General features: G+C 42.8%; 1 long non-coding RNA gene across 1 annotated transcript; it reads left to right on the forward strand.

Annotated features, from left to right (window-relative positions):
* The first annotated feature begins 26,801 nt into the window (after positions 1-26,801).
* On the forward strand, positions 26,802-56,245 carry LOC129560462 (uncharacterized). The gene is made up of 3 exons (XR_008686771.2): positions 26,802-26,876; positions 33,018-33,086; positions 54,152-56,245. It is a non-coding gene; the product is annotated as an uncharacterized LOC129560462 (long non-coding RNA).
* The last annotated feature ends 15,844 nt before the right edge of the window (positions 56,246-72,089 follow it).

The raw sequence follows: 72,089 nt of genomic DNA on the forward strand, positions 1-72,089 counted from the left end.
GGAAGCCCAAGAAGACCGGAGTGGGTAGCCCCCGACCATGCGGTTGGTGATCGCATTCACTGAGAAATGACACACAGGAAAGACAGGATTGTAAGAGGAGGGGATATGCTTGGTTAAGCAAGAAGGGGCTGTGGGACTTTAAGACACAGGATTCTCATAGGCAGTTGGATATAAGTGTTAGGGGCTATGAAGAGACCATAAGGGAAGAGATACAGACTTGGCCATAACTAGAAAGGAGACCTAGATGTGTTGAGAATTAATGGAGAGCTTGATGGAGCTTCCGGTGGGACAGCTGAGGATAGTAAACAGATCCACACACACATAATTAAGATTCCAGACAGGATGTCACCTGCACTCTTCCTCACAGGTACTCGTATTTTGATAAGGCACCAAACAAACAGAAATTTTAAAGCCAGTCATTTCTGCTTCTAATGAATCCAAGGCAAATACCGCTGCCACATAGAGGTTCTAATCAGCACGAGAGAACTAGTGTTGCCATAGTACTTTGACATTATGTCAGTCACATCAAAACCTTGTGATGTCTTGAACCTATGTGATCTAATCACAGGGAAATAAGTGATTTCCAGTAGGCTTGTAAAATATTGAAATAGACTAAGGGATTCCCCTGTACACCTTGAAGGAATCATCAAGTAGTGGACAGAGCATGGATGTAAGACTCTACCAAAACTGGGGGAGTATGTTAGCTCTAACCATTTCTATCTAGGCTACATTCATGTCTCAGCTCCACTCCCTTATGGGGAAAATGTACCTCATGGCACTGCTGTGAGAAATAGGAGATGACACATTTAAACCATAGGGACAGTGCCAGGCATGTAGGAGAACCATAATTCTTCATCTCATTTGGTTAACAGGAAACTTAAGCCCTGGGAAAGTGGGGATCATCTTACAGATGCTTCCTGTGTGAAGGCTCCATTCTCATGGAGTTTTCTAGACCAGAAACAAAAGAACCTTAATGAAAAATTTTAAAAATAAAGAAATGAAGAGAAGAGCTGATACACTGTGGCTTCCCTTGTAGCTCAGCTGGTAAAGAATCTACCTGCAATGCAGGAGACCCCAGTTTGATTCCTAGGTCGGGAAGATCCCCAGAGGAGGGCATGGCAACCCACTCCAGTATTCTTGCCTGGAAAATCTTGATGGACAGAGGAGCCTGGCGGGCTACAGTCCATGGGGTCACAAGAGTCAGATGTGACTGAATGACTAAGCACAGCTGGTACATTGCACAACTACGTGGAATGCGCTCATCTGTATTGCAAACAGTTGCTCCTGGAGTTGCACAGTGTGTAACCTCTGTAACTGGATATCGGCCTCTTTGGGAGACACTTCTTACAGTGTCTTCTCAATAACAGCTATTTTCTTTGAAACTGGGAAGAGATGGAGTCACCACTGTGGTCTGTCTTTTGTTGTCCTTTGTTGAAGTCCTACTTCCCAAGGCCTCTTTGAGTCTGACTTTGCCTACTCGCCACCACACACGTAGTGCCTTTCTCTTTCTCATTTTTGGTGCATTATGTTCCCTTTTCCTGGAAAACTCTTTCCGTGGTTTGGGTTCCAGGTGATCTCATCTTTTAAGACCTGGCTCAACTCTTACCTCCTCTGGTTGCCTTCCCCACAAGCTCCAGGTGATATTAAGGATTCTCATTTCTGTGCTGCCGTGAGAGTTTGGACTTACCTTTGTCATTGACTTTTGGGATGAAGCCTGTCCTAGGAGGCTCAGTATGATCATTGGTGATCAATGACCACCTTTTCAGCTGCATTTCTAGATATTTCCCTCCAATGATATACCCAGAATCAATGCTTTCTATTCATGTTGATTGGGGCATTGGGCTTAATTTGAGCCAGGAGGAGAATGACTTACTGTGAACTGGGGCTATTCCTGGAGAGAATTTCACGTGATCCTGCCCATGGGTATACAGTACTCACACCCTTTCTTAGCCCTGTCATATGCTTCATGTTTTAAAATCTTTTGTCGCATGTGGCTACTTCAATTAGCATTGACATATATACACTACCATCAGACAGCTAGTGGGAAGCTGCTGTATAGCACAGGGAGCTCAGCTCAGTGCTCTGAGATGACCTAGAGGGGTGGGATGGGAAGACTGGGAGGAAGGCTCAGGAGGGAGGGAATCTATGGACACAGAGAGCTGATTCACGGTGTTGTACAGCAGAAACTAACGCAACATTGTAAAGCAATTATCCTCCAATTAAAAAAGTCTCTTTAAAACATTGAAATTAAAAGCTGAAAATTATAGCCCACTCTCACTTTTGAATATTAATGTAAAAATCCTAAATCAAGCATTAGAAAACAATCAAGCCCCAATTTAAAAAAATTGGGTTGTTCAGTTGCACTACTCACATTTCAAGGGCTCGATAGTTGTACGTGGCTAGTGGCTGCTGCACCGTATTGGACAGCGTGGATAGAGGAACCTTTCTCCACAGCAGAAAGTTCTATGGGACAGTACTGCTATAGACTGCAAATGTTTGGCGGGAAAACTATCTTAGAATTTTGTTCCCCAAAATATTTTCCCAAGACTAGCAATGACTGTATTGCCTGGTTGCTTGTTAAAAATGCAGCATCTCAGACATATTATGTCAGAGCTACTGACATAGACTCTGTATTGTAACGTGATTCTGGGTGACCTGCAACAGAAGGTTGAGAATCATTGCTGCAAAAATAAGTGATTTCAGCCACCTCACTTTGGATGTTTTCAGGGTAGTCAACTGCACCTTGAAATCTGAGGAACCTTAAAAACTGAGTATCTGGGTCTCGATCCCAGAGTTTTGATGCAATGGTTCTGGAGGGTAGCCTTGGTACTGGGAGTTTTAAAAGATCCCCAAGTGATTCTAAGGTGCACCCAGGGTTGAACACCACTGCTTTAGAAACAAGGCAAGAAGGCTCAGAGATGGTGATGGGCATAGATCTCTAGCTATGGGCTCACTTATGTTCCTGACTCCAGGGCTGGAGCTCACTGGCCTTGTCCTCATCAGATGGATTCTACAGGAGCACTCTGGGCAGATCGAGCTTTTCTTGTCATTGTTGTTTTGGTATTTTTCTCTTTCTCCTCTTAAAATAATCACCCTGATATCTCCAAGTGAAGGTAACATAAGCACTGCCTTATTTTTGTTTTCTTTGTAGTATTAAAAAAAATTTTTTTTAAACAGGGCATAATTTACAATGTTGTGTTAGTTTCATATGCACAGCAAAGTGAATCTATTAAATGTATATCCACTCTTATTAGCTTCTTTTCCCATACAGGCTGGTGCTACATTATAATTGCTTGTTAATATCAAACTGATGGCTGGTGGATTTGTCATCTGCAGAGGCTTTGCCTTTAAGGGCTAGTGCCTGGCATGTAAGTCTTGCAACACTCCTGATGGAGATCGATACTCTATCATGGAAGCCACTGGATGGCAGACACTGTGGGGGTCTCACCTCCTGCCTTTAGGCACATTGGCTCTGCAATGGACTCAGGTCAGATTCGGGAGGGCTGTGGGTGAGGGAGCCGCTAATGAGCCCACAGGAGCCCCATGCCTCCGTGCACAGGGGCACAGCTGTGCAGCCATTACCGTGCTCAGTGAGAGGGCCTGCAGGCCTTCTCGTCCTGTCCAGAGGACCACATCCGCCACGGTGGGCAGCCTGAACTTTCCTACAAGAGACTGCTGGGAGGCAAAAAAGAAAACAGAGAATTCACAAACACTCCCCATTCCCTCTGAAAATCCTCTTCTTCCCTCTCCGAACTTATTCCACGTGAAGAGTGGAGGGAAGATTAGCAGAATATTGATAATGATAATAACCTAACTTTAGAGCAGTTTGTGCCAGAGAGCCTGCTGAATTCCTTTATTCACTTTCCCGTTTAATTCTCACAGCGATGCTCTAAGCTGGAGCTTGATTTTACAGATGAGGAAGCTTGATATCAGAGAGGTTATGTGACTTGTTCAAAATAGCATCGGCAAGTGGATTTGAACCAAGGTCTGTCACTCAGCAATGCCCATGCCCTTCACAGCCATGCAGTTTCCTCTCCCAAAGCATGTATGTGCAGGCTCCCAGGATTTTCCTGTGGCAGAGAAATCTCCTGGGAGGCCAGCCTTGTAATGAGTATGCACATTTCACTGTAACATTCCTATTTAACTTTTTAAAAAATTGGGCACAATATATAAACATACATTGCACCAATCTTAAGAACACTACTGATGATTTTTTTTTTTGCAAATGTATATTCCAGTGTAACCATAAATCAGTTTAAGATACAGAGCATTTCCATCATCCCAGAAACTTTTCCCACCAATTAGTTAGTGTTAGTGCTAGTTGCTCAGGCATGCCCAACTCTTTGCGACCCCATGGACTGTAGCCTGTCAGGCTCTGCTGTCCATGGCATTCTCCAGGCAAGAATACTGGAGTGGGTAGCCGTTCCCTTCTTCAGGAGATCTTCCCAACCCAGGGATCGAACCTGGGTCTCCTGCATTGCAGGCAGATTCTTTTACCATCTGAGCCACTAGATAGTAACTAATAATATAGTTTTCATAAACATAGATTAGCTTGCACAGTCTTGAGCTTCATATACATCAAATCATACAGTATACTTTCTAAGTCTGATTTCTTTTGCTTGATTTAATTTTGAGAGCCACCCATGTTGGAGGAAGCATCAGAAGTTTATCCCCTTTTCTGCATCAAGAATATAGTATTTTACTGTGTAGATACATCAAAACTTGTTTTCCACTATTCTATTGAGCATTTGGGTTGGTTCTGCATTAAACTGTAAATTTCCATAGGACAAGACAGATTTTATCTGTTCACCGCTTTACTTCATCATGTTGTTTGCACAGTATCTCTTTTAGGGTTTAAAAAATATCTGTTATGGAAGGACTTGCTGAGTGAGAGTCTAGAGTCTTCTTTTCAATATTTGTATTTTTATTGAATGTTTTATTTTTATTGAAGCATAGTTGATTTACAATGTCACGTTAGTTTCAGGTGTGCAGCCCAATGATCTGAATATATATATGCATATATATTATGTATATTAAGAATATGTAAGAATTCTTTTTCAGGTTCTTTTCACTTATAGGATATTGCAAACTATTGAGAGTGTAGTTTCCTGTCCTTATTGGTTATCTGTTTTACATATAGTAGTGTGTATATGGATACCAGCCTCTTCTTAACTTACCCCTCCCCCCTTTCCCCATTAGTAGCCACATGTTTGTTTTCTATGTCTATGAATCTCTTTGTGTTTTATGAATAAGTTCATTTGCATCATAACAAAGGATCTGAAACCAAAACTTAAGAGCTGTATACAAGTAGTTCCTCAAAGAGGTTGTCTCAGTCTGTTCTGGCTGTTGTAAGAGAACACCAGAGACTAGATGGCTTATACCTCACAGAAGTTTATTCCTTACATTTCTGGAGGCTGGGAAGTCTAAGATCAGGTTCGGTGTTTGATGAGGGTCAGCTTCCTGCTTCATGGACAGCTGTCTTGTCACTGAGCCCTCACATGGCCCAAGGGGTAAGGGAGGTCTCTGGGGTCTCCTCTGTAAGGGCACTAATCCATTCACGGAGGCTCTACATCATTACCTAGTCACCTCTGAAAGGCCCCCACCTCCTAAAACCACTAGAAGCAAATGCTTTATGGATGTTCTTATTTCATCTTCATAGACCTCCTGGAGGATAAAAAAATTTCTCTGATTCTCAGCGAGGTAAAGCAATCTTCCCTGAGTCACACAGCTGGGATTAAGAACTCATTAAAGTTCAAAGCCTTTGACTGCGTGGATCACAATAAACTGTGGAACATTCTGAAAGAGATGGGAATCCCAGACCACCTGACCTGCCTCTTGAGAAACCTGTATGCAGGTCAGGAAGCAACAGTTAGAACCGGTCATGGAACAACAGACTGGTTCCAAATAGGAAAAGGTGTACGTCAAGGTTGTATATTGTCACCTTGCTTATTTAACTTATATGCAGAGCACATCATGAGGAACGCTGGGCTGGAAGAAGCACAAGCTGGAATCAAGATTGCTGGGAGAAATATCAATAACCTCAGATATGCAGATGACACTATCCTTATGGCAGAAAGTGAAGAGGAACTCAAAAGCCTCTTGATGAAAGTGAAAGAGGAGAGTGAAAAGGTTGGCTTGAAGCTCAACATTCAGAAAACAAAGATCATGGCATCTGGTCCCATCACTTCATGGGAAATAGATGGAAAAACAGTGGAAACAGTGTCAGACTTTGTTTTCTTGGGCTCCAAAATCACTGCAGATGCTGATTGCAGCCATGAAATTAAAAGACGCTTGCTCCTTGGAAGGAAAGTTATGACCAACCTTGATAGTATATTAAAAAGCAGAGACATTACTTTGCCGACCAAGGTCCGTCTAGTCAAGGCAATGGTTTTTCCTGTGGTCATGTATGGATGTGAGAGTTGGACTGTGAAGAAAGCTGATCGCCGAAGAATTGATGCTTTTGAACTGTGGTGTTGGAGAAGACTCTTGAGAGTCCCTTATACTGCAAGGAGATCCAACCAGTCCATTCTAAAGGAGATCAATCCTGGATGTTCATTGGAGGGACTGATGCTAAAGCTGAAACTCCAATACTTTGGCCACCTCATGAGACGAGTTGACTCACTGGAAAAGACTCTGATGCTGGGAAAGGTTGGGGGCAGGAGGAGAAGGGGACGACAGAGAATGAGATGGCTGGATGGCATCACCGACTCTGTGGACATGGGTTTAAGTGTACTCCGGGAGTTGGTGATGGACAGGGAGGCCTGGCGTGCTGTGATTCATGGGGTCGCGGAGAGTCGGACACGACTGAGCGACTGAACTGAACTGAACTGAACTGAAAGTTGCAATGGGAAGCTGTTAAAATGCACAGGGAGCTCAGCTCGGTGCTCTGTGCTGACTTTGAGGATGGGATGAGGGTGGTGGGAGGGAAATTCAAGAAGGAAGGGAACATATGTAGACACATAGTGGATTTACTTTGTTGTACAGCAGAAGCTAACACGACACAGTAAAGCAATTATAGTCCAACAAAAATAAAGCTGCATTTGTCTGATTCAAAAGCTCTTTGGCTCTTTTGGCCCAACCTTGCCAGAGGACATGGGACTATAGCCATCCTCGTGGACACTGTGTACTGAAGGCTAAGGTAGGATCTGCCAGCCTGGGAGGGGTGATGGACATTCCAGGCAGAGCAGTTTCAGACTGTGGAAGTCAAAGAAGCCAGGAAGTATGGAATCTTTGGGAAATGACTTTCTGGTCTTTCTCTGTGGTTGGAGACTAGAGTCTGTTGGCGAGGGGTATAGGGAGGGGAGGGGAGAGCTGGAAAGAAGAGGAGAGACGAAGAAAACTATGCTTCTGCTGCTGCTAAGTCGCTTCAGTCGTGTCCAACTCTGTGAGACCCCATGTACTGCAGCCTACCAGGCTCCTCCATCCATTGGATTTTCCAGGCAAGAGTACTGGAGTGGGGTGCCATTGCCTTCTCCGAGAAAATTATGCAGACCGTCTATTTGCAAAGGGCTTTGCATCTGCCATGATATCCTTGTGCTAAGCAGACTCCAGTCTCAGGATTTTTATTTGTTTTGTTTTGATAGTTAATTTACTATACATTTCTCCTAATAGTTAACATACCAGTGAATATCATGATCACCAGAAGGTCAATGAGGCAAGAATTCAGTGCAATAGAAGGAAAGGTACCCTGGATTTGATTTCATAGGATGTAGCCTTGTTTCTCGGAGAAGGCAATGGCAAGCCACTCCAGTACTCTTGCCTAGAAAATCCCATGGATGGAGGAGCCTGGTAGGCTGCAGTCCGTGGGGTCGCTAAGGGTCGGACACGACTGAACGACTTCACTTTTCACTTTCAAACATTGGAGAAGGAAATGGCAACCCACTCCAGTGTTCTTGCCTGGAGAATCCCAGGGACGGGGGAGCCTGGTGGGCTTCCGTCTATGGGGTCACACAGAGTCGGACACAACTGAAGTGACTTAGCAGCAGCAGCAGCAGCAGCCTTGTTTCTTGACCCATGGTTTAGACCTGAGTGAACTTTGGACTACAATTTAACCCCGTGGTGGTTTCATTTCATCATTTGTAAAGTGGAAACAAGCTTCAGTCCTATTAACACAGTCAGGGTTTCAAATAGCATCATAGATAGGAATCTGCCCTGCAAACTAAAAAGTGTTGGAGCAACAGCATTCCCAGCCTTTGGCATAGCGGTAGCTGATGGTGTCAAAGGCAATGAACTTCTCCTTGGCTGGATTTCTACCAGAAGAAGAATACAAATGGCTTTGTGTTTCATCATATTTTTTTGTTGCAACTGTTTTGTAAAAGTTCTCCTTTGCTTCTCGGGCCAGTGTTCGATTGCCTTGCGCATTCTTTGAAGGAGGCCCAGCCCGGGAGTCCCTCTGGTCCTTGTACAGTGGAGTCACTTGAGGTGGAGAGAGAATGCGAGCTTGTATGTGCCTCTCCCTGTCCTGTGAGGGAGGTGTGAGACGCTCGCCCTGACACACTGGCTCCTGGGTCGGGAGACTGAGGCTCAGAGATGAAGTGACGTACACACACATGGCGAGCATGTCCCAGAGCCAGGCGCCAGCCCAAGGTTTGAATGCCTCTTCTTTTCACTGGTTTATGTTGCCTTCAATAAAAGCTCCTCTGAGTAAATAGGTAGGACTGTCAGTTAAGTTCAAGCCAGAGTTGAGGCGGAAGTACGCCCAAGGGTGATGAATGCCTTGTCGGACACTTTGCTGTGGCTTTTACCAGTCAGCCGCCAGAAGAAAACCCACCCAGAGCCAGCTGAAATCAGCCTGGGCTGCAATGAGCCAACACCTTTTAGGGTGAGAAAGCCTCTGTTGTTGGCTCCAGCTGACATCAAGAGAACAAGTCAGGAATGAGGAACCAGGAAACCTCTGGGAGAAGATTTTGCCACCTGGACCGTTTCCTGGAATATAATAGTTAAATAAGACAAGCCCTGAGAACTCTTATAGATCTGTGTGTGTGCGTGTGTGTATCGTTTTAAAGGATGCCTATTCAAGCATATCAGACTCAAGACTTAAGCGAAAGATGCCTTCAGTTTTGGGGAGACCATCCTCGTGGACAGCAGCCATCTCCTCTCTTGGAGGCATCTACAGGCAGCACACCTGTCCAGCAGGAATACTCTGTCAAGATGCATTAGTGTCATCTGGAAGAGTGCTGCCTGTGGCTCCCTCCCCAGATTAGAAAGAGGGAAGCTGAACCCCTCCAGGATATCTTGGGAATGACATTTAAAAATCCACAGCTGTCCTGGATGGTCCCGGAGCCTGAGCGCATTTGGAGCACATGTTATTTATGTCAGCAATCTCTGTCAGTGCTACATCTGGGGATGAAGAATCAAACCCCGACAAATTTAATTAAGGCTCATCACGTAGATGAAATTGAGATGCTAGACGAGGCAATCTGTAATGGTTAGAAAATGCCTTTCTAAGTCCTACCTAATGCATTGGCTTCTTGGCATCTCCCAGAAAACACTCTCACCAGATACGCCCCAGAGAGAGGGCACCTTTTAGAGGTTCAGGGACCACATAAAGCTTGGTGATGAATGTTTTCCTCAGGGCGATTATGGTTCTTTAGTCTAATAGCTCCCCTATTCATACCATATTAAGGTCTTAATAAGAACTGAAAAGGTGCTGGTAGCTTTAAAAGCTGACGCAAATGCAAGGGCTCTGTAGAAAACATAATATCCCTGGGAAAATAGACAGTATAAAACCATAAACAAAACACAGCTCACCAATGCATTGATAAAAGCCAAACTGGTATTACAGCCTGCTGAGAAAGAAGGCTCATTCCTGGTAGGGACACTTGTATATTTTGGGGGTAGGTTGGAAACCAGGAGAGTGAGAATGCCTTCTTGTTGGGACTTGTGGTAGAACCTATGTAGGGCATGCCAAGCCCTTCCTCTCATTAACTATTTGACTCTTCCTACAGGCTCAAACATATTACCTGAGCAGTTGCGAAATGAGAAGAGTTGTGGGACAAAGAACACATTGTTAACTTGCAGAGTTGCACAGTTATTGCCTGGAGCACCAGGTTAAAGGAAACTGAACTGGAGGATTGGCTGGTTCTGTCAGTGTACACAGCTCAGGCTAAGGCCCTGATCCTGAGAAACTTGCTGGGTTCCTGCCCTTTGATTCAGAGAAAGCAGCCTTCCAGCTGGGGCAGACTCCCTCCCCCACAGAAAATAAAATAAAGTCAATAGCACATAAAAATTCTTTGTACTTTTTTCAGAGCCTTTCATCTGCTGAGCTCAAAGGACCATGCAGGTATTAACTCTGGCTACACCCCTTAGTGGTAGGTGGAGAGTTTTCTTGTCCTTCTGTTTTATGGATGGGGACCTGAGATATGTAGAGGTTAAACAGTTTGACCAGGGTCACACAGTTGGTTTGGGGTGGAGCTGGGAAGAGAAATCAGGTTTTCTAATTTTTAGTCTAGTGCCCCCTGCAGACTATATTGAGAGATGCAGTTGGTAAAAAAAAAAAAAAAAGGGAAAGGTAGAAATGGAATCACACATTAAGATCACACACACACACAAACTGAAATTAATTTTGCCAATGTCCTCATTTCTCACATGAGGAGATGAGGCTTGGGAAGTTTCTTGTGATACTCCAAGGTCAAACATTTAGCTCGTCATAGAGCAGAGTTTAGAATCTGGGCTCTTAACTTCCAATCTAAGGTGGTTTCCACTTTATTGTGCTATGGTTTCTTTATTTATGTCACCTTTGCAAACTTAGAGTTGTTGTTGTTGTTTGGTTGCTAAGTCGTATCTAACTCTTTGTGATCTCATGGTCACAATAGCTTAGCAGGCCCCCCTGTCCTCCACTTTCTCCCAGAGTTTGCTGAGATTCATATCCATTGAGTCAATGATGCTATCTAACCATCTCATCCTCTGCTGCCCCCTTCTCCTTTTGCCTTCAGTCTTTTCCCATGAGTTGGCTGTTTGAATCAGAACTTTAGAGTACCTAGCAATTTAATTGGTATTCGAGAACTTTTGATGGTGATTTGATAGTCTCATACTAGTTATCACCTTCCCGATGCCTTTGTATTCATTTTTTAGACCCAGAACATCTGAGAAGCTCTATGTGATCACCTCCACACGGCTCTACCGTCTGCCTTTTGAACCCCAGGTGCGCCCTGGCATCACGTCCTACTCTGGTTGTCTCTGCCTCTCCCCTTGATCTCCAGCCTCCACCGGCTATGTTCCTACAATGCTTCATATCTAACTCTGCCACAGCGTGTGAGTCATTGGTCATGGCCCATGATGCACTTGTCTCTCCCCAGCAGACCTTTTATACGCACTGAATCATAGAACCTTGCAGCAAGTTTGAGTTGCCAATTCAAACTCCTTTTTAAGAAATAGAGAGGTACAATAATTTTACTGCTGGTGAGTCACTTAGAAGCCAAGTCTTTTACACTACACTACAATTTTGTGCTCTTTCTACCTCACCTGGCCGCCTCTTCTGAGGGCACCAACCATGTGGTTTTCCTTCTTTCTTTCTTTTTTTTCTCTCCCACCTCGACAGGGATATGTACAATGATCACTGATGAAATTCTGATTGCTCTGAAAGGAAACGGATCAAAACACAACACCTGATACTACTGATCATGAACCACGGCTTTTGTTGTGTCCGCCTCCTATGTCTACACATGTGGGTGAATGTGTGTGTCCCGTACATCTGCAAAACTTCTCAACTAGTCAAATTATATCTTTGAACCCCTGCTTTCATGGCAAACCATGGAAGGGGCACAGACAGTGATTATATCGGGGGACGTGGATATGGAAGTGTCTTAGTCATTTGGGAAGATTTTCCCAACCATTCCTTCTCTCATAAATTATAATATGGCCTCTAAAGTCTTCTTTAGTTGAGAATCACAGGGAGGAGGTATACACTGACTGCTGCAACAAATAGAATCCAGTACACAGAGGCTCACACTTGCTAGACTTCTATCTAGTATTCAACATAACAGTTCTGGAGATGGGTGAACATGTTGTCAGGATGAGGCATCCCAGATGGCACTAGTGGTAAAGAACCTGCCTGCCAATGCAGGAGATGTAAGATGTGTGAGTTCAATCCCTGGGTTGGGAAGATCCCCTGGAGAAGGCCATGGCAACCAACTACAGTGTTCTGCCTGGAAAATTCGATGGACAGGGGAGCCTGGCAGGCTATGGTCCATGGGGTTGCAAAGAGCTGGACTCAACTGAATTGATTTAGCAGGCACTGGTCCATGTAGTTATTGAGGGACAGACTCACAGAACTCTGCATTCTTAACACTTGCGTCCATGGTTGCCATGTTAGTCCCCATTCCAGTCAATCACAAAAGGGAAAAGAGCTTGGAAAAGCATGCATTGGAGATTGTTACAGGCTAGACTTGGAAGTCTTATTGTATTGGACTGAAAGTCACAAGACCACATCTTAACTATAAGGGAAACTGGAAAATGCAATTCAACTGTGTGCCCAGGAACAGATGAATTAATTTACTCTGGACTCAGATCACTCTGCTGTGAGCACCTTTTTCATTCATCCATTTGTTCATTCATTTGCTCATAAGCTTAACAACTGTTAATTGAGAGTCAGTCATGTATTAGGTATGAGAGTCACTAGACAACAGGCAGAAGCAGACAAAAGACCTGTGTTCAGGGAGTTTACAGGCTAATATAGAAAACAGATATAATTCCAGTAGTCATGCAGATCAGTGTACACGTACATTTTTGATGAGGGCTAATTTTGAAAGTAAGGCATATGGTGCTTATGAGAGCTTATAGTAGAGACTCATGGCTTAGCTTGGGTGGTCAAGGCTGACTTCCCTGAGACATGGATTCTGAACTAAGAATAGGAGTTAACCAATCAGTTGAAGTGTTGAAGTCAGGAAAGAAGCTTTCATTGCCAGTCCATAAAACTGTGTCAATGCATAAAGCAACTGCTATACTAGGTAGGGAGCTTCCCTGGTGGCTCAGATGGTAAACAATCCACCTGCTAATGCAGGAGACCCAGGTTCAATCCCTGGGTCAGGAAGATCCCCTAAAGAAGGAAATGGCAACCCACTCCAGTGTTCTTGACTGGAGAATCCCATGGACAAGAGGAGCCTGGTGGGCTTCAGTCTATGGGGTCATAAAGAGTTGGACACGACTGAGCAATTAACGTACACACACACACACTAGGTAGGTGAAGAGAGATGCTTACAAACATATGGCTTAATTCAGCCAAGCAACTAGTATATCTTGAATGAAACCAATTGCCTATTTCTAGTCAACTGGTGGCTTTGACAGTGACCGGTGGTGAAGCCTTCCGGGTCTAGGTGATTGGCTTGAGCCAGGAGTGGATGAACAATCTGATACTTTGCACAAGTGTGCTGCCAAGGGACCCCTTTGGGCTTAGCTTCTGCTCCCTCTCCAGGGATAATGCTTGGCTGGGGTGGTCAAGAGACTTGGGTGTGCTAAGATTAATTAAATATACATCACTGCCTGGTTTCAGGCTGTTCTGCTACCTGAATTAATATTCAAAATCTTTCGCTTGCTCTTCTTATGCACATGTTTTTGCCATGATGATGACATTTTGGTTGTGTCAATATTCACTGAATTGTACTACGCTGTGTGTCATGGCATGTCAGGACAATATCCTACAATAACAGGGTTCAAAGAACTGGCACAATATGAGGGAAACATAAGCCTGAGAAAAAGGGAGAGGGGAACAAAGTCATTTATTTGTAGGATAATGAGCAGGTTGTACATTTTTCTCTTTGGAAGTTGCTGACTTCCCAGGGCTAACACCCCACAGGTAGCAGAGTCCTGGGTACTCTTTGAAATGAGAGGTGATCCCATCATGACTATAAGTTGATCTATATATTATATTTAAAGATGTGTCCTGCCAAGAGACTAATGAGATATGACACCATTTCTCCCCCTATTCCTTATTAGGGAAACAGATAAACCAACAATGATTCCATAATATGATATAAGTTATGGTCCATCTGTATACAAAAGGTGAGTGGGTGGGAGAGGAAAGAGCTGTCTGGGACACGCTTGTGTGTGTGCATGTGTCTAGGTTTGTCTTAGGCAAGACTTCACAGAGAAGACACCATGGAAACCTGGTCTTGAAGGATGGATGAGAATTTGATGGAGGCGGGCTGGAGGATTTGCAGGCAAAGTGAACACTGTAAGAGAGAGCAGAGCTGTGAGAGGCCAGGGCGTGTTTGGGAACAAGAAGTCTTAGTGTGGCTGTGGATTCAGACAATGGCTGGTGTAGAGTATGTGTGCGCTCAGTCGCATCCGACTCTTTGCGACTCCGTGGACTGTAGCCCCCCACGCTCCTCTGTCCATGGGATCTTCCAGGCAGGAATACTGGGGTGGGTTGCCATTTCCTACTCCAGGGGATCTTCTTGCTCCAGAAATCAAACCCTGGGATTTATTACCACTGAGCCACCTGGGAAGCCCTGGTGTAGAGTAGGTGCTTCCTGTTTTTAAGGGAATCAGTGAAAAGATAAATGGATGGCCTCAGTGGTAGGGGTGGTTAAACTTTGTGACTGTCTGGGTATGCATGGCCAAGGAGGATGATTTTTATTAATATCTTGTGAGCAATGGAAACCCACTGTACTTTTTGAATAAGGATAAAATATTATAGGATTATTGGATCAAAAAACATTACAACCATATTCTTGCAACTGTATGGAGGGTGCAATAGAGGTGATTAGCTTCACAAAGGTCCAGGCAAGAGAGACAGTGAGGATTAAGAGGAGGGTGAGGATCTGAGATTCACCTGTAGGAAGAAGTCAAAGGAGCGGAATAAATACAGAGGATAAAGGAAGTCGCAATCAGACTTTGATCTCATTAGGCAGTGGTTTGTAAAGTATGACCCAGAGCATTTAACATTTGACCTTGTGTCTTACAGTTGTACCCAGGGGAAGTAAAAATTTAGACCTTTTCCGTGTGTCACCACTTATCTGTCAAATAGGAAACCTTAATTGGATACTAAATTTTAGACAGGAGCAAAGTCACTATTTAGAAAATACCAAGAGATCGTGTGTGCTTAAGGTTACCATACTTCAGAAATACATTTTGGCAGAAGTAGCGGGACAAGGAGTCTAGGGAAATAAAACTCTTTTTACTAAAACTCATTCAGTGCTGGAGTTTATTCACAGGACAGTGAAATGCCTATGAAGAGAAATAGGGATCACTCTCTTACAGATCTTATTCCACTAAACTAGTTTGGCTTTTGACAGTGGCTAGGAAAGGGCTAATACTGGGGGTGGAGGCAGGGCATATGGAATCAGAGGCATCTCCATCTATCATCCATGGTCCATTGATCTTATATTTTTATTATCTCCATGATTTCTTTTTTTTTTTGAATTGGTAGTTACAAGTAGCAGAAGGAAATTGGAGCCCATGCAGTTTTTGCCTCACAGGTTTAAGCTTTGACTTTATTTATGCCTCAAAATTTCTATTTAGCAGATAATTGTTGCCTTACGCTCTGTTTCAAAAAATGTCCTGGCGTTGAAATTAGACTCTACCCTTGGTTGTGCAGCTCTGATTCTTGTTGACAGTCTTGAGCCCTTCCCAGAGCAGGTCAAACTTCCGTGTGTGGAGTCGTTCGCTCTTTTCCCTCTTTGCTGTTGTAAGGCTTTTGGAACCAGTGTCCCATTTCTTACCACCTCCTCATCATTGCTCCTTTAACCCCTGGGCTAAGTCAAGCCATCAACCACAAGGAAGACCAGATTGCAGGGGAAAGAATCTGAGCTTTGGGTCAGCAGCCTTATTCTGTCCATTGGCAGCAAAATGATGTTGAGAAATTATTTAACCATCATGGCCCCAGTAAAATGGGACTAAAAATCAACTTCCTCTAAAGTTTGTTGTGATGTACTGGCCACATAGTGAATGCTCAGTAAATGCTGGCTATTTTCAGTTCTATAATTACAAGGACTTCAGGTGAGAGAGAGAGCCCTGGGGGTAGGGACAGGTGGAGAGAGTATTTTCACTAAAGTTGAAGAGGAATTAAACTTACGTCTTGAAGGATGAGAAGATTTGACAGGGTAGAGCTGGTTCCTTGACTGGGACTGACACTTGAGAGCCTCTTCCTGGACTGAGGGCTGGGGGCACCATGTATTCAGAGGTACCAGGCAGAGATCTGTCCTCTTCTGGGATGTGATTTCCATGGTCACTGCCGTGAAGTTCAGAATGTGGGGTTCTCCAGAAGAGGCTTGGGGAGGCTGGGCTGCAGTCTGTCTCCATCTCCACTGCCTCTTTCTTCTCCCAACACATGTCTTCTCTCAATGGGTTCAAACACAAAACTCTTGGACCTTAAAACATGGGTGTGATTTATTAGTTTGTCTTCGCCATGCCTTTGAGTTGCTGAGTTAGAGTCGCCTAAACGATCCTCTTTCCTCTCTTCCTCTTTTCTTCCTTCCCTCACTTTCTGCTTTCCTTTTTCCCTCTTGGTCTTTCTGGACAGTGAACTTTAATACAATGAGCCACACTGGCTTTGAATTCCACTTGAGTAAGTTTAAATTCCAACTCTCCCATAGAAGCGTGTGTCATGTTTCCAAACATGAGTTTCCTCCTCTGTAAAATAAATAATTATACTTACATCATAGAAATCTCAGGAAGATTAAATGCACTCATGTATGTCATGTATTAGCATTTCTGGCCTTGAATAAAAGCTTAATTAATATCTCCCTTAGTTATTACTCAAAAGGCATTTGTTGAAAATTATGCAAATCTATCTATATATTTATATATGTGTATGTACATATACAGACATATACAAATTATATAAATATGTATAAATGCAATTAGGAAGATATAGGAGAAGAGTTGTGGCTATAGGAGAAGACCATTGAAATCCCCAAGCAACAGGCTCTAGCAAATGGAACCTCAAGTGTTTGTTCACTCTCTATCCTCACCACACAGTAAGAAATGCCATACTGATACTGCTTCTTTTAAAACCACTACTGATGATGATCCGTGGCCACAAGCACCCTAAAGCATTGCCTGAATCTTCCTTCTGCTTCTCCTTACCACTGCAAAGCCCCTCACAGTGTCTGCAGCAAGGGAAGCTTAACACAGATTTCCCCAACTGCATGTACTGAGACAGAAACAAGTAAGTGTCAAATTGTGCAAGGCTTTGTTTAGTCATCTCAGTTAGAAGGCCAAGATCAGAGCACTGCCTTCAAATTCTCCAGCATTTGCCAGTAAAACTCAATCAAAGCTCCCCCAACCTGCCCAATGCCTATGGTGGTCCAGTGGGACCATAACCAATAAAGTCTTTTAGCCACATGAATGGTGGGTCCAAGCAAAATCACCACTGAAGAATAATCTATCTGTATTGAGTATGAATTACTTTATAGTAAGAAATGAGATATACTCCATAAGTAGGAATACCTTGCCTGTCTTATTCACTGTTGGACAGCACAGCCCTTGACACTTGATGGCTGTCAATAAATACTAGTGAATCAATGAAAAGATCAATGCGTGGCTATAGGAAAAGGAACTGGCTTAACAAGAACTGCTAAACTTTATGGAATGTTTGTGTGCCAGAAGCTTTAATATGCATTAATTTATTTAATCCAAACAAAAAGAAATTATGGTTTTATTTGATTTTGTTTGTTTGTTCTTGTTGTTTATTATGGTTAGTTTTGGCCACGCTGTACAACTTGGCAGGATTTTAGTTCCCCAACCAGGGATGGAACCTGTGACTCTTGCATTGGAAGCACGAAATCTTACCTACTGGACCACCAGAGAAGTCCCTAGTAGGCTTTATTTCTATTTCCATTTTCAAGATGACAAAACTAAAGCTTGGAAAAGTTAAATCCCAAGGCCAAGACCATACAACCAGTTCTGTTGCTTTTCATTATCATAATATACAGTCTTAAATGCTTATTTTGGCCTTTCACCAAATAGTAACAGAAAAACATTCAACTTTGGCATTTCTATTTAGCATAAAACTCATTAAATAGTCCAGTGGTTCCATAATCAGGGTTTCATATTCCATTGGACTCTGCCTCAGTTTATCCATTTGGAAGCAGAAATGATGACACCTGCCTTTTCTCTGGGAGGTTATGAGATTTAATTAGGGATATGGCTATTAAATGCTTTGAAGTTAGAAAGTGCTTATTAATATCAGGGCTCATGATTATGTTTCCAAATAGGACATCCTTGTCTTTAAAGCCAGTTGCCTGGGATGAGCCTCAAGGTTCCCCTTAGGGAACGGTAAAGGGAACATTCACGTTGGATGCCTAATTCAGCCCATATGGTTTTGCAGTGATTCCATAAGTGAGGAGGAGAGCAAATAATCCCATCTCTTTAACTTTCAAGTGTGGGAACATTAGAGTTTGCTCCTTAATGATTATAACATTCAGGAATGTTGGCACCTTTTCTTCCTGACTTCACGTTATGAAACCCAGGGAGTGTTGAGTAACAGGATGTACATTCATGCCATTTTCAGTTTCTTTGGGGGTTCATTTTGGGAAACCTCTCTTCAAGCAAGAGCTTCAGTGGTTAGACACAGAACAGCCCTTTAACCTCAGGGCTGTTGCTTCCAATGTGGTGTAAAGGTCCTGGTGTGTGGAGTAAGAGTTGGATCTTGTTCCTCATCAGTTAGGAGCCATTGTTTGCAAATGTGCTCCCGATGGAAAAGGATTAGATCCCAGACAGTAGGGAACATTACGTTCGTATTGCAAAATTTTGGTACGATCTGGTCTTGAGGCTGATGGGGATTTGATAAAGAATTCTTCTTGGCTGAAAGTAACATCACTGGGCTTAGCATATTACCATAGCCTACCCCACCCCCATTCACACTGCAAGGCAAGATTTAGAGAAACCCTTCTGGCTCTGCTGGAGTGGCCTCCGGGCTGGAGGAAGACCACAGGACTCTGATCAGAAATCTGATTTTGCCTCCCTTATGCATTACCTAGGGCAGGTTGCTTTAATTCTGTAGCTTAAGTTTTCTCATGGGAAAGTCGGGACCATAATTCTTGATTCTCTTTATCACCCAGGATACTGTGATTATCAAATCAATCTATCTTGGGATTTCCCTGGTGGTCCAGTGGTTAAGCTGTCACACTGCCACTGCAGAAGGTGTGGTTTTGATCCCTGGTCAGGAAACTAAGATCTCATGTGCCACATGAAAAAGTAAAAAATAAAATCGACTATTAAAAAAAATCAATCTTTGTCTATCTCTAGCTACTACCCTATTTGTTGATATACAGTAGAGAGACTGATAGATTGATAGAAATATAGGAATATAGAGAAATAAAAAGCAGGCTAGCATGATGGCCATGACAGAGGTTCTAATTCTGCATGGCCCTGGGAAAGTTACTTAACTATTGTCTCAATTGCTTCCTCTGGAAAGAGATAAAAATGACAATATCCACCTCAGAGTGTTATGAATATTAAATGAGATGGTTTATCTTGAAGCACTTAGTTCAAAACCTGGCACATTGCAAGCTCTTACTAAATACTAGTTCATGGTCAACAACTTCATTGTTAAGAGAATGATTAGAAAATTATAAAAGGTTATACACACGCAGAAAGTATAACCATCTTTTAAATTTGCTCTTTATTTTGGCAAAAAGCAGTCCCGAGGCTTACAAATTGTCCTTCGGAAAAATGAATTATTCACCAGGTTATTGGCCTCAGCACATTTCATCCTCAGCAGGAATAAGAGAAGTGAAAAATCTGCTGGCTGCAGCTGTGGCCCACTTATGGGGTGCACTTGAGGAAATTCAGCACAGTGAGAACCTGGCTGTGACTGTTTCTTGTGAGGTCAATGTCTTTTGCAGAAGTGGATCAATGTTGAAAACATGCCTGGAAAGTGAATCTCTGCAAATTGAAAGCTATCTTCTTATGAAGTTTCCATATAAATGTATAGATACGTTCATCCAGAAACTGGGACATATAATCACACTGGGAAACTTAGCTGATATTTCTAGTCACTTCTTCAACCGAAGAAATGATAAGTATATGCTAATAAGATGACCCATCATTGAAAAAGAACTAGTTTTTCCTTTCAAGGTGGTAACTTGAAATCTGAGAGAGGTAATTCACACTGAAAGAACATCAGAGTCACCTGTGGATATTTAAAAAAAATATGTGTCCAGTCTTAGCCCTTGTGCTTCTGATTCATAGGTCTGGGTGAAGCTCAAGATTTTTATTTTTTGATTTACTTTAGCTCTACATAGGATTTTTATGTGGGCTTTACCAGTGACTCAGTGGTAAAAAATCTGCATGTTATGCAAGAGCCACAGGAGATGCAGCTTCGATCCCTAGGTTGGGAAGATCCCTTGGAGGAAGGCATGGCAACCCATGGTATTCTTGCCTGGAGAATACCATGGACAGAGGGACCTAGCAGGCTACGTTCATGGGTTCACAAAAAAACTGTGACTGAAGCCGCTGAGCACACACCCATGTGGGATTTTTATGTACAAGCGAGAACCACTGGAAGGAAGATAGTGACATACTAATTGAATATTAATAGAACCCAATCATTGATTTAATAATAATTCAACTCTTATTCCTCTGCCTTGATTTATACCCACATTTGGCTGTTTGCATCCTGTTTTCTAGCTCTAATTTTAAACTGATTTTTCTTGCTGCATAAACCTAATGAGAAGAAGATGTGGTTGGAGTGGGAAGGGGACAGGTGACACGTACAAAGAAATGGAAAACAGAGAATCCTAGTTAGAGCACACAGAAGAGTTTAAAGAAAGTGAAACAAGACTGTCTTTTTGGAACACAGAAGAGTAAGGAATTCTGAAGAGAGTTTCCAGACAATGACTATGCAACCGCTGAGTTATGAAGCCTTGACTTCAGAAATGTTTCCTTTTACTCATTCAATATTGGCAAACACATAGACACATATACTCAAAGTAGTTTCCATAAAGAGTAGAGAAGGATCGGTGTGCCCTAAATGTGACGTCCCTGGATAACCTAGTGAGCGGGCCTGTGTACAGGTGTGGTAGGCAGTATCCAAGATGGCTGCCGTCAGCACTGCTCCTCACTTCCAGAGGTGGAACCTTAAATCTAGGCTGACATTTGCTTAACAAATGGAACGTGGCAGAAATGATGTTCTGGGACGTTGAGGACCAGGTCAGAAAAAAAGGGTCTGCCTGAATTTCTCTGGACAGTTACTCCTGGGAGGTCTCATGCTGGGAGAAACCCAAGTGAGGTGGAGACGGCGCGTGTGAGTGAGTGCCCTGGTTGGCAGTCCCTGCTGAACTCTCAGCCGACAGTCAGCATTAACCACCAGACAGATGAGTGAGCCATCATGGATGCTCATTTCTAACCCAGTCCTTGGATGATTGCAGCTACCCTAGCATCCTAGCCAACATCAGAAAAACCAGAAGAGTCACCGAATCAACGACCTGAACTGTGAGAGATAACCAAGTAAGTTTTAGGTTGTTTTTTCATATGAAAACTGGGCGGGGGGGAGAGAAAAAGAAAATGATCTCCACTCTATATTTGCCGGTAATGGGGAGATACTAAACTGTTGATTTTCTGTATTTATCTATCCTTCTATTTATCCATCCATCCATCCATTCACCTGTTCTTCTACCCACCATTCCATCTATCCAACTAGCCATCTAACAGTTACTGAACATCTGTTCTGAAAAAAGTGAGACACAAGTTTATTTTTTCATTCAACAGGTATTTAATTAGAATTTACTATTGCTAGATATTGATTAAGGCCTTGTAGACAGGAGAGAAAATGAGTTGACATCATAGGAATCAGACAAAATCATTACCTGCTCGTACTCCAGTGAAGAAAGATGGAAAATAAAAGAGGTACCTAAATAAACAAATAAATGGTGTAATTTAAGTGAATACTATAAAGGAAATAAGACACCATTATAGAATAAGATTTTCTGAGGTAACAGGTTAGAGTGACTGTTGTATGTGTACGTAGGATTATTAGAGAAGTGTTCTTTAAGAAAGTGGCACTCAAATAGAGACTTGAATGGCAAGTACACAGCTATGTGAAAAACTAGGGTGGCGGGAGCAGTTTCTCATAAGAGGAAACACAGTAAAAGCTCTGAAAAAGGAAGGAGATTGGTATGGTATGGGGACAACAAATGGAGAAGGCAATGGCAAGCCACTCCAGTGCTCTTGCCTAGAAAATCCCATGGATGGAGGAGCCTGGTAGGCTGCAGTCCATGGGGTCGCTACGAGTCAGACATGACTGAGCGACTTCACTTTCACTTTTCACTTTCACACATTGGAGAAGGAAATGGCAACCCACTCCCGTGTTCTTGCCTGGAGAATCCCAGGGACGGGGGAGCCTGGTGGGCTTCCGTCTATGGGGTCACACAGAGTCAGACACGACTGAAGTGACTTAGCAGCAGCAGCAGCAGGGACAACAAAAAGACCAGTGTGGTTGGAACAGCTAAATAATAGAAGGAATGGGAGAAGGGAGGATGGAGAAGTAACAGGAGGCAGGATCATGTGGGTTATCATGGGGATTTTGAATTTAAGTAGAAATAAACTGTTAAGCTCGTGCAGGATTTTAAACAAGGGAAGAGTATGATCTGAAAGCGTTTCCCACAGATGTAGCAATGTAGGGAATGAACTCTGGTGGAGAAAGAGGGAAAGTGAGGAAACCATTAGGGTGCTCTTGCAATGGTCCTGGTGAGAACTGCTAATATTAGCTAGGTTGGTAGCACTGGGGGTGGCGAGAAAAGGTCCTATTCAGAATGTATCTTGAAGCAGAGTCAATAGAAATAGCTGACGGTCTAGATGTGGTGTGTTTGGATATTGTGTGTGTGTGTGTGTGTGTGTGTATGTGCGCACACATGCGCTCCGTTGTGACTCATTCGTGGCCCCATGACTGGAGCCTGCCAGGCTCTTCTGTCCATGGGATCTCCCGGCAAGAATACTGGAGTGGGTTTCCATTTCCTCCTCCAGGGGATCTTCCTGACCCAGGGATCGAACCTGTGTCTCTTATGTCTCCTGCATTGGCAGGTGGGTTCATTGCCACTGAACCACATGGGAAGCCCCATGGACGGTTAGTAAAAGCAAAGAATAAAGGACAGTTCCTAAAAGTATAGTCTTAGCAATTGGGTGAATAGTGGTATCATTAAGTGGGATGGGGTAGATTGCAAAGAAATGAGTGTGTAGTGGGAATGGGCGAGTTCTCTTCTGGCACTAGGAAGTTCACAAACATTAGACCTGCTAATGAAGGCCTTGAATGGGCAGGTGGAAACACAAACCTGAAAAAGGAGAGTTCTGAGCTAGAGGAGTCAGCATATAGAATTTACATGGTCATTACTGTGTTTCCCCAGAGAAGGGTAGAGTGAGAAAGCAGCCAATCACCTTGTTTTAAAGCTGTGAACAAATGATGCACCCAGCAAAGAAATCCAAAAGAGTAGCCAAGTAGGTAAGAGCAGAACCACCTGAATGTGTTGTTACAGAGCCAAGTGAAGAAGGGAGGTGTGCACAGTGAAGTATCAAACAATGCTGAGAAGTTCGTCACGGGCGGACAGGGAATGCCCACCGGACCGGGGGGAATAGAATCTGTTGGTGAGCTTGACAAGGCTCGTTTCGTTGGGGGTGTTGGAGACAAAATCCCGATAAAAGAAGGCTAAAGAGAGGAAGGGGAGTGAAGAATTGGAGACAAATAGTACAGTTTACACTTTTAGTAAGTTTATCTAAAAGGAGAAAAGAAGGGGGTAGCAGTTGTAGGGGAACGTGGGGTTAAGCGAGATACATATTTTATTAAGATGGGAGAAATTATAGTATGTGCCTGTGCGTGCTAAGTTGCTTCAGTCATGTCTGACTCTTTGCCACCCTATGGACTGTAGCCCACCAGGCTACTCAGTCCATTGGATTCTCCAGGCAAGAATAGTGGAGTGATTTGCCGTGCCCTCCAACAGGGGATCTTCTAGACCCAGGGATGGAGCCTGAGTCTCTCATGTCTCCTGTGTTGGAGGTGGGTTTTTTTTTTTTTTTAACTACTAGTGCCACCTGGGAACCCACTCCAGTGTTCTTGCCTGGAGAATCCCAGGGACGGGGAAGCCTGGTGGGCTGCTGTTCATGGGGTCACACAGAGTTGGACACGACTGAACCAACTTAGCAACAGCAGCAGCAGCCACCTGGGAAGCCCAAATTATAGTATATTTATATGTTAATTGGAATAATCCAAGAAAAGGGAGAAATGCTTGGTATAAGAGTCAGGTGAGATCATTTAAAATGTAAAATTACTGAGTTGATAACAGGGGTTGGAGTCTAGAACATAAGTCATGAGGTTGACTTAGGTAGAAGCCGGAGCTATTTACATGTGTTAATAGGCAGGAAGGCAATGTACGCAGGAGCAGAAACAAGCAAGCTCACATTTTGTTTATGAGAAGAATAAGTTCTTATCTGATCTAATCTGGTGGTACTCAATGCTTTGTAGGGAAGTTCAAATAAGTTTCCAGGGAGATGGAGAATATGAAGGGGTTACAGATGAAATGATATGGAAACCAGAAGAAAGAGACAGATGCTGCTTTCATGATGGGATTTAGAAAATACATTTTTTTTATTGGAGGATAATTGCTTTACAGTATCATCCTGGTTTCTGCCATACATGCATTTTTTAATTTCTCAAATTTCACTTAAATTCAAAGTTCTTTAAATTGAGCATATCTGTAGTAGTAGTTACTGAATTTTTTCCTCTGCCTTCCCAATATACATACATACATGTGTACAGACATCCCCACAATCACACTCAACCTGCCCTTCTGCCCCCAAAGTGGGCATCTGATGCTGCCTGGGCCAATTATAACACCCCGTACTCCAGATGTTTGGGACTGGACCAGGAATGAGCATATGACCTAAGCCAAACCAATTAACACCTTTCCCTGTGGTCATTTCAAAGAGAAACTGGAGACGAGGAATCTGTTTTTCTCTCTTTACCCAAGAACGCAATCTTGAGGCAGTGTCTGGCTGTGCTCTCTACTGCACGGAAGCCCATCTTAGTGGACGTGAATGAGGTCAGCACCCTGATAGCATGTGTGTGTCTTGTGTGCCCACACTCAGGAAAGGTTCTCGTGTCAGAGTCTTTACGGCAGAGCCAGCAAGGAAGCCATATTTCCCTGTACTGTATAACAGTATATCCTATTGCTTACTTATTCTGCACACAGCAGTGCGTCTTAATCCCCTATCCTTCTGTCCTCTGCTTTCCCCTCTTCCCTTCTCCCCACTGGTATCCATTATGTTGTTCTCTGTATCTGTGGGTCCGTTTCTGTTTTGTTACACTCAGTTGTTTGGCTCTTAAGTTTTCATGTGTAAGTGATGACACAGGGAATTCGTCTTTGTCTGACTTATTTCACTCCTGCAGGTTTGTTCGGTATTGTGACTGCTTAAGCCTCCCCATGCAGCCCCTCATCCTTTATGGCAGAGTCTGCTTTCTCAGGGAATTCAGCTTCAGGATGGCAGAGCTGAATATAGAACCTGCCAAGCGGAGATTCAACCTTGTTTACATTCTTGCTGTCGGCTCACGAAGAAGCAGTTGTGTACTCCAGCCATTATCTGAACCAAAAATAACACAAGAAAATGATTAATTTCAGCTAAAAATAGGCGGGCGCTCACTCTGTGAGCCATGATAATCAGGTTCTGCATTGATTGTACCGCAGCTCTGGGGTGGAAACTGCAAACCAAAGTGAGGAGCTAATTCAAGTCCATAGCCATCACCTGCTTTTTCTTTCCTTTCTCCTCTTTCCTCTCCTGTCCCTTTCTACCTTGTTCTTATTTTCTTCTTCTTTTCCCTTTCCATTTTTTCCTTCTCTGCACGCTTCTGTCTTCTCCCACTTACTCCCTTCTCCTTCCTGAAATGCTACTCCCCCCCGCACCCATTTCACAGCCACCAATGGATCCGTTCAATTGTTTAGAGCACGGTTTCCCACAGCAGGATCTGTGTCTACTATGTGGCAATGATACGATGTTACATGGAATATGGATGGTGTGTAAGTGATGGCATCCATTCTTACTGTGGGGAATCTATTATTTAAATGTTTTAATTTTTTAAGAGAAAAAGTAGTACACTTAATCTATTATTTCATGGATGTTAATGTTTACGATGGGGTCAAAGTTAGGTATTTAAGCCAAAAACAGAGTATCTTATTTTAAAGAGAAAGTGTTATATATATATGTGTGTGTGTGTGTGTGTGTGTGTGTTTTATGTGCTGTGCTCAGTTGGTTTTCCAATTCTTTGCAACCCCATGGACTGTAACCTGCCAGGCTCCTCACTCCATGGGATTCTCCAGGCAAGAATACTGGAGCTGGTTGCCATTTCCTCTTCCAGGGGGTCTTTCTGACTCATGATCAAACTCGTGTCTCCTGTGTCTCCTCAACTGGCAAGCAGATTTTTTTTTTTCCCCTTCACCACATTGTTTACCGCTGTGCCACCTGGGAAGCCGGATAAGCTCACACTCACACTCACACACACACAAACCAAATCACTTTTCTGTACACCTGAAATTGACACAATATTATAATTCAAATATCCTTTCATTTTTTTAAAGAAAGGGAGAAAAAGAGAACATTAAGTAAGTCAAGTAAAGGATGAACTACATGAAACTTGGAAATTGGCCTTTTTTGACTTACAAAAATGTCAATTTCGTGTGATTTCACCCAATAGAATAAAACCCACGTTCCTCAGCATCTGGCAAAGTCCCCTTCTGTCTGGCCCCGATTTATCTTTCAATTTTGAGTTTCCAATTTTACCCTGGATGAACCCTGTGTATTAATTAGGTCAGCAAATATTTATAAAGGGCCAACTGCAAACTCGGCACAGAGCTAGGTCTTAGCACTGCAGGAATGATGTGAAATCAAACATTTCCATTCTGAAGGAGCTGGCCCTTGAGCAGGAGGAGACAGATACATGGTTTCGGAAAAATGTGAGTATTAAGATGTAGATTGCAACTGGCACTGCCCGTTTACAGCTATTTGGAAAAATGTATGGAGATTTCTTGGAGAAGGAAATGGCAACCCACTCCAGTACTCTTGCCTGGAAAATCCCATGGACGGAGGAGCCTGGTGGGCTACGGTCCATGGGGTCGCTAGGAGTCGGACACGACTGAGCAACTTCACTTTCACTTTCATGCATTGGAGAAGGAAATGGCAACCCACTCCAGTGTTCTTGCCTGGAGAATCTCAGGAACAGGGAAGCCTGGTGGGCTGCCATCTATGGGGTCACACAGAGTCAGACACGACTGAAGTGACTTAGCAACAGCATGGAGATTTCTGGTTGTCACAATGATTGGGAATATATTTAGATATTTAGGGAGTGGGAATCAGACATGCTAATTTTCCTGCCATGCATGAGGTGGTCCTCCTGGATTGCTCAATGATGAACTGACTCATACCAAATATCAACAGCTACCCCATAGGAGACACTGATGGGAGGTTCTGGGGGCCACAAAGGAACAAGGGGAAGGGACACCATATCATACCAGGGAGTTCAGACAAGTCCTTATGGAGGAGGTGGCGATGTGCTAAGTCTGGAAAGAGGAAGATCTGGTTTGTGAACCCAAGTGAACAAGGCCTTCTAGGTAGAAGAAAAGCACAAATTATCTTGGGAGGTTAAGTCAGCTCATCATCTGTTGTCTCCTCACCTGACTTCTACTGTATCCTGGGTTTAGACACATCCATTCCCTGGGAGATTTTACCTCAGTCTTCAGAAATTGTTCCCATCTTTCAATAAGTGTCTCATATCCTACTTTTGGGCTTCCCATGTGTCACTAGTGGTAAAGAACCTGCCTGTCAATTCAGGAGATGTAAGAGACTCAGGTTCAATCCCTGGGTTGGGAAGATCCCCTGGAGGAGGGCATGGCAACCCACTCCAGTATTCTTGCCTGGAGAATCCTCACAGACCGAGGAGCCTGTTGGGCTTCAGTCCATGGGGTCACAAAGAGCTGGACACGACTGAAGAGAGTTAACACACACACATGCATCCTACTTTCTTTAGAGAGTCCCCTTATTGACTCAGTTGAGGGCAATTTCTTTCTAGGCCTTTACGACTCTAACAATGCTCCTTGCCTTCACCCCCTTTCTTCCTTCCCTTCCTTGGTTGTGATCTTTTTGGAAGAAAGAGATGTTTTATGCTCCCTTTTTTTTGAACTTGGCAAGCGACAACTAATAAATATTAAATTTGTCTTCTAAGACATTGGCAAATGCGTTCTCTTTCTTTTTAAAGATAAAAACATATTTATCAAATCTGCTCCTCAGAATGGCTCAATGAAACCATTTTTCAGGTAACTTTAATCCTATTGTGTAGGTCAGTAATTCTCAACTGGGGACACTTTTGCCTCCCAGGGAACATTTGAAAATGTCTGGGAACATCGGTGCTCATCTTGATTGGGGAAGGGTGCTACTGGCTTCTAGTGTGCTGACACCAGGAATGCTACCAAGTACCTTACAATGCCCAGGACAGCTTGCCACTAAAAGACCTGCTTGGTCTGAAACATCAGTGGTGCTGAGGTTGAGGAACTCTGGGTATTGATCAAGAATTGTGACTAACTTCCTGAAGGCTGTGCAGGGGGTTGGTGACAGATCCACCAGACATTAGGACATCAGGACCTCGAGGGAGTGGAGGAAGATGAACTCTGGAGCCTGGCAGCCAAGCTCAGAGTTGGACTGACTTACTAGGGGGCCCCAGACTCACGTCTCACATCCCTGCTTTGTCTTCCATTGCCTCCTTCTTGCCTCAGTTGAATCTCTTGTTGCCATGCTGTTTTGTCTGTGACTTAGGGGATATCATCTTTCACCTTTTAAGTCTCAGCGTCTTTACTCATAAACCTAATAAAATCTCCATCATAGAATCATTGAGATTATATGTGATAGTATACTTGGAAATGTGCGGGCAATATTTATTATGAATCTATTGTGTGCTGGGTTGGAGAAGGCAATGGCAAGCCACTCCAGTACTATTGCCTAGAAAATCCCATGGATGGAGGAGCCTGGTAGGCTGCAGTCCGTGGGGTCGCTAAGGGTCGGACACGACTGAGTGACTTCACTTTCACTTTTCACTTTCCACTTTCACACATTGGAGAAGGAAATGGCAACCCACTCCAGTGTTCTTGCCTGGAGAATCCCAGGGACGGGGGAGCCTGGTGGGCTTCCGTCTATGGGGTCACACAGAGTCAGACACGACTGAAGTGACTTAGCAGCAGCAGCATTGTGTGCTGGGTACAATTCTGGGCACTTTATAGGTATTAAGTCACTTACTCCTCCCAATAACCTGTGGAGAGGGAACTATTATTAGTTCCATTTTACAGATCAGGTAACTGAGACTCAGAGAGGTTAGGTATCTTATTGTAGTGTAGCATCACAGGTTCTCAAGTGATGCTGTCCAGAACCTTGTCCTGAGCCACTGCACACACCACACACTTCATATTTCTGACTTCATTCCTCTGCTCTCTGCTATTAAACACTTGCATCCTGCTGAGTGGGGAAGGTACCCAGCTCAAAGCCCACATTTCTGCTCTGTTGCTCAGTTGCTCAGTCACATCCAACTCTTTGCGACCATGGAGTGCAGCACGCCAGGCCTCCCTGTCTTTCATTCTTTCCCTGAGTTGGCTCAAACTCACGTCCATTGAGTTGGTGATGACATCCAACCATCTCATCCTCTGTCACCCCCTTCTCCTCCTGCCCTTCAAACTTTCTCAGAATCAGGGTCTTTTCCAATGAGTCCACCCTACTGTAAGCCTAAACTGGGTCTCCAATTGCTAGGTTATTTCTACTTGTTCCCTGCCTCAGTAAGACCCAAGCTGAAGCCAGTTCTAGCAATCCAAAAGATCATCAAGAAAAAGTCTTCTGCTCAGCAGATCCACTCAGCTAGGGTGGTTTTAGGGTATATTTTAGGCTGCCGTAACAAAGTTCCACAAACTGGGTGGCTGACAACAACAGAAATTTTGTCTGAGAGTTGTGGAGGCTAAAAGTCCAAAATCAAAACATAAGCCTCCCGCTGAAACCTGTAGGGGAATCCTTCTTCAGTTCTTCCTGGCTTCTGGTGACTGCCGGCCAGCCTGGGCATCCCCTGGCTGGCATCCCCGTCACTGCAGCTCTGCGTCTGTCGTCAGATGGCATTCTGTGTGTGTGTGTGGGCTCGCCTCTTTTTCTAAGGACGTCATTCACATTGGATTAAGGCCCAGTCCACTCTGGTATGGCCTCACCTCATGTCGACAAATTACATTTGCAATGACCCTGTTTCCACGTAAGGTCACCTTCTGAGGTACTAGGATTTACGACTGCAGCATATCCTTTGCTTTCAGTGGGGGACACAATTCAACCCGTAACATAGGACAAACTTCTTTCTGTCTCTGTCAACCCAGAGGATGGGCTCTGCTCGTGGCCCTGGCCACCTCTGAGCTTCCCTCGGCCTTCCCCAGTCTCTTGAGGCAGATAGTGCGTTTTCAGCTTCTTTATCTTCAAAGAAATGAGGCATCGCGTGTCCTTGTCAGAATCCCTGCTATTTCATATGTTAGTTGATCCAAATAAATGAGCTCTTGAATAAATACCATCTGGCCCTGCTGCGTCACTTTCTCAAGTGGCCCCCGTCACTGCCTCCCATCAGGGGCGTCCGTCTCTATGGATACCATGGTTACCAGAGCTCGTGGGTAGAACCCAGCCTGTTCCCCACTCAGATCCTGTTCTGTGTGTCACAGGCTTGAGAGGTGCCCCAGAAGTTATTCTCCAGTCTTTCTCAAATAAAATGTTGTTGCTCAGTGTCTCTAAAAATAATGTCACAAAGACCAGTCCTCACTCTTCTTTTGCCTTGTCGTCTTCTTTTATAAAAACGTGGGCTTAATAGTAAAACAAAGAGTTTATTACGATGACTTTCATGGCAATTAAAACAGAAAAGTACTCACTCATGTTCTCCCCAGGCCTAACCAAGAACTGTTAGAAATTTCATTTCCCAATTTTAGTTAAAGGCATGCATATTTTTACATTAACTGCAACATATATAAAATGTTCTATTTTTTCTACTCTAATATAATTTTTAAAAGGAAAATTTTACATTGCAACATGGTCATTCAAATGACTGCAAGGTATTTCCATAGGGTTAGTTTACCATAATTTAATTAATCAAAACATTTTATCAGGCATATAAAGCTTTGGAATGAACTTTTTTCTTTTTATTAAATAGCAAACTGTAAATATGCTACAATAACTTTCCTTGTACAGGTTTTTTTTTTCTTCTTTCGAATTTGTGCCTTAGCATGAGTTGCCAGGAGAATTCCTTGGTGAAAAGGTATAACTATGTTGACTCAATTTATTTTACTGATTTGATCTCTAAAATGATATTTTTTCAATATATTTGTGTTCCTTTTTTCCTACAGTCTTACAAGCATTGGGCTTTATACTTTTATAATTTTCTCTAAAGTTATTTTAGTGGATATAAAAGTTATACTTTGATACAGTCTTAATTTGCATGCCTTTGGTTAGCAGTGAGAACGCCTTTAGAACACAATCTTTCTGTCTTACTCCATGCATGTAAAAGCCATCGGCTGATGTTTCTGGCCATATGATCACTAGTAATGAACCCTTCCTAGTGATCCAGTCCTTCAGCAGAGAGAAGAGTCCCCCTTCTCCTCGTACTTCTGCCCGCCTAGGGAGCTGCTTGGGGCTCTAGTAAGCTGTGGGGTGGGGGTGTTGTCTGTGTGCTCTGCCCTGCTCCTCTGTAACCTGGCTTTTAATGGCTTAAAGTGAAAGGAGAAGAGCAATGCTTATCATCTGGCACACGCTACCTTTGGGAGCCGTGGGATGTTCCTTCTGCTGTTCTGACTGTAAGATTCTCTTAGAAAAGCAGATAGGAATTTGGGTGATTTGAATCAGGAACCTAACCCTATAGTATTAAATGTCCCCAAATCACAAACCAAAATACACTAGCATCCACGACCAACCTGTATGTCCCAGTTAACCATATTCCAAAAACAAAATTTTAGTAACGTTTTGCTGGGAAGGAGAAGTGGGATAGAGAGAGAAAGGCCGATGTGAAGGAAGGATGAAGGCGTACATCAGACACTTGGAAATACCAGGGTCAACAGACATTTCTCTGAAGGGCCAGACTGTAAATATTTTAAGCTTGCGGCCAAACGGTCTGTCCCAGCTTACTCGACTCTGCCATTGTAGCACCAACCCTTGCCACTGGCAATTCTTAAATGAGGATGTGTCTCATTCTAACCTTATTTGTGGAGACTAAGATTTGTATTTCATCTGATTTCCTTGTGTAACAGAATACTATTTTTCCTTTGATTTTTTTTTTTTTTCCGCCACCTGCAAATGCAAAAACCACTCTTGGCTCACACATCATACAAAAGCAGGCGGTGTGCTGGATTGGGCCCTTGGGGTGGAGTTGGCTAACTCCTGGGCTATAGTATCAGAAAGGAGAGGATGGTGGGGTGAAGTGCTTTTCACACTTCTTTTAGCAGGAGATGTATTTTGAAACGGGACACATCGTCAGTGAAGGCATCCCGCTCTGTTGAAGAAAAGGAGAGCCTGGAGGCTGCTTCTCAGCCTCTTCCTTCCTCTTTCTTTGCTCCCTCCCACACCTAAGGCAGCCTCTGGTTACGGCAGTCAGGCTGCCTGAGAAATCCAGAGGCTCGATTCTAGTCAGTCTCCTACTCTGAGCACCACGCAAGTGAGGGGTGCTCATTAAGTCGATTAACTCAATTAGTGGATGGAGGACTGGGTTCTGAGCTCACCGCTTTCAGTTTCCTCTTTTTTTTTTTTTTTAAAAAAAAGTCAAATCAGTGTTGAAGCAGGAAGGATGGAATGATCTTCGAGGTCTCTTCCAGCTTTGAGTCTAGGTCGTGTCCTAGCTCATTGAGTTTGATGAATATAAAGCGTAGATTTAGCTTCATTCAATCAATGTACATTTTTTTCCCTTAAATCCTCACTGTTAGGTTGATTAGAAAGAATTGGAAAGTTATATAAGAAGAAATGGTGGATGTGGTAATGGGAATGTATTGATACTGAATTATCTAAACTTTCTTTCTTGTTCCACTAATTAAAAAACACTGAATGTTTTTCAACAGGAAGACCAGTTCTTTGCAATTAGGAATGATTCATTTTCATTACTGCCAAAAGGACCCTGAGCACATCAGGTATTTCTAAAAATGTTACTGACATTGCTATTAATAGTGATGGCTACCGTACTGACTCGTTGCCGGTTCTGCTACAACCTTACTGGCTTACTTTCTTTTCTTCAAATGTACCAAGCTCATTTCTGCCTCAGGGTCTTTGCTTTTCCTCTGTCTGGAAAAGTTGACCCTTATGTCTTTACACAGCTGACTGTTTTTCTTCACCCAGGTCTCAGTTTTCACAGCAACTCTTCAGAAAGATCTTCTCTAGACACCTTAAGTAAACAGGATTATCTCCTTCCCTATCACTGCCCCTGTGCAGTTGCCAGCATTCAGTGAACCTCACCTCTAGTCATCATACCCGTGCTGTAGTCCCATTATGTGTTGAGCTAGTTGATCTAGAATCGGTCTGTGTGACCAATTGCATATGGAAAATTTGATGCTATGTCATTTCTAAGGTTAGGTTGTAAATGACCATGGCTTCCACCTTGAGTATTGCTATCTCTTTTGGATCATTTGTTCTAGGGGAAGCCAGCTGTCATGTTTTGGGGACATTAGTGCATCCAATGGGGTGGTTTTATGGAGAGAAGAGCAACTGATGAGTCTAGCAACAACCAGTGAGGAAGCAAGATCTGCCGCCAAGCACATGTGTGATCTTGGAACAGGATCCTCTCCCAGTTGAGTCTTCTGATGAGGCTCTGGCCCCAGCGGTCTGAAACTGCATGAGACTGTGAGCCAGAAGCATCTAGCTAAGCTCTTTCCAGATTCCTAACCTGCAGAAACTATGAGTTTACATCTGTTGTCTTAAGTAAGTTTTGGGGTAATTTGTTACGAAACAATAGATAACTGTCATATTGTGATTTACTTTCTTTGTAATGCTTTTCATTACCTGATATCGCCTTATTGACTGAGTCAGGGAGATGGTATTATAAACAACTAATTTACAACATGTGCTGTAAGTTCAAGGAGAGGCTTATGCTTGAGGTAAGTGTAGGCCAGTTGTTCTCAAAGTGTGATCCTTGGGCCAGTAGCATGAGCATCACTGGGAGAATGAAGGAGGGCGGATATACTGGCCTCAGACTCAGCATAAAGAACAAGGACACCAGGAAGACATCCTGGAGGAGGGGGCACCAGAAACAATATGTAAAGATGATTTAAGCTCCCAAAATGAGTGCACTACCAATGAAATCATAAAAGTAAAGGGTAGAGGTTTCTTCTTTAATTTTATAAAAATGACTCTATTCCCCAGTACGGTGGGAAGTCTTCTTAGCAGAGTTGACACCTGTGTAGGCCTTTTACTAAAGAATGAAGTGAAAAGAGAATCCCAGGCAGAGGTCCCCACATGAGAAAAGGTCCAGAGGGAAGGGGCCTGCTGTGATTACAGCAAAGGGCCATGAGCTGCGCGTCCTGGCAAGTGATGAAGCTGAAAATGTAGGTCGGAACCCAACTGCTGCTCCAAGCTGGGCCAAGGATCCAGGAGTGGACAAAGCGAGAGGAGCCCAGAATTCCCTGAATGTTGACATTCGGAGGCCAGGTGGTGGGATGGCATGCATCTCTGACGAGGCAGGGCTGCGCACCTGAAACAGGAGGCTGTCGAGGTGAGAGGAAGGAAAGGTGGCCCTTCTCTTCTCCTCCAGTGACTGCCCTGCCTCGGGCGCTGGCTGCCTCCCTCTGTCTGCAGAGTTGACAGGCTCCTCCAATTCTCCAAGCAGGAGCTGCTAGCAGGTTTGGTTACAAAGGGTGAATTGTTTGGGGGACCAAGCAAGACAAAGACACTCCTTTCATGTGCCCAGGAGGTACCTCTTGCTTCTCCACTAAGACTGCCTTCGCCCTTCTGTCTCTCCCAGGTACCCTTCCCCAAAAGGAAACCCTACCTGCGCCCCTGTCCCTGTCTTTGACTAGAATGGGAGCAAGTGCATTTACATGTAGTTTTCCTTTTAGGTTAGAAGACTAGAATGGACTGCTCACAGCATCATTTGTGTGGCATGTCCTTCTGTGAAGTCACAAGGGACCTTGCTATGCCCAGAACAAAGAGGTTTGAATAATCAGCCACCGTATTTGCAGCCTGAGGTGCTGGATGGCCTCAGGCTGATTTGTTCCAGAGAGATTTGTCCTTCCCACATGGGCCGACACAGTTGTGTTCCTAGGGAGGTCGGTCAACCTCTCAAGGTCATTATTCCTTTCTGTAGACACTTCCTGTTCCAGGACTTGAGCCACACGTTCCCTCTACGTGCTAACTGAAAGAGTAACAGACCAAATGAACGGATGAATGAAGGAATGTTGTGGTAAAAAGAATGTGGACTTTGGATCCACAGTTCCCATGCTAATATCAAGGGAAATTCAATATAAAAGTTACTCACTTGAACACCTGTGCATTTCAAAACATTATGCCATTGTGAGATATTGCTGCTGCAGTTGATAAAGAATAGTATTATTTCCAGATTCTTCTCCATCACTGTCTGGTTTTGAGGGAAGCCAGAGACACTGTGTGGTTCTAATGTCCACATAGGAAATATGCAAGAGATAAATCCATCCATCCATCCAACAAACATTAGTGTCCAACAAAAATTATGTGTTTTAAATACTCAGCTTTCTAAGACAAAGAAGACAAAGCTCCTCCACCCCAAAAGCTCCAAGTCTCAAAGGGACAGGCACATGTGAACTACTCATAACAGACCATGATAAATGCTTTGCTTGAAGGATGAACAAAATGCTGCAAGTGCCAAGCAAGTGAACAGTGCAGTAAAGCAATGTGATTCTCAGGAGAAGAAAACCTGTTTTCACAGGTGTAGATACCACTTTCTGGAGCTTTGTCAAATCCCTCCAGTCTGTGGCTGACTTTCTCAAAAGGAGAGCGATAGTCTTCCCTTGTCCCACTTGCTTTGTCTTATGTCTGCACAGCCCAACGATCTACGCGAAGTAGCATGAAGGATGCATTCTGAAAAAAAGGGATAGGCAGCCAGCAAGCAAGAAATCTGTGCCTTAGACAGATCGCTGCCTAGCTCATGTAATAAGTGTGTTCTGGGTGGGATCTGGATGTACCTGGATGTGTACAATAAAATGTAAGAGGGGTGAGGGCCCTCCTTTGTTGGTGTGTCCACTCATGGTATGATTTTAGAGGATGAGAAAGGCTGAACCCTCTGATTTCACTATCGACTCTACACCTTTCCCTTAATGCTTTGATAGAGTCACAGGTCTGCCTTTAAGTTGCTAGCAGTCATTTCTACATCTCTGTGGCTAAAGGGACTGTTCCAAGGTGAGTCTGGAAAGAAAAGATATTTTTATTCCACAAAACAGGGCTTCTCTGGTGGCTCAGTGCTAAAGAATTTGCCTGCCAATGCAGGAGACACAGATTTGATCCCTGGGTCAGGAAGATCCCCTGGAGAAGGAAATGGCAACCCATTCCAGTATTCTTGCCCTGGAAATCTTATGGACAGAAGATACTGACGGGCTACAGTCCATGGGGTCACAAAAGTCAGACACAACTTAGCAACTAAACAACAATATTTATGTGGAGCCTTCTAAGTGATGAATCTTTGCTAGTATTTGGAGATATTGAGGTAAGATACAGGTGTGTTCTCAGGTATCCTCGGTCTAGTAATGAAAAGCAGGAAACAGTCACACTGCAGGATGGCAAAGGGCAAGCTACAGGTAACACAGCATCCATGGTGGGCCTGACCTGGTGTAAAAAATGGAATGGTCCAGATGTCTGCATGTGTTGGCATCACTCTAGAATTTTGCTGAGGTTCATAACTTTCATTACATGTTTTATTCAGGGAAGTGCATTTCTCAAGAATAATCCTGAAAAAGACATCATGACGATAGAAACAACCGATGATTCATTTGTTGGAAGTTTTGACTAATGAGGTTAAGATTCAGCAGATGTCAGACATCGACATCGAAGAATTTCAAAAGAAATAGCTGAGAATCACTTTTATTAATTTTAAAAACCTCTGTCCAGTGGAACTTAAAATGACTGGGAGCAAATGGAGAGAGAATTATGTGAGGATAATTTCAGAGAGCTGTTGAAAACCTGTGAGTCCCTCTCTAATGAGTGGTTTTGGGGGGATCTGCCCTTTGGTGCAAGCCTAGTGAGAGGAGGCTTCCATGGGACCACTCAGAAAGCTCGATGTGTGTCCCTGAGAGCTGTGGCTGTGTTGTGAGCCAATGCCTGACTCCCTCCAGAGGACTCTTGAATGAAAGGAAAGCGACTCCATCTTCCTGCACCCAGTCAGTTTGTCAGGGCAAAAAAGATGCCTGAGTGTCCTCTGGGTCAGATACAGACACACGGGAGGGAGAGCTGGCCTCAAGCTCTTTTAACACCTACCCATGAGGCAACCTGAGTGTGTGTCTGCGTGTGTGGAGTAGGAACAGGTGTAGAACTCTATCCAGGGGCTTGGATGAAACTGTGTCTCATGTAATTGAAGTTGAAGTAGACACGTTCTGTTGGGGTGTTCGGCCCGCTTTGGAGCTGATCTTCTGGAAAGTATAGAGTCCTTAGGGTTTGTCTGTTGGACCCAGAGGAAGCAAAGCTATTTTGCAGCAGTACCAGCTAAGTGAGGACTCTCTTATCCCCTTCACTTCTCGTTCTTTCCTCTTCCACCCTCATCTGAAAGGCACAGAGGATCAAAAATAAAAAGTAGCCAGTAGAGTAGGTGGCCAATGAGAAGGTGCCAGTGAGCCTTTCCAAGAAAGTTTACCTGCCAACCATAGGCTTTAGGTATTGGGGTGAACCAGGTGGGAGGGGCATCTTATCCTTGAACAGAAACAAGGCTTTTGATTAATTTATTCAGCTGGATATTTTAATTTCTGAATGGAGATTGTCCATTTGAGACTTATAGTAATGATCTGACCAGGGGACGACCTAAACTTTCACCCAGTGCCTGGGTGCTTAGTCACTTAGTTGTCTCTGACTCTTTGTGACCCCATGAACTATAGCCCTCCAGGCTCCTTTGTCCATAGCATTTTTCAGGCAGGAATACTGGAGTGGGTTGCTATTTCATCCTCCAGGGAATCTGCCCAACCCAGGGATCGAACATGCGTTTCCTGTGTCTCCTGAACTGCAGGCAAATTCTTTGCCCACTGAGCCATTTCACACTTCTGTTGTCCCTATGAGTAGGTTTAAGAGAGCAGTCAGGCACAAAAGCAAGAAAACTGATTTTATGAGTTCTGCCCTATGAGTTCTGTGTGTTGAAGTGTCCTCATTACACATGTCCTCATCCATTAAAAGAGGACCCAGAAGAGAGGAAGCAAAGCTGTCCCGGGAACACCCACCAGAACTCCCCTGTGCAATGAGCAGTGGGTGGGAATCCATCTGGACTAAATTAGCTGCCGAGTGGGCTTGGGCATTGGAGTAGGAAGTGAGCTGAGAGTGGCCTCCTGAGACAACTGTCCGGAGGAGGAACTCCACAGGTTCTCTGTTCATCTCGACTCCATTAACAGCCCGTGCAGGGTTTTCTTGCCTGAAGGGATTTCTCTGACAAGAGGAGATTCATAATTCATGCCCCCGGCTCTCATCAGGCTTGTCACGCATGGTGTTGGACGCAAATTCCCTGTCTCTTTCAGAGTTTTTGTGGCACAATATGCAGAAAGAGGCAACTGCTATCCCTATGGCTTCAGTTCTCAAATTTTAGGGTTCAACAAAATCATCTGGGGATCCTTTAAAGTAGAGAGTCGATTTGGGGGAATTTGATGGTCCCCAAAGATCAAATTCTATTTTAAAAAACCTGGGGTGAGGCCTTGTGGTCTGTATTCATAACAAAGCCCAGGGTTTTCTTTCTTTCTTTTTTTTTAAAATCTTTTATTTCATACTGGAGTATAGCTGATTAACAATGTTGTGATAATTTCAGGTAGACAGCAAAGGGATTCAGCCGTACATACACACGTATTCGTTCTCCCCCAAACCCCCCTCCCATCCAGGCTGTCACATAACTTTGAGTGGGAATTCCCTGTGCTATATAGTAGGTCATTGTTGGTTATCTATTTTAAATATAGCAGTCCATCCCAAACTCCCTACCTATCTCTTACTCCCATTCTTCCCTGCTGGCAACCATAACTTCTTTCTCTAAGTCTGTAAGTCTGTTTTGTAAATGAGTTCATTTGCATTATTTCTTTTTAGATTCTGCACACAAGGGATGTCATAGGCTATTTCTCCTTTTCTGTCTGATTTACTTCACTCAACATGACACTCTTTAGGTTCACCCATGTTGCTGCAAATAGCATTGCTTCATTCTTTTCTATTAGCCCAGAGTTTTCTGAACCAGGTTCCTGTTGATTGTAGGTTGAGGAGCACTGTACTGGAGTTTAGATTCTGAAATAATGACATCGGTCACATTCCACCAGACCTGGTAGAATTTATGTGCACCTAGGCTGCAGTCCGTGGGATCGCTAAGGGTCGGACACAACTGAGCAACTTCACTTTCACTTTTCACTTTCACACATTGGAGAAGGAAATGGCAACCCACTCCAGTGTTCTTGCCTGGAGAATCCCAGGGACAGGGGACCCTGGTGGGCTTCCGTCTAAGGGGTCACACAGAGTCGGACATGACTGAAGTGACTCAGCAGCAGCAGCAGCAGGGCATTTGCACCCTGCCCTCTGCTACCCGTCTTGTTGATCATTGTCTCACTTAATTCTTATAATACTCGATGAGATGGGTCTTACCATTTTCCCACTGTGCAGGTGAGGAACATGGGGCACCATAAGGTTAAAAACTTCTTAAGTCTTTTTCAAAAGGCTTCTTTTGACTTCTATTCCCTGATGTCTCAGAGGATGGAGGGGTCCCATAAGTCATTCCAGGAAGAGAAGTGGGCCTGGGGACAAAGTTTCATTCACAGCTGTGTACCAAGTTTCATTCATGGCTGTGTAGCAAGTTTCATTCACGGCTGTGTACCAAGTTTCATTCACAGCTGTGTACCAAGTTTCATTCACGGCTGTGTACCAAGTTTCATTCACGGCTGTGTACCAAGTTTCATTCATGGCTGTGTACCATCCACAAACTTTTGGAGACGTTGGGAAGTTAATTCTCCCACAGAAAGAGAAGAGTGGCTCTTTTTAGCAGAAAGCTTCATATCACATCTCAGCACATCTGGAATCTGATGAAAAGTGGGGGTTATCGTAATGACTCATAGACTCTGCAAATTTGAAATGCCTTTTCAGGGAGAGGAAATCGGGTTCAGTAATAGTGTGCATTATTACTATTATCCCTAAGTTTTATGTAGGGAAGGAGTCTGCAAAGTTTTCTTAAAGGGCCAAATCATAAATATTTTAGGTCTTGTGCACTCTGTGATTTCTGTTGCAGCCACTCAGCACTGCTGGCATAATGTGAAAACGTCCATGGACAATACATAGAAACAAAGACTGTGGCTGTGTCCCAATAAAACTTTATTTACAAAGGCAGTTAGCCATAGTTTATGGTTCACGATACAGAACAATGCAGCTTATGGTGCACTTTCCAATCTCTTACTCTGTTGGAGCTAGAGGAATAAAATTTCTAGGAAAGTAAGTGACTCACTTGAGGTCACCAGCAACCTGATGACACACCTGCAAATCATGCCCAAATGTGCCATGGTCCCCCTTTCAACTGTAATCCCAGCCACCACCAGACACAGGGTACTGCAAAGAATCTGAAAATGGTTTCTTGCACATGGTAGCCAGATACTGAATGGTCTTACTGTACAAAATCTTTAATAAGCCAGAATGTCTAATCGTTCTTCTTTGCTAGAAACTTAAATTTACTGCAGTAAGCAGTTACACTACTGTGAGTATTTTAAAGGCAGGGCCTGGGATCATATTTTCTCATGTGTCTTCAGAACCTAAAACAGGGATCTGAAATTGAAAATCCTATAGGGCCCAGCTAGTTAGCACTAATGAATGAAGTAATGGAATGGAGCATGTGCAGTCCCTCAGTTCAGTTCAATTCAGTTCAGTCGCTCAGTCGTGTCCGACTCTCCGTGACTCCATGAATCACAGCACGCCAGGCCTCCCTGTCCATCACCAACTCCCGGAGTTCACTCAAACTCATGTCCATCGAGTCGGTGATGCCATCCAGCCATCTCATTCTCTGCCGTCCCCGTCTCCTCCTGCCCCCAACCCCTCCCAGCATCAGACTCTTTTCCAGTGAGTCAACTCGTCGCATGAGGTGGCCAAAGTACTGGAGTTTCAGCTTTAGCATCAGTCCTTCCAATGAACACCCAGGATTGATCTCCTTTAGAATGGACTGGTTGGATCTCCTTGCAGTCCAAGGGACTCTCAAGAGTCTTCTCCAGCACCACAGTTCAAAAGCATCCATTCTTCGGCGATCAGCTTTCTTCACAGTCCAAGTCTCACATCCATACATGACGACGGGAAAAACCATAGCTTTGACTAGACGGACCTTGGTTGGCAAAGTAATGTCTCTGCTTTTTAATATGCCATCTAGGCTGGTCATAACTTTCCTTCCAAGGAGCAAGCGTCTTTTAATTTCATGGCTGCAATCAGCATCCGAAGTGATTTTGGAGCCCCAAAAAATAAAGTCTGACACGGTTTCCACTGTTTTTCCATCTATTTCCCATGAAGTGATGGGACCAGATGCCATGATCTTCGTTTTCTGAATGTTGAGCTTCAAGCCAACCTTTTCACTCTCCTCTTTCACTCATCAAAAGGCCTTTGAGTTCCTCTTCACTTTCTGCCATAAGGGTGGTGTCATCTGCATATCTGAGGTTATTGATATTTCTCCCAGCAATCTTGATTCCAGCCTGTGCTTCTTCCAGCCCAGCGTTCCTCATGATGTACTCTGCATAGAAGTTAAATAAGCAGGGTGACAATATACAGCCTTGACGTACTCCTTTTCCTATTTGGAACCAGTCTGTTGTTCCATGTACAGTTCTGACTGTTGCTTCCTGACCTGCATACAGGTTTCTCAAGAGGCAGGTCAGGTGGTCTGGGATTCCCATCTCTTTCAGAATGTTCCACAGTTTATTGTGATCCACACAGTCAAAGGCTTTGGCATAGTCAATGAAGCAGAAATAGATGTTTTTCTGGAACTCTCTTGCTTTCTCCATGATCCAGCGGATGTTGGCAATTTGATCTCTGGTGCCTCTGCCTTTTCTAAAACCTACTTGAACATCTGGAAGTTCACGATTCACGTATTGCTGAAGCCTGGCTTGGAGAATTTTGAGCATGACTTTACTAGGGTGTGAGATGAGTGCAATTGTGTGGTAGTTTGAGCATTCTTTGGCATTGCCTTTCTTTGGGATTGGAATGAAGACTGACCTTTTCCAGTCCTGTGGCCATTGCTGAGTTTTCCAAATTTGCTGGCATATTGAGTGCAGCACTTTCACAGAATCGTCTTTCAGGATTTGAAATAGCTCAATTGGAATTCCATCACCTCCATTAGCTTTGTTCGTAGTGATGCTCTCTAAGGCCCACTTGACTTCATATTCCAAGATGTCTGGTTCCAGGTGAGTGATCACGCCATCGTGATTATCTTTGTCGTGAAGATCTTTTTTGTACAGTTCTTCTGTGTATTCTTCAGTTTTGTCCAATTCACGTGACCACATGGATTAAGCCCTCCGGGCTGCTCTATCCATGGGATTTCCTAGGCAAGAATACTGGAGTGGGCTGACATTTCCATCTCCAGGGAATCTTCCCCACCCAGGGAATGAACTTGCATCTCCTGCATTGGCAGGTGGATTCTTTACCACTAAGCCACCATGGAAGCCACCAGGGAAGTCCCTGTTGGAATGATAGGGAAAAAGGATACTCAGAATCACATGGCTCATGTTCAAGAGGCAACAGCTACTCAAGTTGATACAAATATTGACCTACAGAAATGTCATCCCAGTGCTGCCAAATACTGATATTTTCCAAAGACACTAGAAATCTAGATTTGAATGTGAAATATTCTGATTTTAAATATTGGCAAATTGCTTCCCATTGTAACAAAAGGACAGTACAGATTAACTAAGCAGGACCCCCCAGACAAATGCTGATGGCCCTATTCCACTTGTAAATCACCAGTTTCTGATCACTGATCTTACACAGAGTAGGTGCTCCACAAATGATGACCAGAGGAATTGCATTTCTATTTTATACATGGGCATATGGAGTTCAGTGTTTTCTGTAATAGGTTCAGTGCTCCTTCTGTTAAGCAAAATCTAGTTTCTAGGAGCTCCAGCAATCTCTCCTCCTCACCTCTCTTTTTCATTAGAAAGCTATTGACAAATGTTTTCTCAATCAATTACTGTAATCAGTCAGCTGCAACATTTACAGGTCAGGAGAACACATCAACAACTGTCAGGAGGCCAGACAATCATGATTTCCATTTGTCAAACATGCCATCTCTCCCCGTTACTATGCAACACCATCCGCAAGTGCAGAACCTCACAAATAAGTGGCTGCCACAAGGTCTGTTAAGGGAACAGCCTTGAGAAATGATACCACGATGGACGTGGAGCCAACTGAAAATTCCATGGTTTCTCAGCCACTTAAAACAATGCCACATAATAGAATAATTAAAACAGACACTGAGATATTACAGGAGCAACTAAGCTGTTTTGGACACAAAAGAGCGTAATATCCAGTATAGGAGACATTTATTTTTTATGACCCTCCTAAATTCAGTGGTCTCTAAACACCTATGAGGCTGGTGTGCTCTGGGTCCCTCTGCTTCATGGAAAACATGGTGACAGAGGGAACAGGAGAATGGAGATCTGCTTTTTATCTATTTCTGTCTGTATTTCTTGTTGAGTGACAGAATTTCCAGGGAAACCATATGGTGATTATTAAACATTTATATAATGCCATCTGTATACTCAGGACCTCATGAATCATAAATGCGGCAAGAGCCCTTCTCAGAAAGTGAAGGATTTCTGTAAAAACTAAGCAAATAGAACTAAGGAAATAGAAGGAGGGCAAGTGATGTAAAAGCAAGAAGTGAGGGGACCCTTGAGGCTATCCGAAAACATTGAAAACAGATTGGCTTGGGGTTTAGCAGGGGCAGGGAAGTCATGCTGGAAAATCAATAACAAGAGTAATAGTAATAGCAATTTTTATTTTTGAGCAATTATTATGAGATGGATAAAAAGTTAAGTTCTTTGTAGGGGCTACAGTCCATGGGGTTGCAAAACTCGTGCCCAGAATTATGGTTAAGTTCTTTGTATATATTACCTTGTCCAATCTTCCTGACAATACTGTGTAGTAGGAATAATTATCTCTAAATTATACCTGGAAAAATTGGGACTAAGGGAGAATAAATTATTTGCTTGGGTTCTAAGCAACAGCAGCAGCAACAAGGAACAGTTTTACTTGATGCTGACTACAGCCATATAAAGTAGGGGTTGCCACTTCTTTTTACAGCATTTTGAGCATATCTGAGCTCAGAGAGGTTATATGACTTGCCCAACATCGAAACCTGGTAAGTAGCGGAGATGAAATTTGAGTCCAGGTCTGTGAGGGCTTCCCAGGAGGCTCAGCGGTAAAGAATCCACCTGCCAATGCAGGAGCCACAGGAGACGCGGCTCCAGTCTCTGGGTTGGGAAGATGCCTGGAGGATGAATTGGCCACCACTCCAGTCTTCTTCCCAGGATAATTCCATGGACAGAGGGTCCTGGTGGGCTACAGCCCTTGAGGTCAAAAATAGCTGGACATGACTGAGCGACTGAGAACACATACACCAAGGGGGTCTTAGGTAGTTTCCAACGAATCTTTATTTAGAAACATGTTTATTTGGCTGAGGCAGGTTTGGGTCTTAGTGGTGACACAGACTCTCAGTGGTCGTGGTTGCCTTGGCTTAGTTGCCCTGCAGCATGTAAGATCTTAGTTCTCCAACCTGGGATCGAACCCATGTCCCCTGCACTGCAAGGCAGAGTCTTAACTACTGGACCACCAGGGAAGTCCTTCCAGTCAGTCTTGATGGTCATGAAGACTCAGTAAATGTTGTAATTTCTTTTAACACTTTCTGGCTTGGATGCATACGCATGACACAGGTACAAGAGGAGGATCTTTCTCTGATGTGCCCTCCCTCCTGAAGGTTGTGATATTCACTTTTTCCTTTCACTTCAGTTCAGTCAGTCAGTCGTGTCCTACTTTTTGTGACCCCATGGACTGTAGCACGTCAGACTTCCCTGTGCATCACCAACTCCAGGAGCTTGCTCAAACTCACGTCCATTGAGTTGGTGATGCCATCCAACCATCTCATCCTCAGTTGTCCCTTTTTCCTCCCGCCTTCAATCTTTCCCAGCATCAGGGTCTTTTCCAATGAGTTGGTTCTTCACATCAGGTGGCCAAAATATTGGAGTTTCAGTCCTTCCAATGAATATTCAGGATTGATTTCCTCTAGGATTGACTGGTTGGATCTCCTTGCAGTCCAAGGGACTCTCAAGAGTCTTCTCCAACACCGCAGTTCAAAAGCATCAATTCTTCAGTGCTCAGATTTCTTTACAGTCCAACTCTCACATCCATACATTACTACTGGAAAAACCATAGCCTTGACTAGATGGACCTTTCTCAGCAAAGTAATGTCTTTGCTTTTTAATATGTTGTCTATGTTGGTCAAAGCTTTTCTTTTTCCTTTAATGGCAGGTCATTGTCTAGAGGAATAACGAAAATATTGTTAGCAGTAATTATAAAAATAATGAGGACAACTACTTTTTACTCGTGCCCAGAATTGTGGTTAAGTTCTTTGTATATATTACCTTGTCCAATCTTCCTGACAATACTGTGTAGTAGGAATAATTATCTCCAAATTATACCTGGAAAAATTGGAACTAAGGGAGAATAAATTATTTGCCAAAGGGTATGAATTTAGTTGACTCCACTCTAAACATTAGGCTATAATTGGCAGTGAAAGAAGGGGATTTAGGAGTAAAATAGGCCAATCCCTTCAACATAAAGGTCCCAGAGAGGGCAAGAAATTAGCAAGGAGACAAGGCAGGAAGGTCAAATGGATGCCATGGCAGCTGACTCTTCTCCCAGTGCTTTTCTCCAAGTTGTATCTTTTTTCTTACTTGCTTCTGTTCTTTTATATTTTGGGAAAGCAAAGCCAAGCCCAGGAGCAATTGTGTCATTTGTACATACAAACAAAAAGCACAAGAAACCCAGAATAGTACTCACATCAAGATTTGGGGAACTGCCTGATTAAAGATAGTTTGATCTAGGCTTCAGAAAAACCACATCAGGTTCCTCTTACAGCTTGATGCAGGTGGCTCTGACAGTGGTCACTGAGATGGGAAAATGAATGATTGAACGGAAAGGAACAATCACTGTTGATTAAATGGCAGCAACAGACACAGACCTAGGTCTGGTTCCCTCAGTGCATTTTTGCAAGGAAGAAAGCCATCAGTCTTGAAGATTTCCCCACCCAATATGAGGATCTCTAATTTATTACATACATATATTAGACTGGATTTTTAGAGCAATATGATTTTTTATTTATAGGAGAATTTAAATACGGCATTTTTCAAAGTGTAAACTTCAGATCTAGCCTATCAGCTAGAGTCATAAATCATGACTGTTTCATTTCCAAATCATTAGGGAGACTGAAAGCTTAAAGTATTTAATTTATCCAAACCACATGGGGTAGTTTATCATTGTGCATGATGTACCATTTTTTTATTCTGATGCTGACTAGTAAAATTTTGAACAAATCATGCTGAGTTTGGGGGATGTATGAAGGCAATGCAAATCTTCTCCATCTCTAAGGAGTAGGTAACATGAGAATCCCCATGAAACATTTGCAGAAATGGAAGTTTATATAATACTTATGGTATCTCCCTTATGTGACAGGATGGCTCATAAGAACCTGTTCTGCATGGATAAATTGAATGTTTTTGTAAGAGGATAAAATGTGGTGATTTGATTGAAATGGACGGCATGATTGAATAAGACATGCAAAATGTACTAGTCCCCTCTTGGTTAGAAAACACATTTTTCCCTCCATTTACAAGTCTTTCCCTGAAAATAAAGTGAATCCTACAACACCTGTCTTGAAAATTAACTTGTATTAACAGGAAACAGTCTCGGATTCCTTGGTGAGTAAGTCTTTTTTTCTATGACTCAGAATTCCATACAGTCTCAAGTACAAGACTAGAGTAGTTGGGTTCAGTCAGTTCAGTTCAGTTCAGTCGCTCAGTCGTGTCCGACTCTCCACGACCCCATGAATCACAGCACGCCAGGCCTCCCTGTCCATCACCAACTCCCGGAGTACACTCAAACTCATGTCCACAGAGTCGGTGATGCCATCCAGCCATCTCATTCTCCGTCGTCCCCTTCTCCTCCCGCCCCCAACCTTTCCCAGCATCAGTCTTTTCCAGTGAGTCAACTCATCGCATGAGGTGGCCAAAGTATTGCAGTTTCAGCTTTAGCATCAGTCCCTCCAATGAACATCCAGGATTGATCTCCTTTAGAATGGACTGGTTGGATCTCCTTGCAGTATAAGGGACTCTCAAGAGTCTTCTCCAACACCACAGTTCAAAAGCATCGATTCTTCGGCGATCAGCCTTCTTCACAGTCCAACTCTCACATCCATACATGACCACGGGAAAAACCATTGCCTTGACTAGACGGACCTTGGTTGGCAAAGTAATGTCTCTGCTTTTTAATATACTATCAAGGTTGGTCATAACTTTCCTTCCAAGGAGCAAGCGTCTTTTAATTTCATGGCTGCAATCAGCATCTGCAGTGATTTTGGAGCCCAAAAAAACAAAGTCTGACACTGTTTCCACTGTTTTTCCATCTATTTCCCATGAAGTGATGGGACCAGATGCCATGATCTTTGTTTTCTGAATGTTGAGCTTCAAACCAACCCCTTTTTATACTTAGGGTACAGGTATTTATTAGGATAACAAAGATTTAATATGTTAACAATGACCAAATCTGAGATTTAAGCTCAGATCTGTTTTGGCTCCAAAGCCCCCAAGATGAAGCAATCTCAGTGGCATCCAGTATTTTTCTTTTAAGAGATCAACAGACAGCTCTAGGCAGGAGTAGCTGATGTGAATGTAATTTTCTCCTTAGCTTAAAATGGGTTAGTCTCCCGAGTATGACTCTACATTTACCCGTTGTTTTTATTTTTGCATTGCAGCCTTCATTTGTATCTGCACTCCCAGATTCATTGCAGCATTATTCATAATAACTGAGATGTGAAAACAAACCAAGTGTCCATGACAGATGGGTAGATAAAGAAAATGTAGTCTATGCTATGTACAATAGAACATTATTCAGCTTTAAAATCAAAGGAAATCCTGCCATTTGCAACAACATGGATAAATCGGAGGACATTATGCTAAGTGAAATCAGCCAGTCACAGAAGGACAAATACCTCCTGATTCCACTTATATGAGATACCTATAGTAGTCAAACTCACAGAAGCCGAGAATACAGTAGTGGTTGCCAGGGACTGGGGGATGGTGGAGATGGCAAGTTGTTATTCAATGAGTCTAAAGCTTGTTATGCTAATGAATAAAATCTAAAGATCTGCTATACAAAGCAGTGCCTGTAATTAACAATATGGTATTGTGTGCTTTAAAATTTATTGAGAATAGACCCTATATTAAGTGTTGTTACCATAAAATAAGAATAACAACAAAGGGACATAAAGAAACTAGGAAGTGTTGATATGCCTTCTACTTTGATTGTGGTAATGGTATCATGAGAGTTTGCAGATATCCATGCTCATCAAATTGTCACAATTAATATGCACAGTTTTTATGTCAATTATTATTCAAAAAGCTGTTCAGAAAAGAAGCAATTCTCGTATTCTTGCAATGAACTGAGTGTTGTGTTAGGTGACGGACATTCCATCCTAGACCTGCAAGTGCTAAATTCCAAATCTGGTGCTGACAGCACCCGAAGTTACTTTCCAGGCTCATGCTGTAACTCTTCAGTTCAGTTCAGTTCAGTCGCTCAGTCGTGTCCGACTCTCCGCGACCCCATGAATCACAGCACGCCAGGCCTCCCTGTCTATCACCAACTCCCGGAGTTCACTCAGACTCATCTCCATCGAGTCGGTGATGCCATCCAGCCATCTCATTCTCTGTCGTCCCCATCTCCTCCCATCCCCAATCCCTCCTAGCATCAGACTCTTTTCCAGTGAGTCAACTCGTCGCATGAGGTGGCCAAAGTATTGGAGCTTCAGCTTTAGCGTCAGTCCTCCCAATGAACACCCAGGATTGATCTCCTTTAGAATGGACTGGTTGGATCTCCTTGCAGTCCAAGGGACTCTCAAGAGTCTTCTCCTGTAACTCCAGGCAACTCTAAAACCTTTACATGCAAACATCTCCTATCTATCTCCGTTAATTTTTAAGTTGAGGAAGTCATGAAACAGATCTGAGCCTAAATTTCCTTATCTGCAAAATGGAAATAATAGCTCCTTTCTAGTTTGGGAAGATTAGAGGAGCTAAGGTAATATAAAATATAAAGAATAACAATAGTTATACTTTTCTGGTGGTGCAATGGTTAAGACCCCATGTTTCCAAGGCAGGGGTGTAGGTTCTATTATTACTATTATTGGGCTTAAAGTTAACAATTAACTCTGAGCACTTAGCGTGATCTAAACAATCCACGTTTTTCATTTCACATAACCTTCACTACAACCTAAAGCTAGAGGTAATAATATTATTCTCATTTTGTAGATGAGTAAACTGAGGCTTAAGAGAGATTAAGAACTTGCCCAAGGTCATGGCTTAGGACACCAACATGGCATGATTTTCATAATTCTCCATGACTTGGTAATACAGCCTGAGAGAGTCATGAAAAGTGTAAGAAGGCTGGAATTTTTGTGTCCAGCTTTGAGACAAGTCGGGAAATACTCGTGTGTCTGGGGGATATCTTAAGTTTGGTTACATGTTCCCGTGCCTCAGGTCTGTCACATCTGATTGCAAATGTTTCAGTGGGCCACACGTGACAGCCAAATCTTCCTTCTCAGCAAGGGAAGGGGACACTCGTATTTAATTAACCTTCTTTCATATTTAAGGCTATACGGTGTGTTTATCTCATTTTGTCCTCATAATAACATTTTGTGGTGGGTGCTTATATCCATGTTTGTGTGTGTGTGTGTGTGTACTCAGTTGTATCTGACTCTTTGTGATTCCATGGACTGTAGCCTGCCAGGCTCCTCTCTCCATGGAATTTCCCAGGCAAGAATATGGACTGCCAATTCCTTCTCCAGGGGATCTTCTCGACTCAAGGATCGAGTTTGCATCTCCTGCGTATCCTGCATTCCAGGCGGATTCTTTACCACCACTGAGCCACTGGGGAAACCCTGATTTGATTCTAGTCCCAACATTATTATTCTAGCCCTGTGTTAGTTCCCAAATCACTCCCCCTCTTGGATCTCCTTTTCCTCTCTTGCGTGAGTATAACCATTCTTGTCTTCGTAGAAGGGTCAATTCAGTTCACGTAACCAGAAGGCTTTGGGAAGCTGCATGTTGTGATGCCAGAGTGGTATAAAGAATTCATGACTGAGCTTTCTCCAGGACTGCTGCTTCCCACAAGAACTCTGTGGAGCAGAATTGAGCTTTGTGTCATTCATGCAAAAGTAAGCAAAAAAAAAAAAAATATATATATATGTATACACACACACGCATATATATACACACACACATAAAATAAAAGGAAAAGAGGGAGGCAAGTATTAATTTGAATGGGTGAGCCAGTCAGTAAATATGGAATTGGTGAGAGCACAGCAGACCGATCTCTTCTCCCAGGGACCTTGCATTCAAGCAAGCTGAGCTCCATGTCAGGCATCTTATTGACTTCATTTTTGCATGTGTGCGTGCTTAGTCACTTCAGTCCTGTCTGACTCTTTGTGACCCTATGGGCTGTAGCCTACCAGGCTCCTCTGTCCATGGGGTTCTCCAGGCAAGAAGACTGGAGTGGGTTGCCATTTCTTCCTTCAGGGGATCTTCCTGACCCAGGGATTGAACCCACGCTTCCCGCATCTCCTGCACTGCAGGTGAATTCTTAGCCCAATGAGCCATCTGGGAAGCCCAGATTTCATTCTTACATCCCAGTAAATTACCTGCTCTGAGTCGGTATTGGGATTCCCATTGTACAGATTGGAAAATGAAGTTTAGAGAGTTGATACGACTCTCTGAAGTGAGTAAATGACAGAGTCGGGTCCAGCTCCAGTCCATGTTGTATTGTTCATGATCTTTCAGCCAAGGAAGTTTTATTCAGAGATGAAACTAAGCACCATCCACTGTGTTTCCCAAACAGGGCTTGAGCTCTGGAGGGAGTTACTGTCCGAGTACGACCCAATGGTATACTCATGAGAAAAGACACTGAACAAGACAGGATTTGAAAAGCCTCCAGTCAGAATGCCCACTAATGTTCGAGGAGAATAGAGAAGAGCGGGCAAGACCAAGAATATGAAGCTGACGACACTGCCTGCCTTCGTGGGATGGGACTACCGCTGGCACCAGGAGTGGCAGGCAGATGAAGGGAAATGGAGAATAATACACTTGAATAGTCTATTGGGATTCCTCTGTTTCAGAATAACCTTGCACATATTATCCCATTCAGACCTGCCCTTCCGCCGTGCCCCTCCACCATGCTAGCTACTTCAGCACTCATTCTCTCTCCCTGGGCTTTATGCATGCCTCAGCTTCCTGCCTCCTTCCCTGGGGGTGAGGGGGAGTGACTTTTGGAGAGGCAGATCTGGCCGCGTGGCTCTCTGAGCAGACTCCCGTTACGGGACTTCTCACCCCGTTGCAGCTGAGAGAACAGGAGTCCAGTTCTTCCCCCTCCTCCCAGGGCTCTCCGTGCCCTTCCCGCCTCAGTCTCCGCGCTTTCTCATCACGCTAATGCTTACCGTCCCCACTCTGCTGAGCGCCTCACGACTCCTTGATGTTCTGAGCACCCTAGATCCTTGGGGATCTTTCCATCTCCTTTGCCTCCATCCGTTCTTCTTTTCTCAATTAAACCCCACTTTTCTTTCAAGTCGCAGCCCCACTATCGGCTGGTAAGATCTTTCCATTTAGAATCGGTTCCTACCCACGCCGTGTTGCCACCACTCTTTGTTGACAATACTGGCATTTTAAATCACGGCGTGGGATGATGGTTTATAGGGACTGGAATTGATAGTATGTGTCTGCTACCTCATTAGAATCCCTGAGGTCAGGGCTTCGGTCTTTTTCATCTTTATGTCTTTAGAGCTTGGCACATTGCCTGGGACATGGCAGAGATAGGAGGCTGTGGAAGTAAATGAGGATTCACTCTATCAGTAGAAAATAGAAACCACTCTAGTTATTTTAACGGGCAGAATTTAACAGAGTCAATTGGTGAAGTGTGAGAGGACTGCAAAAGCAAAAAGAATGAAATGACCACAGGAAGCAGTTATTAACCCTAAGTGTGAAGGAAAGAAAGGAGGCTGGGGGTCATCAGATATAAGAAGTTTGGAAGAGGGAGGTGAAGAGGTGCTGGGAGGTGGTACTGGCTGGTACTGTACCTCTGCAGGGACAGGATGGGGCCTTAGAACAATAACAGTACTCCCTGGTGGGGTTGTTTTGAGGATGATATGGAAGAATTAATGTAAGAAGGTTTAGCACTGTGCCTGGCACAAACTGAGTCCTTCATAAAGGTAAACCCTTATTGCCCAAGGTGACGGCGGTGCTACTATGTGTGACGCAGAGGGCTCTGGGGACAGGCAGGATCTTGTCGATTCTCATGGCTCTGCTCTCTTGCCTGCAGGGTTGGGTTGAATTGAAGATTATAGATAATTTGTGTAAATAACCAGAACAATGACTGCCATGGAATAAGTGGAAACTCCATTCTTTCAGTTGTTCGGTAACCCCCACTGTCCCCGAATAAAACACAACACTGGAGGCATCTTTGACTTCTCTTTCTCCTACCTCCCAAGCACCAACCATCAGCAAATCCATTTGGCTCTGCCTTCAGAATATGTGTATGTTTGGACCATTTGTCACCACCTCTGCTGCTGTTCTAGAAAGAATTGTCCCTAGGAGTGGAAACCTCAGAGGAACTATTTGAAACATGGTTGTGGTTAAAAGGTTTCATAAATAAATAAAAGGTTTCATACAATCAGGATGCCATAATTTTCTCTCTCTCTCTATTCCCATTCCTAACAAAGAGAAGTCTTTTCAATAAAATTTGATTTTTTAAAAAATATTTTACACAAATATGTGTAAAATGAGCTCTATTGCTCATTCATGTTAATAGTATTAAAAATTCTGATATGGAGGTGTGAAGGAATATTTATTCATCACAAGTCCATGAAGATTTTAGAGCCAAGGTTGTGAAACTTTTGCAGGTACCAGACTGACCCAAAGTACTTGTTAAAACAGATATTGCTACACCTTATCCCCAGAGTTTTTGATTCAGTAAGTCTGAGATGGGGACCAATACACAGCCTTTCCAACAACTCCCCAAGTGAGGCTGATGTTGCTGGTCCGAGGACTACACTTTGAGAACCACTGATTGAGAAGGCTGAAAGAGAAGTGAAGGCTTGTTGAAGTCAAACCCCAGGTTAGGAAATCCATGCACTACTATTTGTATGATTAAGCCGCAAATCTATCTCTTTAGACCTTACTCAGAATTCTGTGTAACAGAACCCTGTTTTTAGACAGATTCATTTTATTATCAATTTTCCTAGCTTCTAGATTATAGGAATACATGAATAATGAGAAACACTGGCCTTAACTGGAGAAAAACATTTATGAAAAAAAAACTGGAGGAAAAAGCATTGCCTGAGAAAGAGGGGGAAGTGAGAAACTAGGTAAGGCAGATGTATGAAGTTAAAATATTTAAGTGCCAGCTCTGGTTTAATGAAGGGGCAATCGTGAATACTTTATTAGCTCTCAAATCTGATGTCCAGTATAAAACCCTCTGGCCACATGTGGCTATTGAACATCTGAGATGTGATCAGTCTGAATGGAGTTGTGCTGTGTACATAAGATGCATGTGGAACTTTGAAGGCTATGGAAAAGAATGTAAAATATGCCGTTCATGATTTTTAAACACTGAATGCATGTTGAAATGGTAACATTTAGGATATATCAAGTTAAGATCTGTTATTAAAATTAATTATAATCTATTTCCTTTGACTTTTTAAAAAGTGTTTATTGAATTTGTTACAACACTGTTTCTGTTTTAGGTTTTCTGGCCATGAGGCATGTGAGATCTTAGCTCTTCAACCAGGGATCAAACCTGCCCCCCTGCATTGGAAGGTGACGTCCCAACCACTGGACGGCCAAGGAAGTCTCTTCCCTTGACTTACAAAAAAAAAAAAATTATCCGTTTTTCATTTTTTTCTCTTGACTTTTCTTAAACCTGGATCCTAGAAAATTAAAAATCACCTGAGTGGCTCACATTTGATTTCTGTGGGAAAGCACTGCTTTGGAACATGTCATTATATTACAGCTTTTGCAGTATTTTTTATTATTATTCTGAGTAATAACGGCAGGATGGGAGGGTGGTGATTCAAGATCACTGACTTCCTTGAGGGCAGAATGACTTATTATTTGCAGGGTCTACCCCAAAGCCAGAGCCTTTCAGTGCCTGGCCCATGAGAAGTGTGTATTTTATGTTTGTTGAAAGCATGAATACATAAGTGAGTGGATGAAAGAGTAAAAATGTTTGAAGTATTCTGCTTAAGAAAGTGAGAGTGGGCTTTCAGAAATATTTCCAGCAAAAGTGGGTAGGATTTTAGAATTCTGAGTCTTTAAAGGTTACAGTAAGCTTCAGTTTTCTGAAAAATGCATGAAGGAGAGGTGCCTCATTCTCTAACAATTCAGGATGGATGATCTGCTACTGTCTTTAGATTTAAAATGCCTCTTTCCCTCCAAACAACACATAAATATTTAAACAACAATTGTACTGTAACTTAGTAGCTCGTGAATCATTTATTGAATGTACTTGGATTTGACATACTTATCATACTTGAATTAAGAAGTTGTAAAATAGGAAGTGAAAAGTCCTGGGTTTAAAACTCAGAAGGCTAGAATTAGAATCTGTCAAATCTCCCATTTATTAGTCACCAATGCCCCAAAGTTACGCAAGTCTTGTGTTATACAAATGGTGTCTTAGGTGCATTCTTCCCTAAGGCACATGCTACGGTTTTAGATGGGCAGGATGCTTTTGCTCAATACTGTAAGCACAAAATGGTCTTGTGTCCAGGTGCAAACTAAAAACAAGAATGCAAGGTGGGAAGAGGGAGGAGGAGAAGCTATCCTTTGTTCTGTTGCTGTGAAGATTCTTGCTGCTCCAGCCTGTGTTAGTTAACCAGCACTGTTTCTGGGTGAGCCCCTCTTTTTTTTTATAAAACTGGAGAACAATTGGAAAGAATATATGTAAAATGGTTTCACCTAGAATTAAATCTGTAAACAAGAATGAAATGTGAAGAAAGCCAACACATTTCTTTCATTATACTTCAACAGTGAAAAACATTTTGAATATAATACATTAAAAATACAGTGTCCACTGCTGCTTTGTTCAATATGGTAGCCACTAACCATATGTGGCCATTTAAATTCAAATTGGATGCAGCAGCATGGATGGACCTAGAGATTATCACACTAAAGTGAAGTAGGTCAGGCAGAGAAAGGCAAATATCATATATCACTTACATGTGGAATCTTAAAAAGTGATACAAATGAATTTATTTACAGAATAGAAATAGACTCACAAACATAGAAAACAAACATGATTACTAAAGGGGAACAAGGAGAGAGGGATAAATTGGGAACTTGGGATTAACAGATACATGCTACTGCATATAAAATAAACAACAATGACAAGGGAACTATATTCAATATCATATAATAATCTATAATGGAAAAGAATCTGAAAAAGTATATATATATATATCACTGAATCACTTTGTTATACATCTGAAACTACAGTTAATCAACTATACTTATATAATTATCAATTATATAACCATGTATAGTATATAACTATACTTATATAGTTAATCAACTATACTTCGGTTAGAAGGAAATTTAAAAAAATCAAGTTAAAATCCATGACCCACCTCCCAGAATATTGGAAATAAAAGCAAAAATAATCAAATGAGACCTAATTAAAATCAAAAGCTTCTGCACAGCAAAGGAAACTCTAAGCAAGGTGAAAAGACAGCCTTCAGAATGGGAGAAAATAATAGCAAATGAAGCAACTGACAAAGGATTAATCTCAAAAATATACAAGCAGCTCCTGCAGCTCAGTTCCAGAAAAATAAACGACCCAATCAAAAAATGGGCCAAAGAACTAAACAGACATTTCTCCAAAGAAGACATACAGATGGCTAACAAACACATGAAAAGATGCTCAACATCCCTCATTATCAGAGAAATGCAAATCAAAACCACAATGAGGTACCATTTCACACCAGTCAGAATGGCTGCTATCCAAAAGTCTACAAGCAATAAATGCTGGAGAGGGTGTGGAGAAAAGTGAACCCTCTTATGCTGTTGGTGGGAATGCAAACTAGTACAACCACTTTGGAGAACAGTGTGGAGATTCCTTAAAACACTGGAAATAGAACTGCCATACGACCCAGAAATCCCACTGCTGGGCATACACACCGAGGAAACCAGAATTGAGAGAGACACATGTACTCCAATGTGCATCGCAGCACTGTTTATAATAGCCAGGACATGAAGCAACCTAGATGTCCATTGGCAGACGAATGGATAAGAAAGCTTTGGTACATTTACACAATGGAGTATTACTCAGCCATTAAAAAGAATGCATTTGAATCAGTTCTAATGAGGTGGATGAAACTGGAGCCTATTATACAGAGTGAAGTAAGCCAGAAAGAAAAACACCAATACAATATACTAATGCATATATATGGAATTTAGAAAGATGCAAATGATAACCCTATATACGAGACAGCAAAAGAGACACAGATGTATAGAACAGTCTTTTGGACTCTGTGGGAGAGGGCAAAGGTGGGATGACATGTGAGAATGGCATTGAAACATGTACATTATCATATGTGAAACGAATCGCCAGTCCAAGTTCAATACATAATACAGGATGCTCGGGGCTGGTGCACTGGGATGAACCAGAGGGATGGAATGGGGAGGGAGGTGGGAGGGGGGTTCGAGATGGGGAACTCATGTACACCCGGGGCGGATTCATGTCAATGTATAGCAAAACCAATACAATAATGTAAAGTAATTAGCCCCCAATTAAAATAAATTAAAAGAAAAAGAAATTCATTGAATGAAATGAAAAATTCAATTTTTTTAATCATATGAACCATATTCGAATCTCTCAGTGGTTGCATGTGACTAATGGCTACTATATGAGATAATGTATGGAATATTTATTTCCATCATCAGAGAAAGTTCCATTGGTTGGTGCTGCTTCAGGCAAGTGATTCTTCTGTTTAAGCTCAGTTTCCTGATCTGAGAAAAGAGAAGAAGAAGAACTCAGTCTTAGGTAGAGCACAAGTCTTGTAAATCAGATGTTCTTAAAGGTCTGCACAAATGCTACACAAAGGTGAATTATTATCCTTATTGTAATCACTGCGATCAGTGGAGGAAGGTTGGACTGGCCGCTGACAGGCAGCAGGCTGGATGTGCACTGTGTGTAGAGCACAGATCTTTCCTCAGTGCACCTGCTATATTTTGGCTGAATGTATACACATGACTGGACATCTCTTCTGCACCATCTCACCTCCTGTTGGTCTACATTCCCTACTCTACCCACGCTGAGGTAACCAGCACTATGCAGGACAAACCAAACAGTATCTGGCCTCAGCTACATCCTACTACCCTTACTTTTTTGCCCTGGAGCATCTATGGCATGGCCAAGGTGAAGTGCCTGAAGGAATCTGTGCAGACATTTGGGGCACATGCAGCCTTGAATAAGTGAGTCTGTGCCCCCTGATCAATGCAGGGATGGAAGCAGGTGGATAAACATCATCTATCCCTTAGGTAGCACGCATGTGGTACATTTCACAAGGTTTCTCTTGAGGGAGGAAGCAGAACTGAGCTGAAGTTGCCCACAGTGGTGACCAGCTCAACTGTGCACCCTGGATAGGCTTTTCTTCATTCTCTGTTTCCCTCTTCAAAATCCCTTTTCTGTTCCTTGGGACCACTTCTCCAGAATAAACTCCCTGAAACCCATTGTCCAGGCTCTACTTTTCTTGCAGGAGTTGGAGGTGGGGGGAACCTAGGCTAAGGCAAGGCTTTGAGATGATACACTACTTTTCATCAAATTTTCTCAAAGTCATTTGAGTTCTGAAATTTGAACAAGTTGCTTTAGTATTGCCCTATGGCCTTGAAGTCAAGGACAAAATTAGTCATGCCAATTAGCCTGCCCATTTTTGCTACCTCTACAAAGTGAGAGGAAGTTGCAGTGATAGGAAAAGGGAGGGGTTTGCTATAGTCTCCATGACAACCTAAATCCTCTACTGTCATATTAAAGCCAGCAAGTTTTCACTGAAGTGATTAATGTGTGCCCAGTACTGTGCCTGGCCAAAAAGATTTCACAGGACTAGAAGATTTATTTCTCACCCTCTGGAAGCTTATAAGCAGTATTAGTATTTGACCTTTGATGTTAGATTGTTCTTTATGTCAAACTACATTTTGTTTCTTTCATATTGTTTCATATGTTGTAAATGTTTGTTTAGAAAGTAGACTGCAAACTCAGTCAGGGTAAGAACTACATCATTTCACTCAACGTTTTGCCCTAGGATGGGGTATGGCACAAAGAAGGTGTTTGGTACTTATTTTTTAGAATTAATGAGTGAGTAATAGTAGAATTTATTGAGCTTTTACTTAGTGTCAGGCCAGGGAATGACAAACTACAGTCAGTGGGCCAAATTCATGACATGTTTTCAATAAGTCAGATTGTATTGAAACCCAGCCATGCGCATCCATTTCCATCTTTTCTGTGGCTGCTTTCAGGCCAAGGGACAGAGTTGAGAGTCACCACAGAGACCACATGGCCCACACAGCCAGACGTATTTACTATTTGGCCCTTCACAGGAAATTCTGCCAATTCCTATGCTGAGTCATAGGGTTTTAAGAAGCTAAATTTTCTCTGTGTTCCATGACATGGAAAATGTTGGGAAGGTCTGTATTAAGCCCCCACCAAGTGGAAGACATTGTTCTAGAATACTTCATAGCAAGGTGCAGAGAGAATAATTTGTATATATCATTTTATGTATAATCCTTTAGGAAGGAGGAGAGAGAGCTAGGAGCCTTCTCAGCAGGCCCGAGAACAGGGACATAGATAAGCCTTCTACTTCTCTTAGGGCTGTGGCTTCATGGCCTTAGCAGTGGGTAGGAAAAAGCTCTCTGTTTCTTCCCCAAATCTCCTGCTCCAAATAACTGCGTTCTAATTAAATACTCATAGTTACCAATGTATGGAAAGAGCGTAAACTGCATCTGTCTATTCTGTGTTGTATCTGTACTGAATTCCCAGGCCCCAGAATGGTGATTGTGCACAATAAATGCCTATGAAATTGATGTAATTCTCACTGTATTATAGATGAGGAATATTTCAGCCAGGAGAAATAGTGTTGTTTATTGCACACACAAAAGTTATGGTCATTGCCACACAGCTAGCGCATATTGGAGGTGGATTCAAACTCAAGAACTCCTGACTCGGTATTTGAATTCTCTCACCTCCAAGCTGTCACTAGGTAACTGGGCTCTCAAGCCAGCACCTTCATCATTCTGGGGCTTCCTTTACTCAACCAGAAGATGGGTGGGGAGTTGAGAACTAACTGAATGATTGGTAAACTCACTTCTTAATCTTGGAAAGTACTGAAGGAATAAACTATTGTTTGCAGCCCAGGATTGAAAGACTTGGTTGGTTTAACTGAGGTGGTAAAAACATTTTTTAAAATAGGGAAAAGTGAAGAAATTGCACAGTGGCCAAGCAGTATAAACAAATGGGTTCTGTTTCAGGGCACTTCGGGTCCCCATGTCACAACTAGGTAAAAAATCACTTGAATAAGACTCAAAGGTTAAGTTAACCAGAAAATAAAATATCAAATGGATCAAGTGGAAGAGAAAAAGCCCCTTTTGCTTTCAAACTAATACCCTCTATTCGGAGCTGGAAAGGGCTTATCTTAATTGCTTCATCCCATAACAATGCTCCACATGGATTCTCTTTGGTTTTCCCAGTGCAGTAAATCTTATTTTTCTTTAACCCATGGAGTGTTTTTTTAAATTATATTATTTTTGTCTTTTAATTCTAAGAACTCTTTTCTCTCTCTGTTCATTTTGAAGTTCAAAGGCATGCTCTTTAAAATCTTCTATCCAGTTAGGTCCCCTTATCTGTGACCTGCCATCTCATCAGTTTTATTGTCAAAGCCTCAGTGTGGCTTCAGAGCACATGGTTTATTTTTATTTTTATTTCTTGGCTTGCCCTGGGACACATGAGTAATTCAGAAAAAGGTGGCCCAGGGAACTACAGACCATTCTCTTCCCTTAATTCCCATAATTAATTGCTTTTTAATTGGTGGCAATGATTCTGGCAAATGAGCCTGCCAAATATTTGCTTACTTCCCTTATGAATTGTTCAGCTTCAGCTCCTGAACCCACACACTTAGTTGCAGATGTAGTATGATGAGCTGGCTTGGGGATACTGAGCCAGATTTTGATCTTGCTGAACTGTAGAGGGTTGTTCTGAATTATGAGGGCTTTTCAGATATACCAGAGTTCTCGTACTTGAAACTTTTGAATGTATTTCAACAATTTTTTTTGAACAGTCATTAAGCCATTTGCTTTCAACAAACATTTACTGCATTTTCTATTTTAAGTGCTAGAGCAGAGGATAGGCAACCAGATTAAGTTTCTGCCTCATGGGCATTTCAGTATAGACAAAATATTCAAAGAATAAGTAATATGTACCTGAATGGACAAGTAAATGATGATAAATGAGATATGAAGGAAATAAAACAGAATGAAGAAACAGAGCTGGAGTATAATGTTAAAGGTTGATGGTCAAGCAAGTTATTGACAAAGTGATGACCTTTGAGTAGAAATTTGAGTGGTAAGAAAGAGCCAGGTGAGAAAGTGGTTGGGGGTAGCTTGGTGATGTCCAGACAGATAACATGGTAAGCATATAAATTCTGAGGTTGGAAGGAGCTTGGTGGATTTGGGAAAAACATCAGAGCTGCCCAGTTGGTTGGAGCTGGGTAAACATGGAGGGTAGCAGTTTAAGATGAGACAAAAGAAGTAGGTGGGACAAGATAACTCCTTGTATAGCATAGGCTCCAGCTCTGTGCTGGAAGCCAGGCTGGGAGCTGGATGCTGGGGCTCTAAAGACCAATAAAACACATTTGTGGGCCAGATAGCTTCCCCTGAGGGTCTCCCATCATTGCATGAATGAAGTTCCTCCCAGATCCAAGACTCCCATCACTGATGTTCTCACACTTCCAGGACTTGTCCAATCATACCTGCCATCCTTCACTCCTTGGTCACCATCATAGACCAGTGCTCTCAGCTCATCCCAATGGACTTGCCACTAGGTCTCCCAAATTGATTTATTCCCAACTCATCTGTCCTCTTAAGCCCCGAGCTTCTCTGGAATTCACAGTGAAGCGTGAACAAATTCTCTGTGTTCCAAACTTCCTCTCTGAGAGGTCCCATCACCTCTTGGATCTGCATGAAGGCTTTCTGTTCCCTAGTGAAGCAGCTTCCTTCACAAGTCCTTTCATTGGTGGGTGTGTCATCTTTCACACCCCAGATAACTCAGCATCTGAGGGTGAGGGAGTTATGTCCCTTTGCCCATGGTGTCCTTTCCTACTTTGAAACTTCCAGTTGCTCTGAAGAGCATTATTAGACTGTTTTTTTTAACCCCAAATTACTTGACACAGAGGGAGTATTTCCAAAGTGTTGGCTTTAATTATATATTCTGTCATTTTACTTTGTGTGTGTGTGTGTGTGTGTGTGTGTGTGTGTGTATGTGTGTGTGTGTGTGTGTGCAGTAGGGGAAACGTGTGGTTAAGGGGCTAGATCTTGAGATCAAATTGCCTGATTTGGATCTAGGTTCTGCAGTTTACTAGCTGTGAGATTAGAACAAGTCAGTTAATGTCTCTAGGACTTGGTTTTCTCATTCCTGAAAGCGGGACTTCCCAGGTGTTGATAGTGGTAAAGAACCCACCTGCTACTGCAGGATATGCAAGGGACTGTGGTTCAATCCGGAGAAGGCAATGGCAAGCCACCCCAGTGCTCTTGCCTAGAAAATCCCATGGATGGAGGAGCCTGGTGGGCTACAGTCCATGGGGTCGCTACTATTCAGACACGACTGAGCGACTTCACTTTCACTTTTCACTTTCACACATTGGAGAAGGAAATGGCAACCCACTCCAGTGTTCTTGCCTGGAGAATCCCAGGGACGGGGGAGACTGGTGGGCTGCCGTCTATGGGGTCACACAGAGTCAGACACGACTGAAGCGACTTAGCAGCAGCAGCAGCAGTGGTTCAATCACTGAATCAGGAAGATACCCTGGCAAAGGAAAAGTCAACCCACTCCAGTATTCTTGCCTGGAGAATTCCAAGGACAGAAGAGCCTGCTGGGCTACAGTCCATGGAGTCTGACAGGACATGACTGAAGCGACTGAGCACGCACACATGGAGGGAAGGAATAGATATGTAATTATTACTGATTCATGTTGCTGTAGAATGAAATCAACACAAAGTTTAAAGCAATTTTCCTTCAATTAAAAAATAAATAAAAAATAAAAACAAAAAAAAAGCAAATAACCTTAAAAAATAAAATTAAATTAAGAAATAGGGATAGTGTAGATGTGAAGATTAAATGAGTTAATACATGTGAAGTGCTTTGAAGAGTGGTTGGCATATTCTTGGTGCCATATAAATTTGTTATTATTTTTTATTTATTGATCGGTTGATGACTCGAGCATCTGGGTTACTTCTTCTCTCCCCGTCTGCCTTATATCATTCTTGGCAGATTCAGCATCCATGATGGTAGGCCATCTATGCATGACTCTGACCTTTCAGCGTTTGGCATCCTTGCTGCTGCTGCTAAGTCACTTCAGTCGTGTCCGACTCTGTGTGACCCCATAGACGGAAGCCCACCAGTCTCCCCCGTCCCTGGGATTCTCCAGGCAAGAACACTGGAGTGGGTTGCCATTTCCTTCTCCATTGGCATCCTTAGATCTAATCATTTCTTCTTCCACTGTATCTCAGCCACGTACACACCCTAGGCTCTGTCAACTAGCTGTTACCTCCTCTCCAAACTCGAGATGTCACACATCCCACCTGTATATCATTACCTCCTCTCCTACTAGTATAACCACTCCAGCACTTGCCCACCAGAGACTGACATCATTGACCTTAAATCCGTTTACCCTTCTGCAGCTTTGTTACTGTCTCTTCCCTCTACCTCATCCTTACGTCTCTCATTAAAAAGAGCTTATATTTTATGGTTGTTAAGAGACAAAGTTCTACACTGATGCATATTTGGACTTAAACCCTAGCTTGCCAATTCCTTCTGGGTGACTCTGAGCATTTGAGCAATTCTTTGCAGCCTCGGTTTTCTCATCTGTAAGACTGGAATAACCTTGAGAACTACAGTTTGCCCTGGAAAGGAGACTATACACAAAAACTATTTCTCTAAGTTCTCCATAAAGAAAGAAAAGAAAAGAGATACACCTATGGTGAATTCATGTTGACATATGACAGAAATCAAACCAATATTGTTAAGCAGTCGTCAATTGAAAATAGATGAATATTTTAAAAAAGCTAGAAAAGAGAGTGGGCTGTAGGCGATCTTGCCCTTCCCAGCCCCTCTCAGAACTTCAGGCTTTGCCTGTGTCCACAGCCTGGTCATCGTCAAACTCAGCTGCAGTGTGACAACACAGGTGTCCCACCCACTCAGCCTCTGTGCAATGCAGTGTAGATCCTGGGTGGTGGAGCCAAGTAACATGGATTGCAAAAGGCAGTGTGTGGTAGGCAGAATTCTGAGATGATCCCTAATAACCCTTGCCCTTTGCTAATCTTTTCCTATTGCGCGTGAGTTGAATTTGTGAATATGATGGTATATAGCAAAATGAATTTAACTGCTGTAGTTAAGATCCTTATCTTTCAAATTAATCAAGAGGGAAATTACTCAGGTGAAAGTGAAAAGCAAAAGTTTTAGTCACTCAGTTGTGCTCGACTCTTGGTGATGCCGTGGACTGCAGCCCATCAGGCTCCTCTGTCCATGGGATTTTCCAGACAAGGACACTGAAGTAGTTTTCCATTTCCTTCTCCGGGGAATCTTCCTGACCCAGGGGTCAAACGTCTCCCACACTGCAGGCAGATTCTTTACCAACTGAGCTACCAGGGAAGCCCCTGGGTCTAGGGATTAGAGACAAAGTCAGATTCAGAGCATGAGAATTGTTTAACGTAACAGAGGCTTTGTTGTTGTTTTCTAAGATGGACTGTGCACGTTGCAAGCAATGTGACTGTCTTCTAGTTGTTGAGGGTGATCCTCAGATGACTGTTGCCTAAGAAATGGGACCGTCAGTTTTATAGTAGCAAAGAACTGAATTCTGCTAATACCTAAATAAGCCTGGAAGAGAAGTCCAGCTCCAGATAGATGAGCATGAGCTTGGCTGTACCATGATTTTATTTTTGTGAAACACAGAACCCAGATAAGCCATACACAGACTCCTTACACACTTAAACTGTGAGCTAATGGAGTTGTTCTAAACTGCTAAATTTGTGTTCATTTGTCATGAGCGATAGGAGTAATTAGGGATGTAAGAATCTCACTGGGGACTCTTTGGTACCCGGCAGGACTTCACTGTGGACTGGCAGAATATGATAAACCCAATTTAAACAAGTCTCCCAGAGGAACGGGGATTCACGAAGAGTATTCACTGACTATTCCCCATATGATAAATCCTGGTGGCCTTTGTTAAATACGTCATCATCACACACAGCAAAGGTGTATCACTCATGCTGGCCAGACACCACACTCACCCTGGGTCATGGGGGAGAATTTTATAAAGTGACTCGATGCAAAGGTTTAGAGAAATAGACATGAAAGAGAGTAGGATCCTGAAGGTTGGCCATAGCAGTGAGCTGTCAGTTCCCCCCGGTCTGGAGAGCAAGGGGAAGGAGCAAGTCCTTGCACCCAGAAAGAGGATCTGCTTCAGTAGAGAAATGGAGTCATTCTAGCAGAGAGCAGTGGGCATGCATGGGGTAGAGGCTAGACTCCAAAGCCTGAGCTACGTTTCTCTGTCCAGTGACCTCTGGCATTTCACAACCGGAAGTCAGAGGATGAAAAGTTGGCATCCACATTGGCCAAGTTAGCAGAATAGAAAAGTGTACAGAATAAATCCAAAGGGGCAGACAGAGAGTATCTGATACATGACTTAAGCTCTCATTTCTACACAAGATGCAGGCCTCAGAAAGATACTTTTTGCCAAGTCTCCCACTTGGTCTCTAGTGACTTCTGCAGGCAGTATGAGATCCAGCACATGATCTTTGTCAGCTTGTGATACAGAGTTGTGCATGTTGGACTGAGGGTGTCCCAGTGTCATTGCCCATGGAGGATATTCCTGGAAGACTTTGGCAGACCCTGTCTATCATGTTGCTGAGAGCTGAAATTGTATTTTTTTTTCTTTTTAGAAAGTTTTGGATAGTTTACATGTAGCTTTCAGGTCCACTCTTCTCATCATTGTCTTGTTCCACATCTCCATAAAAGAGCTTCTTGGGAATTGAACATTCTGGGAGTTGGGAGGCGTTGGAGACAAGTTAGTGAAACATAATATGAGAATTTAAAATCTTATGTTAGAATCAAATATTAAATATAAGAATTAGAACTGTCATTACCTCTTTTGCTAGGTCCATAAGCAACTGAATTTGGCTCTATTCAGAATCAACACTCAAACCCCCCTTTAAGTATTTTCAGCTTCGTTTTCGTACCTGTAGATTAAGTTAATCCCATATTAGCAATCAAATATTATATTTTGCTCATTCAATAATTATATTTTTAATACCTTTAAAAATTTTTTGCCTGTTCTCTGCTACTTTGGGGTGGGGTTGGGCAACAGTATATCACAAAAAAGAGAAACATGGTTTCTCTCTTCAGACAGGTTCTGGATTACTAATTTTCCTGGCAATGCACAGCTAATACTGGGAGTTCTCTCCTGCAATATATTGATGAGAATGATAATAAGAGTTAATACTTAGTGATCATTTTCTCTATGCCAGAAACTCTATAAGGTGCCCTATAGTTCATTTTCTTTTAAAAATTCACAGAATGCCTGTAGATAGTTTAAACATTCATATAATACTACAGGCTTATAAAACTCAGGGGCCGCTATTTTTAAAATCATCTGACCAGTTCTAATTATCTGTTTCCTAGTAACAAGTTTATATTATCATTTCTTAGTTTTGCAGCTTTAGATTCTGTGTCATCAGTTTCCAAACGGGAAAATAAGGAATTAGGTCTCTCATATGCCACAGCACTAAACCCCTCTCCTGGTTCTGATAAACCAATACCCAGTGTTTAAATTTGTATATAAGATATATTCTTCATTGCTGAGCCACAATGTGCTGTGATGACACTTTCTTTTTTTTCTTTTTTTCATTTTGGTGTGTGTTTCTGGAGATAAAAATTGCCCTCCTTTTTCATTTGTTCCATGTAACTCACAAATTCATCCACAAACTCCCTTCTAGGTGGCAAAATGCTGCTTATTATTGTCAAATGCATTAGGTAATCTGTCAGTTAAATATGTTTTTCCCTTGGAGACACCCTTCTGCAGTCCTCTCTCCTGCTCCAATATCATCTCATTGCTTTCCATGCTGGCTGCATCAGTGACCTTGGAGCTTGTCTTTAGCATCATCTTGGAATTATCTTCTTTTCGCCACTTAGGTTGTTTCTCCTGTTTCCTCGATCTTTTTCCCTGGCTGACTTTTTCACTTTGATGGAGTATGGCTCCAACAGCTTTTTGAGTAAGGCAGTTTGGGAGGCAATATTTTGGGACCTTGAATGTCTAAAAATATCTTTATCTCCTTCTATACTTGACTGATAGGTTAGAGGGTTATGGGATTCTAGGCTGGAAATCACATTTACTCTGGTGTTTGAAGATGTTATTCCATTGCCTTGCAATCTTGAATGCTGTTATGAAACCCAATGTCATTCTAATTCCTCATCTTTTGGGAGTGATTTTTTAATTCTTTTATGACAGTTAACTGGATTTTTCTGTGCTGATATTCTTAGAAGAATTATCTTACTCAGTCCTCACACCAGTTGGTAAGAGACAGGAACTGTTACTTCTGCCTTTTAAAGGTGAATAAATGAGATGTTAGGTTAAAACCACCCATCAAGTAGGTGAGAGAAGCTCATATTTAAACCTGGACCAATTTTGACTTCATCACCTGCACTCTTCATCATGATGCCCAAAGACTCTCCATAAAGTTCAGGTTTAACACCATGCTTTGTCTAAGGCCATTTCAGTTCAGTTTGGACCCTCCCCTGGGTCTGAATCTACTGCTGGGGCAGCTCTTACAGCCCAGTCAATGCCTGGCTCCCCTCATACCTCTCTCCCCACCACATCATTGTCTCGATCTTCACTGGGGCCCACTGTGCAGTAACCACAATGTCCCTGGAAACTGACTCCATTCAGAATCTGTGTTTTCCCACCTTTTAACATCCTCTCCTTTCAGACATCTGATATTTGAAAATGCAGGAGTCATGCTCATATTATTTTCCTTGAGTTATATTTGTGCTTCATATTTCTGCCACATTCTATAAGGGGGCCTTATTTACATTTCAGTGATTTGTTCTCTTTTCCTTGGCCACAGATCATACTTTTCCTTAATTTGACACACACATTGAAACTACCTGAGATGAATTTTTTAAAACGTCTCTTCATTTTACTCCTGAGTCTCTATCTTACATTTTTATCTTGAGTTATGAAGGATTCATATTTAAGTACAGATGGAAGGAAAGAGTGTCACTATCAGGAATTGGAAAGAGCAAGGGACCTGAAGTGGATTCTCATTTTGGTCCTGGATCTACCAGCTACTTGCCATTGATCTTGGGTGATTCACTCAAGGGGCTTTCCAGGTGGTGCTAGTGGTAAAGAAGCTGCCTGCCAAAGCAGGAAACCTAAACGATACAGGTTTGATCCCTGGGTCTTGAAGATCCCCTGGAGGAGGGCACAGCAACCTACTCCAGTATTCTTGCCTGGAGAATCCCATGGGCAGAGGAGACTGGCGGGTTACAGTCTATAGGGTCTCAAAGAATCAGAGATAACTGAATCGTCTTAGCATGCACACACACAATTAATCTAACCTCTCCAAGTCGCAGCTTCCTCGTCTCAATGGTGGCTTAATTATCTTCATTTTCCCTTCTGTTATGAGATGTCACAAGGACAGATGAAAAAACTATGGAGAAAAAAATGGGAAAATACCCTGAATTCTACAGTAGTCTTTGTCACACTGTCATTCATGTACAAGCATTAAAATTTTGACCACATCCAGTTTATCACTACACTCTTTAGTATTTAGTAGATATCTTGGAAGTCAGCTTACCTTTTGTCTTAATTTACATACATTTATTTATAAAGGGAAATTAGTGGAAAGGAAATAGAGATGGAGAGACATAGGATAGATCATGGCCCAGAGAGAAAGAGTTGTTCAATGTATGTTCTAGAGAAGAACAGACAGGTGTGCATCTCTGATTTAGGACCAATTTTCCACCATATTGGATCAAAAAGCGAGATGAGAAGGAAGAGGAAGACCTGAAGCAGTGTGTTGGCCCATCGAAGGAAGAGAAACCTAACCTGAAAGGGAAGACTGAAGAAGGCAGGGACAGTGACTGAGAGATAGAACTTGCCACAGCGATGCTATAGCAGGATCATTGCCTGTTTGGAAGAAGTGGGAAGGTTCTTGAGAAGAGGTGGTAATAGAATATGTGTCCTCATCATTTTAGGTTTCACACATTTTCTTCCTGAGACTGCACTGTAAGAGCAGGGACAGCCATGAAAAACTGCTAAAAATACCTAATGTATCACATGTGTCCTACGTTAAATTGTTTTGTATATTGGACTTTATGATATGTATGCTTATGGTACTTGGGGAACACTGCATTGATACATCTCACGAATACATGGAACTATATATAATTAGTTCTTCAAACACACTTTGACTTTGCGATGCCCCTTCATTCTTCCCTGGTAAATGTTAAGTGGTGCCGATCAACTCAAAATGATCCCATGGGTGCAACTATATTCATACGGTGGCTGGGGGTTGGGACGGGTAGAGGATTGGCACTGGCAAAACTATAAACTTGTTGAAGTTCAAACTCACAATGTCTTTTCACATCTGCTAAACATAAATCCTCCCCACTTTTGATTTTCATTTGGGTCTTTCTCAAAAGGAAAAAAAAAAAAAAAAAACCACTGTAAAGTTTTTGTTCTCACAACTTTGGCTTAGATAGGAGATGGTCTGAAATAAATGCAGTGGAAACAGTTACATCATGAACTATTTCAAGACCTGTCCTAAAATGGGAACTCTGGGGGATAGTTCAAGGCTCCCTCTTTCTGGATTCCTACAACTGGAAAGCTGAAGGCAAAAGAGGATTAAGTGTCCTAAGCTTTATCTTCAGATTTGGGTATCATGCCTGGGAGGCCCGAGTCCACAGTTGTGCCTGAGCACAGGAAGATAGCCCAGTTCTAAGCCTGACCTACACACCTCTAGCTGGAGCAGGGTCACATCACAGGACACTGGTCATGGGTGATCCTGAGCTGTTGTTTCCCCCAAGGGGAAATGCTGAGGGCATGGTTTCACAAGGGGGAAAAAAAACAAAAACAAAACACATTTCTGAAATTTGCCCTATTTCCCCTTCTTCCCTTTCCTTCCTTTCCCTCTCCCAAGGCTAGGATTTAAATTTAAATGTGGGTTCCTTTGTAGAATCCTGTAAAATGTCTGCTTATTTAATATAAAACTTAACCACTATGCTTTTGCTGATCCATAATCAGTGCTTGGGCTGAGGGGGTAAGATTCTGAGGCTAGAGAAGAAAGTCAGAAGTCATCAAATTCAGTCCCCCTCACCTTGAAATGAGAAATGTACAGGCCAGAGAGTTGCCATAACATGCCCAAGGTCACCAAAATGGTTAGGGGCAGCGTCCGGCTTGGGTTGCAATTCTTTGCCTCCATCTGTTGTAAATCCTCTTGGACAGCCTTTGTGGCAGGCTACCAGGGAAGCTTATTGGAAAGCAGTTAAGAACGTGAGACTGTCTGCAGATGTGATTTTAAAGGTTATTTATTTGTTTTACTGCAGATCATGACTTCCCCTCCATCCGTCTTCTTGTTCCAGGGCCAGATTCTACCCTTTGATGTTCTTTGTGGCATTCTCATTGCCTTTGGCCTGAATCAGAAGTAGGGCTTGACCCAAAGCTACTTGTGCCTTTATTTGCTCTCAGAGGACCTCCCCTCCCCCTAGGAGGCTCTGAAAAATCAGCCTTCCTAGAATTATTTTCTACACAAGATGTGTCCTGCTGTGTCTGTGTCACAGCATCTTTGAGCTGGAGGAGACCTCTAAGGTCATCAGTCCAACCCCCGACCCAGTTCAGGCATGTCTTCCAAAAATTTCTTGGCATATGGTCACACAGCCTTATGACTGGGAGGTACCTTGGGGACCGAAGAATATTCTTGGTTTCTAGGTAAAGAAGATGAAGCTTGGAGAGGTAAAGTGGTTCATCCCCATGCACTTGGCAGAGAGAAAACTGTAATTCTGGCTTCTGACCCTGAATCTGTAGCTCTGTCCATTGTGTTTCGTTCTCTCCTAGATTAAATGCTTCCAATAATTGTTCAGTGAGTCATCTATTAATTTGTTAACCATCATTAGCTTGCTGCTGCTGCTAAGTCACTTCACTCGTGTCCGACTCTGTGTGACCCCATAGATGGAAGCCCACCAGGCTCCCCCGTCCCTGGGATTCTCCAGGCAAGAACACTGGAGTGGGTTGCCATTTCCTTCTCCAATGCGTGAAAGTGAAAAGTGAAAGTGAAGTCACTCAGTCGTGTCGGACCCTTAGCGACCCCACAGACTGCAGCCTACCAGGCTCCTCCATCCATGGGATTTTCTATGCAAGAGTACTGGAGTGGCTTGCCATTGCCTTCTCCATTAGCTTACTAAGTCCCTATTTTATCCACTATGAATAGTATAGACCGATTGCCAGTACAGCAAGAAAACCCACACGTCAAAGTCTTTCTTCCCTAAGACAATCATTCTTTTGGAGGCTGTATTAGTTTTCTAATGCTGCTGTAACAAATTTTCACAAAATTGGCATAAGACAAGACAAATTTATTATCTACAGTTCAGGAGACCTAGGGACAAATTGTAGTTTAGTCACTAAACTGTGTCTGGCTCTTTTGCAACCCCCCGGATTATAGCCAGTCAGGCTCCTCTGTCATGGGATTTTCCAGGAAAGAATACTAGGGAGTGGGTTGACGTTTCCTCCTGCAGGGGATCTTCGTGACCCAGGGATCAAACCTACATCTCCTATGCCTCCTGCTTTGGCAGGCAGATTCTTTACCACTAGCGCCACCTGGGAAGTCTCAGGATCTCCTAAGGGCATCTCAGGCCTCCTGTGTAGTCTGAGGGGCCATCAGTTATGTGCTTTTCCATCCTGACTCTCCTTTGCTCTGCTATACATTTTATGCTTAGCTCCATCGTTTAATTTGAATAATGGTTCTCTAGCTTTAAAGGTTGGAAAACCTCTCTCCTATTTATAACATCTAGGTATGGTCATCAAGCTATCCTTCAATACTTTCAGTGGTGTGGAATTTAATACTTAGAAAGGTTGCTTATTCTGATTCCGAAATATCTGTATATTGGGAAGTGCTTTGCTTTGTCAGACAAATTTTATGTCTAGGTAAGACCCATATTTCCAAAGCAAAGAGCATTCATATGATGGCCTAAAATGTGTTCTACATTGATGAATTTTCCATGCACACTTGAAAAAAATGTGTATTCTGCTGTTGTTGAGTGGAATTTTCTATACATGTCAATTGTGCAGAGCTGGCAGATAGCATTGTTCAGCCCTTCTATATCTTGATTGATTTCCTGAACACTTGTCCTAGCAATCAACGAGAGAGAGG

This window comes from Moschus berezovskii, chromosome 16 (genome assembly GCF_049115385.1).
Source record: "Moschus berezovskii isolate FMDL1 chromosome 16, NW_MosBer_1.0, whole genome shotgun sequence".
Taxonomy (NCBI): Eukaryota; Metazoa; Chordata; class Mammalia; order Artiodactyla; family Moschidae; genus Moschus; species Moschus berezovskii.